Source organism: Phyllostomus hastatus, unplaced genomic scaffold (assembly GCF_019186645.2).
Source record: "Phyllostomus hastatus isolate PE091 unplaced genomic scaffold, TTU_PhHast_1.1 phas_scaffold_78, whole genome shotgun sequence".
Classification (NCBI taxonomy): domain Eukaryota; kingdom Metazoa; phylum Chordata; class Mammalia; order Chiroptera; family Phyllostomidae; genus Phyllostomus; species Phyllostomus hastatus.
The window spans coordinates 9468311-9529242 of record NW_025334041.1 but is presented as its reverse complement, the minus strand read 5'-3'; the positions used below and the strand labels follow the sequence as shown (position 1 = coordinate 9529242).

The window sequence follows — 60932 nt, the reverse complement described above, 5'->3', positions numbered from 1 at the left end:
TGGGGCGCCATTTCCATGCCCTAAAACTCAGCCACGTGAAGTGAAGTGTGTGATCCAGCGATGTTTAGCACACTTACAGAGTTGTGCAGCCGCCACCGCGCTCCGATGGTAGAACATTTCCGTCACTCCCAAAGGAGGTCTCCGTGCACTTAGCACGCCCGCAGCCCAGCCGCAGCCCCACGCATCCCCTGATCCACTCTCTGTCTCTGGGGATCGCCTCTTCTGTTCTTTCTCTTCTTCGGAGAAAGGGGTGCGAGGTGCCGAGCAGGCGGCTGTGGACACGCCCGTGGGGAAGCCGAGCCGGTGGGGGAGGCCCCGCGGGCAGGGTCCGCAGGAGGCGGTGCACGGGCAGGAGCTGCGCTTGCACGTGGCTCCCCAGGTCACCCTGGAAGTCACCGAACTCCCGAGGTCACCGAACTCCTGATGCGACAGGACCCCCGTCTGTCTGATCTGACTTAGCAATTCTCAGCCACCACAGGGTCTTCATTCCAGCCTAGCAGTGTTTTGAGGGGCTTTCCTTACATTTGTGGGTGGCATCCTCAGAGCACACAGGGGTGCGTGTCAGGAGGAAGAATCCAAGGCTGCGTGAGTGTGCACAGCTGTTTATTTGCAGAGTTAGGACCTTGCTTAGTGTCCCCGCCTCTTCTCACCAGGCACAGGGAAGGGAGGGACGACCTCTGACCTCCGGGGTGTTCGCCCCGTCGTGGGGAACCCCTGGGACCGCTCTCCTTTGCGTCTCCTGTCCTGTGGTGCCTGCCACAGTGCTGTGCAATGAGGCCCTTGGCATGCAGATTGGCTGAGCCTTGAATTTCTGAACAAACCTCTTAAGACGGTCCTATACTGAAACTTACTCCTCTTCTGTCTGGTGCTTTTTAAAAGCATTCATTGTTAGAAGGAACTAGACTTTAAATACACTTCAGTTTTCATTTTCTAGGGAATTCCTTTGATCTCAAATTCCTTACAGCTGTTAACTCGGCATGTGCTCCAGCTTTCTCCCGAGGGAGAAGCCTCTCCTCCTTCCCATTCGCTTACTTCCTGCTGCAGCCAGCCCTGCCGCCTCCACAGTCACCGCCGCCTCCAACATCCTTACTGCTCACTAGTGAAAAATAGTTTCGTACACAGGCGGGGTTTGCCTGCCTCGGATCATAAAGGCACTGGAACCGAAGCTCCCTTTCTTTTTCATTGGCAATGACGTTCATCACGAGTTAGGTGCTGAATGTTAAAGCCGCAGGCCCTCCCTTTCTCTGCACGCCACCCCCGCCCCGGCTGAGTGTCTGTGCGGTGGATGGATCACCCGAGCGGGGAGGCGGGCGCAGGGGGGCTCTCCGGGTGGGTGTGTGCCGTGTGTGCCGCTGCGGAGCTCAAGCAGGCGAGGCTGTTCTCCAAGGAAGAGGCCCTGCACAGGAGTTGTGTGCACCCACACGTACACACAGTTCCGTTACTCAGGCCGGTGTGTAGTTAAATAAAAGCCAAGCACTTTCTGGCTTGATGTTCGGTGAGGCCTTCGTTATTTCCAAGTTTGGTGTGTCGGCCTGGCCTAGCGCAGGGAGGGCCAGACGGAAAGCACGTCTCAGAGAAACTGCTCCCGAAACCACTCCCTGCAGGTAGTGATGGGGAGGGGTCAGGTCCTGGCTGTCCCCGTGGACTGTGGGTAAGAACACGGGCGCTGCTTTAACGTTGATCTGGGGCCGGGATTCGGGGCACTCAGCCAGACACTGTGTTATGTCGAGGACCTCACTATTGCCCGGCAGCCCGTAACAGTGGACACTTGAGTGCAGGCGGGTGTCTCCGAAGCAGGACGCACGCCCAGTCACGTGAACATAGGGATGACCTGGCTCCTCGCGTGAGATGGCACCATAGACGCCAGGTGTCCGAAGTTCTCTGTGACGACAGTTTGGGAAGGCTTTTTTTTTTGGTTCCATAAATCACTTGAAATAGGTTCATTCTTGAGAGCCAGGGATGTCCAACCTCTGGGCCACCCTGGAAGAAGAAGAGTTCTCCTGGGCCACTCATGAAACACACACACTAACGAAAACTTAGGAGCAAAAAGAAAAAAAGTTTTAAGTACAGTCATGATTTTGTGTTGGGCTGCATTCATAGCCATCCCGGGCCGTGTGCAGCCTGCAGGCCCCGGGTGGGTGGGACACCTGATAGTCTAGATTCTAGACCTTCATTTACTGTTCCCTTAACCAGCACGGACTTGGGGGAATGGCAGTGGCTGTCTGAGCCAGTGGGATCTACTCATGAGAGAACCAGGTGCCTTGGAAACAAATCCAGATCATCTCAATTGAGCCGCATTTAATGCCCACGGAAGACTGACAGTCTGCATCTCTTGACTGGGGCTGGGGTGAGAGTTATGACAGCTCTGCTCCCATTGAGGAGCCTTGTACCAGCATCCTTGCTGATAGTCGGACCGCGTTTAAGGCAGGGATTTTTTTTTTTTCCAATTTGGCAACACCACAAAGATTTAGTGGAATATGCAGTTAGTGAATAGAGGAATAATTTTGCTGCACCTCGAAACTCACCTCTGGCTGCCTCTAAGCAATCATTGTGTTAAGACCACGTGGATGGAATTAACGTCCCTTCTGGGATGTCATGTGGGGGCCTCAGCAGGAATTACCTGTGGCTCCACCCTCCTGCCGGTGACTCACCGGATGGGTATCTTCCCCATGCATCCAAGGACACACCTTTTAAACCCTATTGCCACAGTACAAGATACCAGGGAGGTGGTTCTCAACCCTGGCTGCACAGGAGAGCTTAAAAAACACTCATGGGCCCTAACTGGTGTGGCTCAGTGGATTGAGCGCAGGTCTGTGAACCAAGAGGTTGCCGGTTGGATTCCCAGTGAGGGCTCGTGGCCTGGGTTGCAGGCCAAGTCCCCTGTGGGAGAGGCAACCACACATTGATGTTTCTCTCTCTCTCTTTCTCCCTCCCCCTCTCTCTAAAAATAAGTAAATAAGATCTTTTTAAAAACCTGCAACTCTTTAAAAAAATATTCGTGGCTGTGCCCCGCTCCAACCAGTTTACCAAGTTTCTCCAGGGTGGGGCCTGGGCGCCAGCACCACTTGGGCAGCACGTTAGCAGAACTGTACGGCAGCGGATGCCTCAGCTCGAGCCATGAAGAGCCGGAACCCCCGGAGCGGGGGGAGCTCTGCTAAATGAGGGGCGTCTTCTGACCATAGCAGTCAAGCTGTCGACATCAAGCCAGAAAGGACGAGTTCAGAGGGTGCTGTTTTTGGGTCGCTCTGCTGAGATGACCGTAAATGTGCCCTCACAAGCCCTGAGCATCTCTGCAGTCGCGTCCCGCGCCCCGTGCAGCGTGCTGCGGGGAACTGCTCTCCTCGCCCCCGTGAGCCCGGCCTGCTCCGTTTCCCCGGGGACTCCGCGGAGGCCCCAGCACAGGGTTTCCCGGGTGAAAGGCTTGTTGGTTGGGTGCCTACCGTGTACCAGGCGGTGTTCTAGGGGGTTCCTAGGTGTTCACCTCTTTGCAGTCTTACCCACTGTAAGTATCATCACTGTCCAGTTACGTAAAAGGAAAGAAAGGGAGCCGGACCTTCTCGGGTGCGCTACACCAGCAGGGGGCTGAGGCAGTTTGGAGCCAAGTTCAAAGTACAGTAGGATTAGGTAGGGATGAAGATGGCTTGAGAAAAGGTGCTTTGACGGCCTCAGAAAACCTTTTCTTTAAGAAGAAGTGTTCTGGGAGGCTGGCCTCCGTGAGTGAGGAAGCCACAGGCTCCCTGACAGCAGCGGATGCTCAGCTCCCCGAACGCAGGGAAGGCTGGAGCTCCTGCAGCGGAGGTGCCTGACCTGGCGCTGCGTGGCAGCTCGGCCATCGTCTTCGAGTCCTGGAGGGGCCTTGTGGCTGCCTGGACGGGCTCCTAGCAGGACGTGAGATGGAGCTCCTGGGGGGACCCCTGCTCACTCACTTCCTGTCCTCGTCACCATCCTAACTGCGCCTGCGCCACACTCAGTCCCTCCTTTCAAAGTTTAGTTTCTTGCTGTCGGGCAATGCTTACTTGTGTATAAACTTGCCCTACAAGTTAAGCCCTTTCCTTCCTGTCCCACACTGTGGAGTTGGCAAAAGCAGATTCGCAGCCAGGCTGGGAGGTCTTAGTCTTACCAGCCCTGCCTCAGTTCAAGAGCAGCTGCGTCTCTGGATGTCTCCTGGGGGGGTGGGGGTGTTGCTGACCCTGGAGAGGACCTCGAGAGAAGGAAGACTGTTCACAGGCTCACTGCCACACGGCGGGCCTGATGCCTTCTGTCTGCGCACGCCCCGGTTCCTGTCCCCTCCTCCTGCTCTTTCTGACCGTGGCTCATCTTCCTACTTCTGCATCTTGTCCCCTGTGCAGCATGAGCCCATCGGGGGAAGTTGCCCCAAAGCACAGTCTTACGTGGCCTTTCAGAGCATTGCTGTTGGCCTTGATGCCCAGATTCACAGAGACCAGGTAGGCGTCATTTGTGAAGCCATTTAAGATTCCTTTGGCCAGGGCTAGGCAGGTGCCAGGGCTCTGAGCCAGCAGAAACCTCTGCAGAGCTGTCGTGATAAAAGGAACTCTGAGGTAGGGCCATGGCTCGGAGAGGGGACAGCTGAGCTGTCCCTGGAGTCATTCGGTCCTTGAGGGTTTGCCGGTCTACTTGAGGGGTTGTTTCCTTTTCTGAAAGCTGGTTGAATAGAATGGTTGCAGCGTTCAGTGATCTGTCCGTGAAAGAAAGAGCTGAGGAACACATCTTTCTCTCCCCCGCTCCCTGGAGTCACCGTCAGAGCTGGTTGAGAGGGCGGCTCCCGTCCTCGGCCTGACTTCTCTGCACTTGTTGGGTTTAGAATCTGCCGCCGTTTTGGTTTTTTTGCTCAACGTCGCCTCCTGCTGGTGAGGTGTCAAGACAGTTAAGTGATGGACGGTGCAAACAAACGTGTCCACATGTGAATCGGGTTCTGGCACTACAGGTGGTGTTACCTTGAGCAATTTCGAGAAGGGGGTCCGTGGGAATCTGCACATGTGCGCCGGCTGTTTACTCTGTGGGAGTCTGATTCTGCGGCAGTCAGACAGGAGCGGAGCAAGGACGGGGGGCCAGGTACAGAAGGTGGCCAGGCAGAAAGCCCCTGGGCGCCTAGCAACAGGCAAAACTGGGAAAACCAGGACCTCTCCTCCAAGGTGACCTTTCCTCCCCTAGCATGTCGCTGGTCACTGATAGACCCCCTTTGAGGAGGAACACGGGGCGGGAGAATGGCCTCCCACGACCCCCAGACAAGCCCTTGCAGGACCTCACCCTTACGCATTAACCCCTGGGGGTAACAGCCAGGCCTCAGCTGGTTCAGCTCCAGGCCCAGAAAGGCCGCAGGAGCAGATGAGCAATCTCCTGGTTGCCATCCCAGCTGGCATTGGCTACTGCCTGCCCTGGTGCCGACCAATCAGTGGAGACCACGACCCTGCGAGGACCCAGCTGGAAAGCTGATAAGTATTCTGTTGCGAGCCCCTGGGGCCGCCCCTGAGCTCTCCATCCTTAAAAGCCCTGGGTGGGGGAGGGGGAACCCAGCGGCTCTCCTCCCCCGGAGCACGCCCATGCCTCTCTCTTCCCGCTCTTCTCCTCCTCCCAGAAACCTTCCCTTTCCCTTTCTCTCTCCTCAGCTCCCAGGGGCCCTCTTTCGCCTCAGTAACGTGTTTCCTGAGCCCATTTCCTCTACCTCTGTGACTTTCTGAGTACACGTCCCCTTACAGTTTAGGTCTTGGCTCTGAATCCTTTCTCAGCCAGAACTCAAGCCCTGAGGTTGCTGAACTGCAGCCTGGCCCGACCCCGAGGAGCCGACTCTGAACGTTGTGTGTGTTGGGGGACCGGGGGTGGGGGTTGGGGACGTAGGTAACGTGCGCTGTGGGAGAGCCTGCGCTGTGGGAGAGCTGGCAGAGGAGGGTGCCCTCCTTTCACCGTTCCCCTATTATTGTACCTCTGTGAACTCCTCTCCCTGTGCCGATGCTGGACCCATTGTTCTCCCCAAAGGGGTTTCCCCTGGAGAATAAGAATTTACACCAACCTCGCGTTTAGTGAGACCACTGGACAAGCAAGCGTGAGGGTGGGGGGCAAGCCGTGGGCTTTTCGTTCCCCGGGGCAACCTGACCCAGCATGGTCCTGGTGGATGGGGTGGGCGCCCCCCAAGGAAGAGCAGGGGGGTTCGGCGAGCTCTGTGCTGGAGATGACGTGGATTCCAGTCCTGATTCTTCCGGCACCGAGCTGTGATAGATAGCTCTGCTCTAACCCTCCGCGCCCCGTGTCCGGGCCTCAGCCTGAGTCTGAACCCAGGGGAAGTTTCAGGAGCCTGAGCCTAGGTGGAGGGAGCCCGCCTCTCCCCCGAAACCCCCTCCCTGCCTCCCTCTCGCAAGGCTCAGGACCTGGTGCAGAAGTGACCCGCACAGTGTTCCCAGCCCGCGTCTGCTTTGGGTAGGTCTTAAAACTCAGCCACCAATTAGCGCAACAGCAGTTATGCTCACTAAAACCACTTACTCTAATTAAAGCCATTTTTGGTTCGTCAGAACCCACTGCTCTGCATCTCTGCGCAAGCTAATTGACGGTGAGATTAAGCAAAATGAGGTGGTGGGGAAGTGTGGGGGGCAGGAGCTGACATGTTTTAAAAAATCTTTATACACATTCTTTTTAAAACCAGGACCAGACCTTCCACTTTTCTGGAAAGAATCCTGAAGGGGGCAAGCCGGTGCCCTCCATCATGCTGTCCTCTCAGTTGGCGACAGCTCCTCAGTGCCGGCCTTCCTGTCTCTGTGCCGCATCCAGCTACCAACGCATCTTCATCTTCACTGGATGTTCAGAGCCGGCTACCCGCCCTGGTCCCAGCCGCCACCATCCCCCACCTGGTTTACCGCAAAGCACGCCTAATCTCAGTTCCCTGCTGGTCCTCTCGCCTCTTCACTGTCTGTTTACAGCCCAGCACCTGGTGATCCCATTCAGCCTAAAAACTCAGGGCCTTTTCTGCTTACCCAAGAATGACACCTGTGCGATCCCACCACCCCCCTTTTTCTCTGCCAACCTCGAGCATGCATGCATACACACACGCACACAGGGTCTGTTTCCCCAGCACACCTGGGCAGGTCCGTGCGCCTCCGCCTCCTCAGGCCAGAGGTCCTAGGGGCTTCCTCCTCTAACCCTCACAGCCAGCTACTTGCACCTCCTCTGGGACTTGATTCAGGAGTTCCCTCCGGGAGCCTGTCCCCATCCACTTTAAAGCCTCAACAGTGAGCGCTGAACTGTGTGGCTCAGTTGGTTGGGCGCTGCCTCTCCAACCAAAAGTTTGCTGGTTCGATTCCCGGTCCATCGGGGTGTGTATGGGAAGCAACCAATTGATGTTTCTCTCCCTCTCTCTCTTCCTCCCTTCCCCTCTCTCTAAAAATAAAATCTTGAGGAGGGAAAAAAGGCTTCAACAGTGAGCCTTCCAGCCATTCACAGTCCTAGCCTTACATCCAGTGGGCGAGCAGAGCAGCCATCCCTGGGAGCTTGGGGGGGGGGGGTGGCGGGAAAGAAGGCAGCAGCAGGTGAAAAGCCGCCTGCGCTTGCGGCTCCCGGGCCCTCCCACTGGAGGTCCACTCCTGGAGCCCATTACAAGCAGAAGTGCAAGTTCACACCCCTCACTGGGGGATTAGGAGGCCACTGTGACGGCTCTGCGGTGGCAGGGCTTGAAGCTCTAAGCCAAGAAACCCTTAGCGAAAAGAGCTGGAGGAAACGCAGTCAGCGCTGGGAGAGACCTGAGCCCACCCTCCCCTATCCCTCTGCCTAATTAACTTCTCCAAGTGGGGCCCCCGAGGTGGGGGGGGACTTACTGGCACCCTAGGGGCGGGGCCTGGAAACCACGCTGACCGCACTGCTGTATAAATTCACGTTTTAAACCTGCCCCTTTCAGTCTTTGTACAGCTGCCTTTTCTCAGGGGTTTCCAGATAGGCAGGCCCCTCACTTTAGCCCTCTACGGTCCCGGCATGGGGGTGGGGCTGTGGGAAGAGAGGTGCTGCATCACCTGGGGGGCTTGTTAAAGGTGCAGACTCCTAGGTCCCGTGCTGTCTGGAAACAGGTTCCCAGAGTCTGCTCTCAATGAGCGGCCCCGTTGGTTCTGATGAGACGGACACCAGGTGTGGCCCCGAGCAGTGAGCGGGGTCCCAGGCTTTCCCACAAAAGCCGGGGCCTGGCTGAAACATCCCTCTAGGAAAGGGCCCCCTTGGACCTCACAGCCCCCAGACTTGCTCCGTGAGGGTCGCAGACACGGGAAGGCACAACCTGCCCAGAGCCCGCCCTTCACCTGTCCTCCTGCGAAAGCCCCCTTCGTCTCGTCCAGCTGCACTGCACACACGCCCCACCGGCGCGGGGCTCTCGGGATGCTCGGGCAGCAGGCGCTGGGCTCCTTTCCCAGTCTGTCTGTCTGTCTCTGAGGCAGGCTGAGGCATCCCAGCCCACGTTGGAGGAAAGCAGGAAAGAAATGGGGTGTGGGGGTGCTGAGGTTCTCGTGTCCCGTAACCTTGCCTGGCTCGAGGCCGCCGTGGGCGTGGCTCGGAGACGTGGAATGAGCAGGTGCAGAGGGCAGACACTCACCTGTGTTCAGTCCCCAGGCCTGACCCCCTTCTGCCTGCCAGGACAGACAGACGCAGACGCTGAGAGACCCACCCAGGAACAGACACAGCACCAACACTGCTTCCCGCTTTCACCTTGTACTGTTTGGGGGCTGTTTCTTCTCAATGAGATTGAGTTTCTTGAACCGGGCACCTTGTCTGACGCACGGTGTTAGTGCCGGACCGGTGCACGGTGGGGCTCCGTAAGCGGGAAGGGGTGACTGGTGGGCGCCCGAGCACCGGGTCTCTGGCCCACCTCTGCGTGTCCCTGGGAGTCCCTCTGCAGCCCAGGAGTGTCCGTGTCCATGTCGAGAGCCCCTCTGTGTGTCTGCATCTCCCCACAAGTCCCCGTGTTGGAGGCCAGTTTCTGCCAGTGTCTCCATCCACCCAGAGTCTGAGTCTGCTTCTTTCCTGCCCCTGGTTTCTCTCCTCCACAGGAGGCTAAGGGGGCTTGTGGCTTCAGCCCGCGGTGACATTCCTGCCCCCCCTGCCGGCATATTTGTCATTGCTGGCTCCTACCCCAGCAGGCACTGTCCAGTCCCGTTCAGATGATGGCCCCCGGGCTTGGAGCCGGGCTGGGTCAGGGCTCGGTCCGTGGTCTCAGTGGCCATGGGGCTGGTGGCCGGGGTGAGGACCGCCCCTGTGAGCGCGTCTCCCCAGCTTTATTGATTGTGGAGGTGGGGGGTGAGACAGGATAGTAAGTGGCCGGGACAGTTCCTTGGCAAGGGGAATGGGGAAACTGAGGCAGAGCTGAATAAACTGGCTGACCAATTCAGCCACATACAGAAGGTCACCTCCCTGGAGACGACATCCAGGCCCCAGTTGTGTTTTGGCTGCAGGCCCGGAAAAGTAGCAAAACCAGGTGGGGTGATAGCAGGCCCGGCTGCAGCGACTCATGACCCCCTGCCCCGGTGCTGACCCACCAGTGGAGACCATGACCCTGAGCAGGCACACCTGGAGAACTGGTGGCTTTTCTACTGCGATCACCCCCTGAACTCCCAGCCTTTGAAACCCTCAAACAAAGCACTACACTGAGCCTTTCTCTCCCCCTCCCTCCTCCCCTCGCAGGCACACGTCCCCTGAGCCCAAGGGGCCCACAAGACTTGCCACCAGGAAAGTAACCCCTGACACTGTCTCCGAGGCCTCCTTGTGTCTGACTTTCCAGGGAGCCCAAGCAGCCCGGCCCGGGCTCCCTCCGGTGGCTTCTCCTGTCCTGGGTGCTTCCTTCTCACTGCCCCTGCTTGCCCAAGGGCACTCTCAGAACCGCCCGGACTTGGGCTGTGGAATCGTTTCTGCACAAAGTCAAGAGCCCACACACTCCAGGCCAGCCCTAGGCAGACCAGCTGAGGGCCAGGTCCCCTCTGTGGTCATGGGGGTGGGGAGGGAAAGGGCTAAAAAGGAGACCCTTAAGGCCAGAAGGGGGAGGGTGTCGGTGTGGAACCCACCAGCTAAGGAGGGGATCCTGCTAGTAAGGACACTTCCCAGGAAGGGCAGCTCAGCAGGGCTGTCTGCACAGGGTGGAGGCGCTAAGGAGGGCTGGCCTGGCAGCAAGAACCGCTGCTGCCCAGTGGGGGCGGGGGGGTCCAGGACAGGGCCGATGGCTCTGGTGGCATTCAAGACCAGAGCTCCTCAGGGACCATGACCAGGGGCCCCACAATGAGCAGATGCAGGGCCAGCACGGGACCCAGGAGGGGCCCCCTGCACACTGGAGAGGGGGCAGGGCACCGTCCCGCTGGAAACAGGGCAAGCCTTCCAGGGGGCAGGTGTGCATCTGACCGGCGGTGAGGTGTGTCTGGGCCTTGGTGCTGAGGCCTGGGGCCTGTGGTGGCCGCTCTGATGAGCCTCAACCTCTTGTGGCCAGCAGGGCCCTCCAGGGGGCCTCAGCGGCCCGGCCACTGATAGCTCCTTGCTCTGCCAGAGCCCCCATGATGCCGCAGAAGGCAGCCATCAGGCAGCCTCATGCACACAGAACGGCCTTCCGAGACCCACGTGGATTCTGCTTGTGGATTCCGCCTCTTGGGAAGGAACAAAGTCGGGGCATCCCACTGCCCCCCAGCGCTGAACGCCTCTCAGGCCCAGACCGAGTGCCCGCTGGCCCCGAGGGGCCCGTGATGAGAAGCTGAATGAGCACCTGCCGGGGCAGCAAGGCCCCGGGCGAGTCTGCTGATGCTCGATGCATGTTTTAAAAAGCACTTCCCAGGCGGCCAGCCGACAGAGGGTCTCTGTGCAGGTTTCGGCGCACCTCTCGGGAGTTCAGAGAACCGAGCAACCCCTTACTTTCGTGCAAAGGCTTCTTGGCAGGTGCAGCCGTCCGCACAGGATGAAAAAAGGCAGGTGATGCCGAGTCCTGATCCGTTCTTGCAACAAATGCTCATCCACAGGCTCATGGACAGTTAAGTTCCTGTCCATTTCATCACCACGTATTTTCGATACATTTTCCTTTTTAGGTTTAACAATTACTTATAAAAACGTGTAGCAACTATGTTGTTTCCCTCAATCCTACACTTATATTTCATATCAAAAATAGTTGTAATAACTCTATTTAGAATATTTAAAAAAAAACCCTTAGAATCTTCGGTCACCGGAAATAAATTTTATGTTTCAATTTCTAAATATATTTTGTGGCAGATGAATACGGCAAAGTGACCAAGGAAAGGCTTTCAATGATAAAAAAAACCACCGCATTCATGTAAAATTGTACAGGGGAAATGGAATGGAGGTGTAAGTTCAGAGAGAAAGAACCACATGAAATTTTCCACCGTTCAAGAAGAGCCGGTTCTATTTTCTTTCTCAATAGGTGAGTGTGGGCGTTCATTCACTGCCGTGTTTGGAGCCCGTACGAGGTTTGTAAAGTGTTGTGGCAGTTTTGGTTTATATTTCCCAAATGCACAAAATCACATCTCTTCCAAGTTTCAAAAGCTGGGTAAAAAAATATTAAATGTCAACTTAAAAATGTGCAAGACAAGAGATCTGATGTTAAAAATGGGGGGTGGGGGAGGCACACCAAGAGCAAAAGCCCTTTCGAACCCTGGCCTGGCGGCTCCTCCTGCCTGGACTCCCAGCCTCCCCTGCGGGGCGGCGGGGGCGGAGCCAGAGGCCCCGTAGTTGACGCTCAAGGAGACTATGGAGCCTTGTCCTCCTGTTCCTCCAGATTCCAGAACCTGGGCCCCTGGGACTGGCCTTAACGTGCCGGGTGAGCTGCACCTCGCCTCTGTGCTGAATTCAGCTGCCCTTGGTGGGGGCAGAGGGGCAGATACCGTCCTGGGAGAAGGACAAGGGTCAGACCCGCCCATGTGCGCAGGTCGGAGAGAGAGAACCGGCCCCGGCCAGGGCCGGAGTCGCCAACAGGGAGGGACCCAGCCCTCCGGCCTTGATGCAAGCCTGGTCCGGCCCCCTCCGGGGAGCTGTCTCCCCAGGGGCGTGGTTTGCATGGCAGAGAGCGGAGACCTTGTTTCTGGAGGGGGATGCCGAGGCTGCCTCAGGCGGGGGCTGGGGAAACAGCTCCGATCGCTCGCTGAAGATGCATTTCGTTTCTGCTGTTTCTACCCCTCTCCCTGCCCTGGCCCGTCCCCTGTGCTTCGCCACAGTATCTGATTGGCCTAGGCGTGGCTGTCCTCCCAGCCTGGCCCTCCGCAAGCCCTCCAATCTGTGGGCTAGGCTGGGAGGGTCTCCCAGAGAGACGTCAATCTTCCTCTGGAAGCCCAGGGGGGAGGGGATGGCTGGGTCACGGGTTTCTTTAGGGATGAGGTCCTGGGATGAAACCCTCCAAATTAACCTTTCACTCTAGCTGCTGTGCCTCCCCTCGGCTGCAGAGGGCGCCACCGAGCACAGAGGCTGCAGGCAGGGAGCACGGCCACCCCTGCTGCGGACAGCAAGGCTCACACCATGAGTGGGGCACAGAGCCCAGGTCCACCACGAACTAGATGTGGGACTTGGGCAGGCCCTTCCTGGCTCTGGGCCTCAGTTTCCCTCCTCTGCGAATGGAGCGACCACGAGGGTGTAGTGTGAGAGGCTGGTGCGCACAAACACCTGAAGACAGTGCCCCGATCTTCTCCGGACTTCCTGTGACTTTTCCACTGTGCTCCGGGTCCCTGGCAGCCCCTGCGCTGCCGCACAGGCTGGAGAGCTGGGCTCTCCCCTCCCTTCTGTCCGCACCGGGGCTGCGCGTCCAGGAGAGCCCAGAGCGGGCGGCGGAGGAGGGTGGGGAAGCTGTCCCGCGTGGAGTGGCAGGCGAGGCGGTGACACTGGGGATCACACAGTGGCGGTCTGCTTGATGCTGTGGAAGCTGATCCGCGTGGGTGAGGTGGGGATGGACATGGCCCGGGCCCCGGGGACGCGGAGGGAGTGATGGTCCCGCCACCGGTGCCACCTCTTCCTCACGGCTGAGCGCACCTGCGGGGGAGGCACGGGCTCGGCTGAGCCCTCAGGGCAATTGTGGGGCCCGGACACTCCTCTCCCCGTGCCCTGTCCCTCTCAGGGACATGAAGGGAGGCCAGGGTGCTCCCCGCCCCAACTGCCACCTTCACACTCACGGCCTGGCTGGTTCCCAAAGAGGGGTCCTTCCCCAAATGCTGCTGGCTCGTGGAGCTCACGCCTTCCTCCAGCTGTGGCCCCCTCAGGGGCCCTCCTTCCCTAGCCCGTCCCCGAGGACACTGGTCACACCCTGCCTTTGGACACGCTGCCTCCCTGGCCGGAGTCGTTCTGGGCCTCACATCTCTGGTGGGGCCAGAGGACGGAGGCAGAAGACTAGCGGTTCTATTCCTGTGACAGTCTGGTCCTCACGGGTGCCCTCTTAGCCGCATCTGTGTTGCACCCGAGAATTTTTCTGCAAAATGGACTGCGTCCCGCACACGCCAGCCAGCACCTGGCGGAACGGAGTGCATGCTCCGCCAGCATCCGTTGCTTGCTCCTCTCCCTGCCCTCTGGCTGCCCGTCTCCACTGTTGGACTTTCCCACCGGGGGACTGTGGCTTTCGGTGACAGATGCCCCTACGCGCATGGGCAGGTGAAGAGGCCTCAGGGTGCACTGCATTCCTGTGAGTGTTCGGAAGCTCTCAGGCCCTGGGCGCTGCGTCTGCTCTTTGCCCTGGGTGCTCGCCCACCATGGCCCCGACCGAGTTGGCTGCTAGGATGCTGGGCCTGGTGAGCCAACCAGGCTTCCGCCAGTGCCTGGCTCCCGGCCGACCTCAAGGTGGGTGGGAGTGTGCTGGCCTCTGCTCTGCTCTGCGGGCCCAGGAGGGCCTGGACGCACGGCTCACACCCAACACGCTTCTGGAAGCTTCTCCTGTCACAGCCCTATTCTGGCTCCTCCCTCCTGTGAGACCCTGCAACCTAGGCCCCGAGCTCACCCGGCTCTCCCAGGGCATCGGTGAGGTGCTGGCCTGTGGGTCCCGGCCTGCACGCTGGACCTTGTACACTGGCAGAGGTCCCTCAGGCAGCCTTCCTGTGCCCTCAGGCTAGGTGGTTTCCCTGGCCCTCCCCCTGTCCCCCCCCCCCCATCTTCAGAGCAGAGCTGAGCAGAGCCAGGGACCCCGACAGTCCCAAAAGCCTGGGAGGCCCCGTGGGAGCTGCCCTGGAGTGGGTGTGACGATTGACCCCAAGCCCAGGCACCCCGGGGCCCGGCCACATACCTCTCCATTCAAGAAGCAGTAGAAGACAGACACAAAGAAGCCCTGAGAAGGAAGGAGGGAGTGGTCAGGGGCCTGTGTGTGAACCCCTCTGCCCTGAGGGGCTGGGGGGGACAGAGGCTCACAGCAGGTGCTGGGCCAGTGCTAGGTGCCAGCCGGGTGCCCCAGACCCAGTCAGGGTGGGCCCACCTGGGCTCTGGGTGGGGGTGACAGGGGCCAGGCTGGGTTCAGTGCGCACACACTTACACTTGAGTGTGTATGCCAGCTCCCCGCGTGTGCACTGGTCCCTCCTGACCGTCTTGTGAAGGCGGCTGAGCGCCCCAGGTCGGGAAAGCCCCCCGCAGCCCCCGCCGGGTCAGTGGCCCACCTGGAAGGACTGCAGGAAGGAGTTGAAATAGACGAACACGATCTGCGACAGGTCGTCCTCCCCGGGGTTGACGAGGAACAGCATGTAGGTGATGCCCAGCAGGGGCAGGAGGACGAGGGTGGCCTTCACCGCCTTCCTGTGTGCAGGGGGAGAGGGCGGCGCTGTGGGCAGGGCCTCACTCGGGGCAGGTGGGGCCTCACTCGGGGCAAGGGCTCCAGCGGTGGACGTAGAGACCCCGCCCGGAGGCCGGGAGCGGCCCCCATTGCCCCTGCCCCTCGCTCACCTGTACTGGATCGCCTCTGATGTGGTGGATGCTCGTAGTTTTGTCATGAGGATCCTGACGATGTTGAACAGAAACACGAAGTTGATCTGGAGGGAGGGAGGGAGGCAGAGAGGGGACAGAGGAGCACCACGAGGTGGCAGGAGCTCAGAGGCAGCCGCCTCCCCCGTAGCCCACTGACAGCCCACGTCCCATGCGCACGCACGTCACACCCATCACCCCAGCACCTGCCGGGGGTCCCAAGGTCTCTGCTCCTCTCTCCCCAGGACGGGCAGCCTCCCTGCCCACCACGTGCTCAGCTGCCTGTCATCCGAGGGCTCCAGGGCCTGCTCCTTCACCCCACACTCGAGGGAGGAGAAGTGGCCGCAGTGGCAGGAGATGAGGACACAGAGGCCACTCCTCCTGAGGCACGACCCCTCAGAGGGTCCTGATCCCTGCCTGGCTCAGGGCACGGCAGGCGCTGGGTGCAGGGCCCTCCCGGCTGCAGGGTCCGCACCTCGCACTCGAGGGTCTCCTTGAGGCCCCCCTTCCTGAGCACAGCCCTGCCCTGCCCTGCCCTGGTGGGGCAGGTGTGGCCAGACGGAGTGATTAATCTCTCACCGTCCATCCTCTGTGGCAGTAAAACTCCAGAACCTTCTCAGACACCCACCCCTAAGCAACGAAGATGAACGAGCCGCTGGCCTGACGCGGAGGCTTCTGGAAGGGCCTCGTTTATCTTCACTGTGAGCCTGTCTCGGCGTCAGAGCCCCCGGCCCCCAGCCCCTCCCCGGCCCGGCCTGCCCCGGCCCCTGGGTCTCTGCGGGCTGGAGGCGTCCTGCTACACCCGCCGGCTTGTCTGTGCGCCGCGCTGCCCTGCGCGCGCTCCTGCTGAGCCTGTGGGTCTGTTCTCTGCGCTGCGTGAGTGGGTTTGCCTTGTGGCAGCGCGTTCACGCGCAAGCGTGTCTGGGGGCCGGCACGGCTGCTGCTTCTCTCCGTTTGCCTCCGAGGGTGAGCAGATGGCAAAGTGAGTGTGCGCGGGCCTGGCACGCTCGGGATCCCTCCCAGGATACACACACAGGCATGCGCGTGCACACACTCCCTCCCCGAGTCTCGGTCCTCAGAATCTGCCTCCTTAAAACCTCCCAAGTTCCGGATCCCGGCCAGGAGAGGGGGACGCAGGCAGCCAACATGGGACAGATATTCCTGTGGCCTCTGGGTGACCCTCAAGGGTGAGGACGCTCTGGGGACCTGGGGGCTCAGACGCCTGAGCCATGGCCAGCTGCCCTCCTGCCCGCAGTGGGACAGCCTGGCCAACCCAGGGCCAAGGGTGCGCTGGGGAGCCTCCTACCACGGCTGCCCGCAGCCTGCTGGGTGGCGGCCCCTCCCCGGCTTGTCTGGTTACTGCTGCTCCTGGGCGTCTGGGCCGTTCCCTTTGATTACGAGGTCACCGCAACCCTGGTCAGTTCTAACTCTCTCATACCAGCGAGACAGACTGTGGCCTTTCTCGATTCTGATTTCTCTTAGAGTGGAGGCTGTTGGAATCAAGCCGTATCCTCATTTCTGCCACATTTCCCTGCATGCAATCTTATTTACCTATCATCCATCAACCCACTAACCAATTCAATTACCCACCCACTCTCCTACCCACCTACCCACGAATCCATCCAAATATCTACTCAACAAGCATCCATCAATGCACCTATGCAGTCACCCATTTATTTAATGTCCACCCCACCCACCCAGTCATGCAGTCGGTACGAGTCGCTGAGCATCCCCTGGCTGCAGGGCCCTGTCCCGGGCACTGAGGCAAGAGCAGGGACGGGGGCTAGTGTGGAGGGGCTGCAAGACAAGGCCTCACCCCCTCTTCTCCCGTGAGGCGGCCGACAGCGATGCGGCCCTGCCCTGTCTCAGCCTGGCTCTGCACAGCCTGGCAGGTGCTCTGCCCTCATGGGCTGGCTCCCAGCCCCCTATCCCCTACCCCCCACAGCATCCACACCACCTCACCCCACCAGACACCTCCCTCCTGCCCCCCTCCAGGGAGCCTCCGGCCACCCCAGCCCACATGGATCTCTCCATTATAGAACCCAATCTCCCCCGCCCCCATCCCGGCTCTTCAGTGAGCACTGGCGACTGCGGTCTATTCTTGTCTGGCCCGGTTTCTTTCTTTCTTTCAGGTTTCTTTCTTTCTTTCATCGTCGCGTGCCAGGCTCTGAGATTAGGATTTGGCTCACGGCCTGGGGTGGAGGGTACATTGCATTTTCCCTATGGGGTCAGGACGCCCTGGAGAAATGGCATGTGAGCTGAGAGGGTGGGGGTGGGGGGATGTTCCAGGCTGAGAAAAGGTCAGGGGAGGAAGCCCCGGGGTGGGGGAGACTGGCCGGGCGGCAGCCAGTGTGGCTGAGGCATGAGGCACAAGGGGGCGCAGGACACAAGTCCAGGAGGGAGGCAGAAATAGCTGGGAAATAGGGGGTTCCCTCCTGGTACCGCAGCCTGCGGGGCGCTCGCAGCTGGGAAGTTCCCAGGGCAGCCTGCAGGGGCAGGCTCTGCGGGGGCAGGGATGGGTGGGGTGGAGTGCAAGGGGGAGGCCGGACCCCTGGGCGAGCTCCCTGAGGAGCGCAGCCTCCTGTCTGCCTGCCCCTCTCATCCCTCCTGGTGCGCTGATGCCCGGAGCCTGGTCCTCACTGGATGCCTCAGTTTTCCCCTCCCGTTGGCATTTTCTAGGCAGATGAGGTGTCAGGGGCCCAAATCCCAAGCTCTGGTTTGTGCAGAGCCCGGGCTGGGCCACAGGGAAAGCCTGGGTAGCACGTCCCTGCCCGGTGGGGCCCCGGCACGCCGTGGCTCTCCAACTAGAGTGTGCCCATCACAGGCACCGAATGCAGACCCCACGCCCACTCCAGACCTGCCCGGTGGCAGGTGGGGGCCCTGGGATCAGCATTCGGAACAGGGCAGCTGGGATGTTGCTGGGAGGAGCACTGAGCGCGGAGTCACTCTGTGCAAGGGAGAGCCAAGGCTTCCCCAGAGAGACCCGCCATGCTGCATGCTGCAGGTGCCCGGTCCGGGTCCCCGGCCCTGGTGTTCACCGGCAGCTGCAGGGGACAGCCCCAGCCTGGGGCTTTCTCTGAGCCGGGGGCGCTAGCTTGGCCTGGAAACGGGAAGGGGACTGGAAATGCAGACTTTTAATGTCCTCGGAGCACCCTCCACTGATGAGGCGTGGAGTGTGTGGGTAAGAAACCCAGCTTTCCCCCCGGGGGTGGAGGGAGGCCTCCGTTGGTTTCCCCCTTTCCTGCCTTCCGCTGCTGTGCTTCTGGGGACCACCTCGCAGACGAACACCTGGCACCGAGTCGGGGTTACGCGGCTCTGATTCGGGTTGTTCCAGTTGGTGTTTGTGTGGCCTTGGGCAGGTGGCCTCATTAGCCTCCCCGAGCTCCTGCTTCCTCGCCAGTCCCACGGAGATAAGCACAGAGCTCCACGGCTGGCCCAGCGAGGTGCCCAATCAGTGCCACATGCCTTTCGAGTGACAACAGCCTCCTATGGACGTGAGCAGCTGACTGGCTCCCCCACAAATCGGCACTGTGTCACCTGCGGAAATACCGCTGTGGACACCTGGGGGTGGGGCGCCAAGCCGGTACCCAGCAGAGAGGATGGCAGGCGGGTGGCGGGAGCCCTGCCCCTGAGTCTCAGCTGAGCAGCTGGCAGTGACCTTGGGCAGGTCGTGTCATCTCTGAAATGGGAGGCATGCTCCCTCCTCTTTCCAGACACCGGGGAAGGTGAGGATGGGAGGCAATGGAGACAGAGCCTCTGGAAGGGCTAACCTGGGAATCTGGGAGCCCAATCGGTGCAAAGAGCTGGGTGCGGGCTGGGCCCAAAGGGAAGGACAAGCAAAGTGCCTTGGAGGTGGCGGTGACAGTGGAACCGGAATGGGGATGTGCAGAGAGGCCAGGAGGTGGGGTCTGGGCGTGGAGCCCTCTACCCCTGTCTCCCCAGCTCCGTTCACTCCTCACCCCTGCCCCGTGCAATGGGGGCGGGCTCCCCACCGTCCTTGGGTCCCCCTCCCGGCCAGCCTTCCTTGGCCAGGTCCCAGGCTCCTCAGAAGCCCTGCCCTCCAGGGTGGGCTGGCGAGGGGGCGGGTCTCATGGAGTTTCCGCAGGCGCTGGGGGCTGAGTCACTCACTGCAGCTGGGACTCCAAGGACAACCCTTGCCCACACTGACTGCTGACAGGGGCTGGCTTTTGCCTCCGAAACGGTGCCTTTTCAGTCAGTGGGTAAAAAGCCGCCTTAGTCATCTCTGGCTCAGATACATCAAGGACACTCAGAGACGGGCACAGATGGATCCCAGAAAAAGTCACAGGACACAAGAGTAAGGAAATAAAAGAGATAAACAGTAATCGCCTCCAAGGTAGACCAAAGAGGCCTTCATTAGGCACCTGCTGTGTGCAAGAGGTGGATGCTGCTCTCTCGGGCCCCAAAGCATGTGGCTCTTTAAGGAAGCTGGTACCTACAGGAAACTGAAATGTCTTACGTAAATGCCAATCTTTATGGGGTTTTTTTGTATGTCTCTCCCTTTTTTGCGTCTGACATATAACGGGTTCGTTTTGCAGAATGCAGCTCCTACTTAAACTCTACCTTGATTAAAGCTTGTTGGGGATTAAAAATGGGTAGCAATTATACCTCAGATTCAAAAACATTTGGAAAAGGGCGGGGAGCTGATCCAGGAACAATTGCTCATTACACTTCATTCTGGTACCAGGGCTCTGGGCTGGGGGTGGTGGGCTGGGCCCTGGAGGCGGGTGCTGAGGGAGGGGGGGGGTGCAGGTCTGGGCTGAACAGAAGCCTGAACACCCTTCTCTTGCCACCATCTGCCCCCTTGCCTAGCTCTCTCCGCACTGGACCTGGCAAGGGGATGTCAGATGTGGGAAGGCACTAGGCATCGGCCGGTCAGACCCATTCTCTGTCCAGAGGAAGAACCCAGGGCCAGAGAGGGGAGGGGCTGCGTGGGCAGGGAGCGTAGGGAGAGTGCGTTTGGAAGGGAGGTGTCGGGAGGCAGGGTAGCGTGGACACAGCGTGTGCAGGCAGCGAGCTCTCCAGGTCACATGGCTCCCGCTGCAGCCCCTCTGCTGGGTGGGTCCTCAGCTGCCCCCGGTCCCCAGTCCCCAGTCCCCAGTCCCGCCCCAGTGTCCACCTACCAGGAGCACGAGGATGATGGGGCCCTGGTAGATATAGTCCACGAGGTCGCCGGGCTCCTTCCCAAACCAGCACCTGTAAGAAAGGTGGGCGGCCGTCAGTGACCTGCTGAGCCACAGCTCGGGGACCCCTGGAGACTTGGGCCCAGGCGTCCTTTGCCTTGACCTGTCCCGGGACCCAGTCTCCAGGGCTGCACCTTCCCCAGAAGCCTGGGTGCATGGCCCCAGCCCCATTGACCACCCTGTCCCCCACGCCCTGCTGTCCCAGCTGCCTTTTGTCCTGCACCGAGGGCCTGGTCTCTCCAGCCAGCGTGAGGGCAGCCTGGGTCTCCCCCTCTGCTCTGTTCCCTCACCCACTCTAGACTGCTGGGCCCAGGGCTCATGACGGACAGCAGGGCTGCCCCTCACTGGCCCCAGGCCCGGCTGCCCTGTGTCTCCTGTTCGTGCGCTGCTTGGAGCCCGCTGCTCCGTGAGCCAGGCGTGCAGCCACACAAACCAAACCAGCAGGTGTGGGGGTCGGGGGGGAGCCTTCCCCTGCCCCAGCCCAGCCCAGCCCAGCCCAGCCTTCCTCCTGCCTGGGCCTCATTCACCCAGGGTGTGTGTGTGGGGAGCCTGGCGCTGCCAGAGGCCTGGCTGCTCCCCAGGGAGAACGGTGGGTGAAGCTGCAGGGTCTGGATCCAAGGGAAGGGCTCCCAGGGCCCCGTCCGGCTCTGCCAGTGGCTCCTCCTGGACCTTGGTGGGAAGGCCCCGGGCTGTGTCCCCTACCACCTGAGGAGGCACCCAGTGAACGCTGCCTTGAATAGGAATCTCCCCGGCTTCCTCCCAGTCCCAGCCCCGAGGGTTCTGGTCTCTACTGGAAAACCCCCTTTGACAGGAAGATCACGATCATTCTGCATGATAAAGGGGCGCCGCTTAGTCTTGGGCAGTTTTTGCCACTGAGAGCACTTCCTAAGGTCGAGTGCCTGCCTGCACCCCCAAATCCCATCTGCTCTCTCTGGCCTCAGAGACCCCTTGGAGATTTTTAAAAAAATAATATTCTACTTTTTTACTTAAAAAAAATTTTTTTAAGATTTTGTTTATTTATTTATTATTTTTCTTTAAAGATTTTATTTTTACTTATTTTTAGAAAGGGAAGGGAGCGAGAAAGAGAGAGAGAGAAACATGAATGTGCATTTGCTGGGGGCCGTGGCCTGCAACCCAGGCATGTGCCCTGACTGGGAATCGAACCTGCAATGCTTTGGTTTGCAGCTTGCGCTCAATCCACTGAGCTATGCCAGCCAGGGCTCCCTTGGAGATTTTTATACAGGGACTTATGTTCTCCTGTCCCTTCCTCTCTCAGGTGGTGGCACCCAACTTCCCAGCCGCTCCCTGGCTGACCCCTGATCCCTGACCCCTGGGCAGTGGCTTAGCATAGCCAAGGCTCGGACGGATGCATTTGAGGTCCCAGGACAGGACCCTGGCCCAGGGGCCGGTGAAAGGCTCACCGTCCAGGCCTTGGATGAGGCCCGGGCTGAAAGCCAGGAGCCCCTGACTCCCGCCAAGTTCTCCAGTTTTGAGGAGGAGGCCTTCTCAGATGCCCAGGGGGCTTGCAGTTGGGTGTGTAAAGGAAGCAAAAATCCTAATTCAATTCAACAAAGCTGACTTTGACACCTACCACGAGGACCTCTGGGTGCTGGGGATGTATTTTTATGATTGACGGATGTTGGAAAGCCGATCCATCCTACAGGGCTGCCTTTCCGGCCCCACGGCTTGGCCGGAGCCCGTGGCTGCCTGTCCCAACATCCCCGTGGCCCCTGTGGGCCCCCGTGGCCCGCCTGTCCTACTTACTGCTCATTCTCATAGTAGAGCTTGCCGAGGGCCCAGGCGATGGTGATGGGGCAGGGGATGCCTGGAAAACAACAGACATGGGTGCAGTGGACAGACAGGGGGCCCTCTTGTAGAACACACTTCCGGTCATCCACTGCAGACCATCCATGACCCCAGGGGCCCTGTCCTGGACCGCGGCCCCCACCCCTCCCCGACTCGCAGCCAGCCCCTCTGAGCGAGCAGGTCAGCAAGATGAGGGGACTGGGTCGTTTTCTGAGACTTTTCTGATCAAGAAGTGGAGCTGGTGGCCCCTCTTTCAGGGCCAGACACAAAGGTCTCTGCACCTGCCACTCCTGGCGAGGAGATGAGGGCCATCTGGGGGAGGCCCTTTTTGGGGGGACTGTCTGCTTCTTCCCGGCCAGCACGCAGGGGTCTGGCTGCACCATGGGCTGACCCGGGGATGGTGGGCGGGACTATGGTTCTGTCCTTGGGCCCAGGATGAAGAGAGGTGACCTTGTCGGCAGTCCCCCTATCCCTGCTTGGCCCCATCACCCTCCGGGGGACCCTCACACCATCCGATGACAAGGAAGAGCCACTTCCGCAGGCGCTCGGTGGAGTAGGCCATGACAATGGCCGTGTGCAGGTAGCAGCCCTCCACGAACATCCAGAAGAAGTTTGTCACCACGAAGTAGTTGAAGACAACGGTGATGCACCGGCACCAGACCTGCATGGGGTGCGCGGCGGTCAGGGGCTGCCCAGGGCCGGGGCCCAAGTGTGTGACCTGGGCGCCGACATAGGGCCGGTCACTTCAGAGGTTCAGGGACACGGCATTAAACCCCTCCGATCGCATGCTGGGTGATGCAGCCTTTGTCATTTCTCTCTCACTGCTTTGGTCTGAGCTAAGGCACCCGTCTCCACGGATACTGGTGTGTCTGTGACTTTGCTCCAATGCTCTCTAATCCCCCCTTTCCATCAAGAAAGGGGAGGTCTGGACCCAAGCTTCCTGCAGGCAGAGGCTAGAGCGGGGAACACTGCTGTGCCTTCACAGTCCTATGTGTCAGAGGGTCACCTTTTACCCATAAGGCACACTGCCTCCCATTTCAGGATGCAACATGGACTTCCATGGAGGAAAGTGGTTTCATATCAAGTGATTCAATTAAAAGCGCACTGTCCTACAAATGACAGTACAGGGTCTCTCTGCAGGTGGGCGGCGGCCCTGGAGGCGAGTGTCCCCCTGTCTAGGAGAAGGAAGCCTGCTGTTCGCCTCCCCAGCAGAGGGGGATTTGTCTCCGTCCCTCCGAGCAGGGCTGCCAGATGAGCCTCTGCACTGAGCTGGTCGTAGCTTCCTTGGCTTCCCCCCATGACCCTGGCCTTGACCTTGGGCCCCATGTGGCTGTGTTTGGAGAAAGTCCTGCTGAAGAGGGAAGCTAAAGGTCCTCTCCTCCCAATGCTGCCCTGTCTCCCAGTTACGTGACATCTTGTCGGTGCAAGCCAATACTGGGCTACGGGACACCCCAACATTGGGTTGACCTTGGCTGGTGCTGAAGCAGGGCTCCATGTGGGGTCAAGTTGAGGATCAAACCAGGCCGGGTGTGCTCAGAGTCAGCCACCCAAACATAAGTCTTGAGAAGTCTCTCCTGGCGTGCCAAAGCACTCTGCGTGTGGCCCAGTCACCTCTGGCTTTTCAGCGGCTGGGACACAGTGTGTAGCAGTGGCCAGAGATCTGGGGTGGGCCGCTAACACGCGGGTGGGCTGCTGGCCCAACGGAGAGGCATCGAGACAGTGCCACCTTGCCCCTCCGGGCCTGGGTGTTGCAGTCCCTGCAGGCCTCACTGCGGGCGAGCGAGACAGAGCTCAGCGGAGGTCAGCTCCGGCCTCCTCTGCCCTCAGGGTCTTTGGGAGGTCCATATCCATAAGGTGACAAGTGGGACCGGGTGCGTCAAAGTCTGCTGTCAAGTTTGCGCTGCTCCCCAGACCCCAGCCTGGCAGCTCCCCACTCCCCCGGCCCTGGAGGGACAGCGACTGGAGTGGAGCACAGAGGGGGTGTTCCCAGAGCTCCCCAGGGCCCAGCCCCAAACCCCTGCCCAGGGACCTCATTGTTCTCGTGCACTTCATGGTCGATGAGCTGCAGCAGGAACCACGTGACGTTCCGCAGGATGAAGGTGGTGATGAGGTTCCAGTGAATCACATTCCGAAGGCAGCGAATGCTCCTGTGGAAGGCCCAGGCCGGGGGTCAGCCGGGGTCAGCCAGGGTCGGCCAGGGTCAGGGTTCAGCTAGGTCTGAGTGCCCAGAGGCCAGGCAGAGGCTCAGCCCGGCATGAGGGTATGGGGTTGCAGTAGGAGCCAAACTCCCACCGTGGTGGCCACGGTTGGAGGTCTCACTACCAGCCCCCCGTGGCACCCCACATGCCTGCCAGTGGGCCTCCCCCACACTCCCTTTGCTCTCTGGCTGCCGGGCCCCTGGAATGGAGGTGGGAAGGTTTGGGACAGCCGAGGGGGGTGCTGTGGGAGGGGGCAGGGAGAAAGCAGGGCAGCACGACTCACCGCAGGGTCAGGAACAGCAGGAAAGCCACCGTGAGGGCTGCCACGGAAACGCAGTGGCCCAGGTAGTTGACCACGAGGGCGATGTGGTAGTGCAGGCTGTACTTCCTCTGCTGGACAGACAGACAGACACACTGGCAGACGGAGGCATGGGGCACACGGAGGGCAGGGCCGGGCGCTTCAGAGATGACCACCCTGCGTGTCCTGACGTGGAGGGCGGCAGTGGCCCCAGGCGGGCTCGCAGCAACTGGCTCTCACGCACAGCTCCCTCCTCCTGGCCCCGGGGGGCTGCGGGCAGGCCCCCCACAGGCAGTGTCGGCGGGGATTTGGACATAGTGTCTTCTGGGATACGCCAGAGATGCAGATGGATTTTTATTTTCTTTTTAATTCTGGACTGGGAGTTGCCACGCCTGTGTTTAGTCTCAGCTCAGACCCCAGGGGGCTGAGCAACTGAGGGCGAGTTGATTCAAATCTCTGGGCCTCGGTTTTGACACCTGTACAGTGGGCCCAGCCTGCCCTCCTGCCGCAGAAGCGGTGGCTGATGGGAAGCCTGAGGGCAGCCTGGGGACCCGTCTGCTCTGGGCGTGGCAATGGGGGTGGGGGTGCATTGGATGCAGAGTCCTTAAGAACAATATCAAAAGCAAGTAAAAGACAGTCTTGCTTTTTATTACCACCCTGGCTGGCAATTCTAAACAGAGGTGGGGATACAGCCCTCCTTGCGGCCCCAGGTGACTGTCTCCCGCACCCCACCTTGGTTTGCCGCCACCGGGAGGCCCTGAGGGGGGGAGGGGAGAACAGGCTGCCAGAGCACCTCTCTCTCTCCTTCACGCCCCGCCCGTCCCCCTTGCTGCCCCGTGGCCCTCGCCCAGTGCCCGTTTGGCTCGCATTTTGAAGAACCGCTCTCTCAGGGTAGACCGATGGTTTTCCACCAGCCCCCCCCCCGCCCCTGCCGCCCCCCAGGACTGTGCTGGGCAATCAGGGAGAGCCTGGAGGCAGGGACGTTTCATTTTGGGTCAGAGCTGAGCTTCCAAGGGAAGACGGCTGGCCCGCTGGCTGGCGGAGGAATCCAGTTTCAGAGAGAATGGGGCCGGTGAGGTGTGAGCGGGACCCAGCTGCCTGTGGGGACTGTCCCTGGGGGGCTGCACTTATTTCCACGTGGAGTCAGAGAGTCAGAATGCCAGATGGGGAAACGGAGGCCCGGAGGAGGAAGGAAGTCACGCAGCCCGCGAGATGTTGGAGCACTGGTCACGCGTGTGCTCCCCTCCGTGTGACATGCCTGGCTGTGTCCTGCGCCAGCCGGACCTCTCCTGAAGGCGGGGCTCTGTGTCCCCTCCTGCGCCTCACCACAGCGTCACTGGACGCAGGGCGGGGCGCGCAGTGGAGCGGTTGGGAGGCAGCACTGGTTCTGCCCCTGTGCCCGGCCTGAGTCGAGCAGGGTCGGGGCAGTGGGGCCACTCACCTTGTCGTCCAAGATGGGCACACACTGCGAGTAGTCGATCCGCGAGGCCCAGGTCCCGTTCCCCGAGCACTCCCGGTAGGCATTTCCTGCAAAAGGCGCCAGCCACCCAGAGGCAGGTCACTCCCCTCCTCGAGAACACTCCCTGGCTCCCCAGTTCCCCCAGGGCGAGGCCCATGCTTTTCAGCTTCCCTGGGCCAGGACACACAGCGTGCATCTTAAAGTACACCGGGAAGTCACGTGTGTGAAAACAGCACTAAAGCCCGCATGCGCACAGCAGCGAACAGGCACGGATAAGCCCATCGTGGGTGCCACCTTTGGCCAGTTCAAACACCCCCTTTCCCTTTGTTCGGTGCCGAACCCAACGTGAGCCCCGGGTTGTGGGCGAAGGGTCACTGCTTTCAGCCACGCCATTTCCGTCCCGATCTCAGTGACGTCCCACTGAACGGGTCCCCGCTTTCCCGCCAGCGCAGCACTTCCGTTTCAATCATCACCGCCAGTGACGTCGCTGGTGTTTACCGCGTGCCCCACCCGCTCCTGCTTTGTGTGCGCTGCCTGTTCGTCTCCGCAGCGACCCCGGGGGGAGGGGCCGACCTCAGCCCATTTCACGGAGAAAACTGAGACACACGGAGATTAGGGTGCTCGCCCAAGGCGCTGTACCAGGATGAGAAGAGGATTGGGACCCGAAGGTCTGGCTTCAGGCTTCGCGTTCTTAACCTCAAGGCCAGGGGCCCCCAACCCGCGGACCATGGACGGTTCCAGTCCCTGGTCTCTTAGGAACCAGGCGCACAGCAGGCGGTGAGCGGCGGGCAAGCAAGTGTAAACATGGCCCACCTGGGCTCCACTAACCCTCACTGGCCCTCTCCTTCCCTATCTCCACCCCACCCCAAACCCTGGGAAAATTGTCTTCTACAAAACCAGTCCCCGATGCCAGAAAGGTCGGGGACCGCTGCTCTAGGCTAGTGAGCACATAGGAATGAGGAACATTGGGGAAAACAGACCCGTCCTGCTGACCTCGGGCCTCGGCTGCCTGGGGGACCACCACATGGTGTCTCTCACTGTTTGAGAACCAGCCTGGATATTAAAGTTGGAATGTGCTATGTGAAAAGACATTTCAGAACCTCAATATCCGATGCACAAAAAGGCAGGTTTTATCTGAGGGGAATGTATGAAGGTCAGAGAATGCTTGTGTTGACCTTGCTTTAAATTCTAGCTTGGACTGCCAATGTCTTCCTCCTAAGACACCTCCTCCAGGTAGCCCACCCTCAACCTCCCAGCAGGAGAAGCACAGCCCACCTGAGAACTCCCAAAGCCCTTTTCTGGCCTCTGCTCTGCATTTCACAATTAGTGTAAATTTTACCTCCCCCACGGGGTTAGAAGTTCTAAGTGATCCATTGTTTGGGGGTGATTTGCACCAGGGCCCTGCTCGCTGGCTAAGGGACAGTTGTTGGCAGATTTGTCTTTGGCTTACGTTAGAGGTACAATATAGGGCTAATTAAAATAAATGGCACCCAGAGCAGAGTCACAGAGCCAGGGGGAGCCTTAGATGGTTTTTGGAAGCAACGAGTCCTGAGATTATTACGTTACTTAAAAAAAACCCCACTTCCGTTGAGCTGACAGCGAGTAAAAGCAATGGGATTGTTAAGGAGCACTTGCTGGAGAGCGGAAATAGTGGGTGGGGGGAGTTCTAGTGGCTTTATTGTTTTTTAAATTGGTGCCCTGAGCGCACAGATTTTTCACCTTCAGGGTTGTTCCTGGTGTTTTCTGGCCTCTGGTGCCTGCCAGCGTGAGGCCACCTCTGGTGAGACAGTGGTCCCCACGTGAGTGGACTGGGCCATCACTGATGACACCGACTCCAGCCCTGACGGGAGGACACGGTGCCTCAGCCCTGACTGTGGCCCCTGGTTCCCTACCGAGGTTTTCTCCCTCCTTGGGGTGGTTTCACCGCAGGAAGCTGTGTTCAGAGAATCTGATGCCTCGGGTCAGTGATGTTGCTGAACTGAAGGACAGAGTGGGGGGGGTGGGTGAAGGCAAAGGAACCCATGTCAAGGTCTCTTAGAAGGGCGAGTCCTTTTGTAAAATGAGCAGTCCCTTCCTGGCGGGGGTTCCTTGTCTCTCTCAACCAGCCTGGGTGAGGTGAGACACCCTGATTCTAGCTGCGGTTCCAAGAGAAAAATTTATCGCCTGGAATGTGTTCATACATGTTACCCAGATTTCTTGAAGTTTAGTGCTAAGCCCCTTCCTCCAGGAAGGCATCCTTGATTGCTCACACCTCACATATCTATCTGGAGATGCCCCCCCCCCCCGCACCAGCTCTCATAGTCCGAGCCTCACACCTGCAGCCCTTGCGCATGACCTGGCATGAGTTGTTCAGGTGTGTGGGGCTGGTCTCTCTGATCAGGTGGGACTCCCTGAGGACAGGGCCTCAGAGTGCTTGTTTCCCAAGGATGGTACCTCATGGGGGTGCTGACGGCAGCGGGGGGGGCTTGTGGATGGGGAAGGGTCAGGATGGAGATGCTGCAAATCTGAAACCTCTCTCGTCACTTTCACGCATGCTGCTGGAGTAGCAGGTTCTGTGAATCCCATCTCATCTTTCTTTTTCTGGAATCCATCCCCGCTGCCCGCCCATCCCCCCGCCCACTCTCTGGTCATCGTGCCTGGGCGGGCACCACAGCCTCCTGTCCTCCGTATGCTCTTGCCCCTCGACCCTTTCTATCCTTTACCTCAGCTGCCAGAGTGATCATGTCGACTTACGCCTAAAAGCAGTAAGCTGCTTTTTATTGCTCCTGGGAATGAATTCAGCTTTCTTGGTGTCATACTCAAGGCCCTGGACACTCGGGGCCCAGCCTGACTTTGCTGACCCAGCTCCAGCAGTCCACGGGGCCGCTGGCATTTGCACAGGCAGGCGGGGCGTACACCCAGCTCTCTGCCGAGCCCCCCTGGGAACACCCTCCTCTCTCTCACCCATGGCTCATGGGCAAACTCCTATCTGACTTTTCAACCCCGGCTCCAATGCCATTTCCTTCTGCAGGCTTCCTCCATACCCGAGATATTAAGTAACCTCTTCTTTTTCTGCACACCTCCTCTAGGTCTTCCCAGCATGGAAACATCGGCCTTCACACTCCATTGCCCTTGAACTGCAGCAACACACCTATTTCCTACCACCATCCAGCACACACACACACACACACACATAACATGACTGAATTTAGCATCACAAAGCAACATTTGTCTTTACCACAGTTACATTTTTCTCTATATTCCATTTGGATGAATTCTATTTATTTTCTGTACGAATGCTCCTCGTGACCCCACTAGATGGGCATCACAACCCACTCCTGCGCCACAATCTGCAGTGACAAACAAAAATCTCTTTTAGAGCATTTGCCGTCGTTCACTATGGGCATCATCTCACTGGGCCAGACCCCACTCTTTCCTAAGGAAGCTGAGCCCCTGGGGACAGGCAGACAAGCCGGCAGAAACCACACTGGAGACATCGGACCCCTCGGGAGCCGGCCATTGAGTGCGTTGTGGGTGGTGCCAAACTGCCTCAGGTCTGCCGAAATCTGGAGCAGCAGAGTCTGGGATGAGGGATGTGGGAGCCAGAGGGGGGCTTCCCTCAGTGGGCTCAGCCATGCCTTTGAAGGAGGTTCTGGCCGCAGACCCGGGGTTCCAGGGGACTGGAAGACAGATGTCCCTGGCTCTTCAGGGGAGCTGGCTAATGAGGACTGCAAGGCCTCAGGCACAGCCCGGCACAGGAGAGGGTAAGGCAGGAGGAGTCTCCCCCAGGAACCACAGGGAGATGGGCACGGAAAGTGTGCGGGCAGGTGGCCAGGCCAGATCACACAGATGGGTGCAGGGAGCTGGGTGTCTGCTGCCACAGCAACACAGATGCCCCTGCCAGAGATTGATGTGGATGGTGTGCAGCGTGGCCTGCCAGGGCCTTGGGGTCTGGGTGGTGCAGGCAGGGTCTCCCCTGCCAGGGCCTGCGGCCTGGGCAGCCTGGACCCTTCCCCGGCAGTGTGCTGGGGCTCTGTCCCCAAGCAGAGCTGGCCAAAGGAAGCCCCCATTACAATGGGCTCTCCTACATTCAGGTGCTGACACTTTGAGAAGAGTCCCCTGAGTGGCCCAGAAGCCTGGCCGGGGGAAGATGGGGACCTATATTCTAGCAGTAGTTTTAGCTCTGGCTGGCTAAGTAACCTTGCCTAAGCCCCTCCCCTTTTGGGTTCAGTTTCCCTTCTCAGAAAACATAATGTAAATTGGTTCTCCATGACGATACTGGCATCGTGGGTGGGCCTTCTACTCGGCTAAGTGCCAATGACAACCATGAGTTATTTGACAACCCGAAACATCCTTACAACTGCCAAGTGCCCACGAGATTGGCACTGCTGTCTCTGACATCCTAACTGGCAAGGCATGGGAGACAGGGACCAGGAAAGACCGACCAATTTTGGTGGTAGTTGGGGGGGACAGAGTGCAAGACAGGTTGGGTGTGCTGTGAGTGGGACAGTGGTGTGGTCATTGGATACATAGAAGAAATGTTAAAGGGGAAGGTAAGGGCAGATGCCGGCAGGAAGTTGGGAAGGGCCAGAAGCAATATTCATTGAAGGAATGTGGTGGCTGTGCAGGACAGAAACTTTCAGCACCACGGACAGCAGAACAAACCCATTCCCCACCACCTCTGTGGGTGCCCTACCTTGGAGAGCTCCTAGGACCCAGCTCTGTCACCCCGCATTCAGCCCACGGCCCTGGGCCCAGCCAAAGGTGACACTAATTCATGTCTCCCTTCAAGCTTCAGCCCTAGATGCTCTAGATGCCTCCAGGACGGCTCCAGCCCCCTGGGGGTTCAGCTGCTCACCTTCCCTAGTTCATGCTGGGTCGGGATTTCCCAGCTAGCCCAAGGGGGTCAAGGTCTACGTGGCCTCTCCTCTGGCCCTTTCTGAAGGGCTACACAGAGCTGAATATACAGGGGCTCAGGGTGGACCGAGGTGATGCTGTTGCCTAGCTGACCAGGTGACCCTGGGTGAGGACGAGAAGCTTGGGGTGGGCTGAGAGGACAGTCTGCCGCCCGGATGCCCAGGCCCCAGCGAGCTGCATGGCAAATGCAGAAGGGTCACATGTGCACTAGGCAGCTAGGGTCTTGCATACGTGCCCCAGGCAGGTCGAGCCCTGCTGTTCTCCAAAACAGCAGCCCTGTGGTCAGTCTCCTCCAGATTCTTGGCAAGAAATCCTTGGCCATCCCCAGAAGCGCGCCCTGGAAACTGAGTCAGCTGGCATCTCCTTGGGAATTTGAGAGTGGGAGCCAACTTTTCCCTCCTTTGGCCTAACGGGTCCCAAAGAGGGGGAGTGACACGTCTGGGGCCACCAGCAATGAACAGGCAGAACGAGCTCTCCCTCTGCTGGGACACACTTTCTCATGGGAGACCCAGGAGCCAGGGTTCCTGGAAGGAAGAGGCCTCCCTGCGCCCCCTTGTCCCAGAAGATGCAGTGGCTGTGCCCCCTGCCAAGCCTCTTCCACTCGGCGTCCAGATGCCCAGAGCACCCAACGCCCAAGGGGCCAGGTGCCCACTGCGAGTCCCCTTGCTGCCTCTCTCAGAACTGGACTGCTCCAGGCCTGGCCATCTGCTTGTTTTCTGGCTTGGGGCCTCACTGGGAAATCTTTGACCTTCCCCTTGGGTCACTGTTCTTAGCTTTTTGGGGAGAGACCTCGCCTGGTGGGACTGGACAAGGACGCTGTGGGGCATCACTGCTGGCTTTCCCCCTCCAGTTAAGAGGCCCTTTGGGGAAGCTCAGTCACGGTCCCAGCAGCATAGTTCCCCTGAGCTTCCCCAACGACCAATGCGTGTCTCCCCGGCTCACACTCCTGCGAGTGTTTAAATGCTGCTGCAGCTAATGAGCGCCAGCCTGCCCTGGGACCCGGCTGGAACATTGCCTGTCTTGATCTTATCACAGTGCATGGGTGATGGGGGCAAGGTGGGGCAGCTAGAGATGCTCACCCAGGCTCAGACCCAACCTTGACCTAGAAGGAGCGCTGGGCTGAGAGAATGGGGATCTGCCCTCAACACCCTAGTTGCCAAGTGGGGAAGAGCCTCCCCAGGGCCATCTGCTGTGACATCGGGGCTGAGGGACAGGAAATTGGGTTCCATTCATCAGGGCTGTGTGGACACTACTCTTGGGGCCCCAGCTGTCTATTCTGGACATCCCCAAGTCCCCAGTACCCCATTTCCAAAAACTCACTCCTGGTGCCTTTCCATCCTTGAGCAGGCACAGCAGGCATAAAGGTCTGTATGTACAGCAGACAGTGAGTATCCTGAATCAGAGAGGCCCTGGGTAGTTTAGTGGAGACCACACAGGGCCTATGCACAGGGAAGGGGTGTGCGGGTCACTGCCCTGCCCAGGAGGGGTGCAAGTAGGAGGACACCCCTGCTCCATGCTCCCTGCTCCAGCCTCCGTTGCACAGGGCTCCCTCCTTGCAATCACCCATGGCAACGCCCCAGGAGCTTGTCGCCATGATGCCGGCCATAGAGGGAGGCGGGAAGGAAGAGGATAACAGGGACCCCTGAGGCAGAGGCTGCTGGGGAATGGAGGAAAGTCAGGGGGAGGGGGCCCCCAGGGCCCATCAAGCTCACCCTCCACCTAGTGCGGAGAAACAGCCCCAAAGAGAAGAAAACCCTGTCCAAGGTGCGGCAAGTCGCTAGCGGCCTGTGCAGCACGAGAACGGGTTCTCAGCCAGTTTCTGTGGAGTGATGTGGGGTAAGGCCGCCGCTGGCTGGCGGAATCCTGCGTCCTCGCGCTCACCCAGCGGTTGCCTCTCTCCAGAGGTCTTTGGGGGTCAAATCAGACTTTCTTCGTGTACATCCCGAAAATCAAGCACTGTCCTTCCAGAGTCTTCCAGGCTTGCACCACTAGGCTGTGGCCAGGCAGCCAGGGCTCTGAAGCGAGCAGAATTGAGGCTGGTGACCCGGTTTGACCCTCGAGGCTGCCAGGGTCTGGCCCCTGTTTTCTCGACCCCCCTCTCCTCTTTACCTATGTCCCCACTCCCCCTTCCACCTGACATACCACTGGCCCCACTTTTTAAGGTTCTATTTAACAACACTGCTTCCTCCATGAAGTCTCCCTAACTTTCTCCCCCCTCCTTTGAAAACCAGCCTCTTCCCTGTGCCCCTACAGCCTGGGCTGTACTGTTTCATTTAGGAGCAAATATCAAGAAGTCCTCTTTAAGAGTTTCTTTCTCTCCCTCTTCCTCTCTCCTTGGGATTCCCTGTGAGGCAGGCTCAGGTCTTCTGCATCTTTGAAGAGCTTGTTTTGAGGGGGAGGGGCAACTCACCCATTGACCCAATAAGAGAGGGGCAGGAAAAGGTGGTCTGGAGGGCTCCTGGGAGGGAGGGAAGATGCGGGGAGGTTGTTCGTACACAAATAGCTGAGACTCCTCGATTCCCTCCTGGCCCACACCTGCAGAGGTAGGACACTCCAGATCACAAGTGGAGAGCTCCCAGAGCCAGCAGAGGCCCTTGGGGGCTGGGCAAGTGTCTTCCCTTCCTGGGGCATTTCCCACCCTTAACCCTTAAGTAGCAGGGGAGGGGCAGGCTGGCCTCTGCATGGAGGCCCTGCAGCTGGGACCCCAGGTATCTGAAGGCCACTGGGGCATCTGTTTCTGTGCTCTCTGTTTCTTCTGCCTTCTCTTAGCCCAGAGTTCTCCCCCACGCACCCACCCAGGACCATGCAGCTGCCATTTTCCTGCTGTCCTGGCAGGGACCGGGATCTCCAGGGTAGCTTCTAGCCTGGGGCCCAGGGCTCAGGGTATGACCAGGTCACATCGCAGACAGAATGCAGACCTGGGTTTCTGGACTCACAGCTTCTACTCCCTCAACCCAGAGCCAAGGGACTGCCTGGGAGCCACTCCCCTTCTCCTGCAGGCTCCACCCCTGCCCCAGGCCTGTGTCAAGGCCTACTCCTGCCCTCTCCAGGAAGCCTTCCAGGAATGCTCCTGTGCTCACCAAGCCCTTCTTTCTAAGAAAACCCCTCTTTCTAGTCTCTGACTGTTGATTTGTAGGAGTCTGGTCTTTACAGAGCCTGGGGATCCCTGAGGGTGGGGATCAGCCTTTCCTATCACCTCTGTCCCCTCAGAGCTGCAGAGGAAGTTCCTTTTTCTTTCTTTTTTTTTTTCCTGAGAGAGAAACATTGATTTTATTGTTCTACTTATTTGCATTTATTAGATGATTCTTGTATGTGCCTACCGGGGATTGAACCCACAACCTCAGCTTATCAGGACGATGCTCTAACCAACTGAGCTACCTGGCCAGGGCTGAAGAGGAGATTCTGCACAAGCAGGCTGACCCAACGGCAAGACCCCTCTGGCTGGAGACTACTCAGCTAATGTGTGTCCATGTGGACACTATGCATGAATCTAGAATGGGGTTCTGGTGAGCAGGGACTCTGTCCTGTCCTTGGGGTTGGGTTAGGTGGAGTGCCCCTTTATCCCCTGTCCTGGAAGATGCCTCAGCACAGATGGGACCAGCCCTTCTCAACAGGTCTGAGATCCAGGAGGCGGAGGCTGAGCTGGGCTGGGCTTAGCAACTGGGCAGGAGGAAAATGGGCCTGGCCAGGAGGGGGCAGCAGCCTCCCCGCTGTAGCCCTGAGGTCCTCAGGGACAGGCAAGAGGAGGGGCCTGAGCAGGGCAGCTGCAGGAGGGGTGGGAGGAGGGAGACACAGAGGGTTTGGGAAGAAGAGAAGGAGGGGACTGGAGAAGGGGCTGGGGAGAGGGAGGAAGAGAGCTGGAGAGGGAAGATGGATGGAGGGAGGGAAGGTGGGAGAGGGGCGGGGAGAGCAGCATGGACAGAAGAAGAGGGAAACTGAGGAAGACATGCTCATAGAAAGAGAGAAAATCCACCTGGAGACAGAGACAGAACCACACCCAGAGTGAACAGAGACACACAGAGGCGGGGAGACCCAGAGACAGACACAAACATGGGGAGGGAGGTGGGTGGGTGCGGAGGAGTCCGAGCAGGACGGAGGGAGGTGGGAGGAGAGTGGAACACAGCGGCCCCCCTGGCCAAACCCCTGCAGGGCTCACGCAGCTCCCTTCCCCTGCCGACGGAGCCTGGGGTGTCAGTGACAGTGGTCGTGCATGCAGGCCCCTCTCAGAGGTAGTGGCACCTGGAAAAGGACCCACGCTGGGTAGCTCTGTGCTCAGCTGAGTGGGTGAAAGTTCGCGGAGACCAAGCTGCTATCCCACCAGGGCAATGCCTGCCCTTCAAAGAATGATGCTTCAAGGGGCATTGGCTGTAGCACCACAAAACTGGGCAGAAAGAGGGGCCAGGACCCTCCTTTCCGTTACCCCAGGCTTCTCCTACGAGCTATTTCCCTGCCTGGACCCTTCTTTCTAAAGGAGCCCACTGGAAGGGCACACAGAGCAGGAGGAGGCAGTGGCCAGGAGGCGGGAAGAGGGAGCTGACTCACGGCGTGTCCTTTGCCATTGGCCGGCTGCACTGGTTAATGGCGATGCTCTCTGCCCCCCACTCTCATCCTGGTCCCCAGCAGTTACACTGCAGGCAGCATTTGGGTCCAAAGGACGCGAATGGCTCATCAGATAGCAGGGGAAAACTGGCACTAGCTCGGTGGTGCCCTGACCTCTTCTTAGCTTCTCGTTTGATGTGAGGACAGGGGTCTGCTGTGTGCTGGGCTCCTTCTTCGGGACACCTTCCCGAGCCCCTTGCTCTCCCCCACCAGGGTGTGTGTCCTTCTGAATTCCTTCTGTCTGTTGCCCTGGTGAGGACCTCAATACCAGTGCGGAGGCTGGCACACCGTGGGCATTTAATGCATTCACTGAATGAACACTGTACTTAGCTCCGCCATGAAGGAGAGACCCAGGCCCTGCCCTCGGGGAGCTGCAGGCTGGTTGGTGAGAACCAGGACAGCCCAGGCCAGGTAGGAACCAGAGCAGGCCACCCTTCCCTCCTCACCGAGCCCTTACTCGCGGGGCCCAGGCCGAACCAGGGACCCTGAGCTCCACTGCCACACCCGGGCAGCTCCCAGGATCCGCGACATACACTTGTATAATCTCCGGACCGGGGAGGAACACGGAAGACGTTCCTTCTGCTCGCACACACCCCCGCCTGAGGACTCCTTTCCCAGCAGGGAGGTCCGTCTCGGTCATGGAGAGAAAGCATGTTCTCAGATGACGTGTGAATCTTCCTGCGCTGCCTCCCTGTCTCTGCCGTCCCCTTCCTTCACGAGCACCTCTGCTGTCGGACGCCGGGGATGAGGCACAGCTGCTCCCTGCGCCACCAGAGCCGCCGCTGGCGCAGACAGCGCAGGGAAGCTTAGCCTCCGACGCAGGCCGTCTTGCCCTCCACCCGCCGGTCTCGGTGAGGGCCTCAGGCGCTGAGAGCTGGGACAGGCACGTGCGCGCGCAGCGCGCATGAGTGCACGCGAGGGACTGGGTGCGCGGTGCCCTGTCCGGACACAGACGTTCAGAGAGAGGTTGCTAGGGTGTTTCCAGGGCAGGGGCTTCAGACACCCGTCTCCCTCTCCCTCTCCCTCTCAGGAGGCTCTCTGCTGGTGGGGTGGGTCTGGAGACGAGAGAGGCCTTCGGGGTGGACCGGTGGTGGCTGCCCCGCGGCCTTCAGTCCTCCAGACCTTCTCCGGGGCATGGACTCAGCTCGGGGGCTGAGCAATCCCACCCGGATGCTGGGTGACCCCAGCAGCCTCCAAGGCCGCCTTCTCCGGAGCGTCCAGCCAGGAGGAAGGTGGGCTCAGGCTGTTCTCCCTGGGAGGTGGGGGAGTGGCCCTGATTACCTGGGGCGCTGGAGTAATGCAGCCCACGGCCCCTGACTCAAAGCGCATCTGGGCAGGAAGAGGCAACAGCCCCCACTCTGGCCAAGAAGCTTCTACAGGTTGCATGCTTTCCCAGCGCAAGGCTCACCCTGGCTTTCCTTCCTCCTGCCCTCCTCTTCCTCCTCCTCTCCAGTAGTAAAGAGAGATCTCACCGCACTCACCCCCGGGGGTTGGGAACTCAGCATTCGCGGCCCCTGCCCCCTTGGGGAGCACTGGCTAAACAGGGAGAAGCCCTGCACGCACCCACGTATATAATGTGGAAGAGAGATTTTTCCCTCAAAAGAGAGGAAGTATTTCCTCCTTCCCTTTCTGGGTTCTCACCGCACGGAGCACAGAGTCATGGGCAAATCACTTCCGCTCTCCTCCCGTGGGGTGGGAACAGAAGGAGCGCCCCCAACAACCGCCCATAAGGGGTCTTTAAGGCCAGCGGTCTAACGGTGCCACGCGGCCGTCCGCACATCTCCGACGCTGGGTCCGGAGTCCCCTCCACCCCCTAAACCGCCCTCCTGGAAGGTGGACGCAGAGCCCGAGACGCAGGGTCTGGGGCACTCACGGGTGGTGTTGTACTTGACGCCGTTGAAGTACTCGGGGCACGGCCTCTCCACCAGAGCTCCGGCAGCGCTCCGGGGCCAGCACGTCCCGATCTGGTCCAAGGTCGTGTTGCAGTAGGAGTAGGGACCTGGCGACGGGAGGGAACGGAGTGGGGCTTAGAGGGCTTGCCCGGGTCGCGGGGCGCAGCGAGACGCAGGGCGCAAAGCACTCGCGGCGCCGAGCCCTGGAGGCACCCGGCGCGCCCCAGAAGGAGCCCGCGCCGCCGGGGTTCGCTCGCCTCCCGCCTACCCTCGGGGTCCAGAGGCTGCGCCCAGCCGTCCGAGAATAGCTCCTCGGCCAGCGCAAGGCTGCAGTTGGCTTCCAGCAGGCTGTGCAGCAGCGCCACGTCCATCGCGCCCCGCAGCCGCGCGCCCAGAGGAAGGCGAGTCTCGGCGTGGCTGCAGGGACTGGGTCCCCGAGTGAGCGGGAGACGCTGAATCGGGACCGTGAGGGAAAGGAGCTGCGAGCGCACGGAGCAGCGGGCCCACCCTTTGGGTCGCGGCCAATGGCGGCATTAGGGGGCGGGGCCGGGCCGCTACTCCGGACCCCAGCCCAGGGTCCTGCAAGGAGACGGTCTTCTCAGGCCCCGCCCTGGTCCCCAGAAGGACTGGGAGGGGAGGGGCGGGGGGCGGGATGCAGAGCAAGGACCTGGGATGGCTGAAAGCCCTGGCCGAGGATGGCCCCTTCTGGGGCAGCAAAGCACGCCCGCTAACGCGCCCGAGGGACCCACTGCAGTCTGCCTCACTGAGAACCAGAGCTGGGCTGCTCTCTGTCTGAGCTGCTTCTCCCTGAGCTAGGACAGGGACCGGGGCAGCAGGGTGGGTTGGGGAGGCGAAAATCCAGGTGCAGAGCTGCCCTCCAGTAAAGCTCCTTGCGGCCTCTGGGGAGGAAGTGGATCGGAGGGGCTGCGAGAGAAACGGGGAGGGCACCGAAAAGTCCAGTGAGAACACGCGGCCTGAGTGGGCGAAGACCTGGACCGGGCTTGGGGGAGGGGGTGCTGCGATGGAGAGAGGGGTTTCCGAAGGGAGCCAGGCCTGGCGAGAAGGGACTGGAGAGAGGACTCGGTGGCGCAGTCCAGGGAGAAACTGCTTGTAGTTATCTGGAGGATGTCAGCCACGAGGGCCTAACTGCTGTGGGCCCGGAGAGAATTCAGCCTCTCTTCCTCCTGGCTTGCGCCTGGCCACCTGGGAGTGGTTTCTGTGTGTGTGTCGGGGGGGGGCAGGGGGAGGGTAGATCAGGCCCCCCAGCAAGAGTAGAGGAGCTAAAACCCTTCTGTGGAATTTGCTGAGCACACCCCCGCACCCCCACCCCAGGACTACCTGCTCTGTGGTTTCTTGTGGCTCCATCTGAGTGCCCAGGGGGAGCCCCCTCTGTTCCTGCCTGCTGAGTGAGGAGATCTGGGCTCAAGAGACAGGGGCTGGGGCGTGCGACACCCCAGCTCAGGCAGGGGTCTGGTCCTGCCTGTGTCTGCTCTTCCTGCGTGTTACCCTAGTTTCCATCCTCTCTTCTGGGGCTCTTTCTGCATCAGTGAAATCCTCTCCGAGGCCCCTCCCAGCCCTGAGAGTCTCTGGTTCCGTGTTTTGAGACGCAAAGAATGAGGACGACACACGTGCGTGTGAGTGAGTGTTGTGTGTTTCTACCTTTAGAGGGCAGGGAGAGCTGGGACCCAGTCCTGACTCCCTTGCCAGCCTCCACTGGGAGCAAAGCTGCCAAAGAAGGCTGAGCTGACCCTGAGCCAGCACTACGGCCAGAGCAGGGAGCAGGGAGGAGGCAGCTGGGCTACCTTGGCGTGCCCAGTCTCACCAGCCACCAGGGTCATGCTGCTGTCCCTGCCCGGGCAGAGCCAGAGACCAGCGCCCAGAGCCCGGGACTCAGCACTGGGATCTCTCCAGGCCGGCTGACTGACAGGTACAAGGTGCAGGCCAGCCGGCCAGGTCCACCCTCTGCCTCCTGAATGGGCAATTAGAGCCCTCGGCTCAGTTCTGGGCAGCCGCAGAGACGAAGGTTCCTTGGTGTCCACAATAACCAGTGCCTGGAGCAGGAGGGTGGGGGAGACGTTGAGTCCCAACCCCAGTCCTAGGCAGAGTCCTGTCCGCAGCCCCAGACTGAGCCTTGCCTCACGGGACGCCCCCCGGGCTGGAGGGTGGCAAGCAGGGTCGGCCCCCATCTTCGCCGAGAGGCAGTCTCCTCCGTGTCCGAAGGAGGGCCCTGCACACACCGCTCACAGCACTGGGAACAGGGGGAGCGGAGCTAAGTTAGTACCCGGCCCGGCACCAGGGCCACCACACAGGGGAAGCGGCTAGGTCAGGGGGTGGCGGGTGCCCAGTGACCAGAGCCCAGGGCTTCTCGTCTCACATGTGGCACTCTGCAGAGTGGGAGGTCAGCCTGGGCAGCCTGGCTGCTCTCACTGTCACATGTGATAAATGCTTCTCTGGGAGTGACCGCTCCGGTGGCAGAGCCAAAGGCCGTTCTGCACCTTGACGGGGCAGCCGGGGCCGTGCACAGACCCACAGACCCCAGGCCCCCTGATTCCTGGGAGGCAGGGCGGTTTCTGCACGGGTCTTTTGTTGGTATTGTAGGCACAGTTGTCTGTTATTCTGGGTGTGACAGAGGAAACTGAACGAGGTGGCAGCTTTGGAGCAAACTTACTGTACTGCTCACTTTAGCGTTTGCAAAGAAGGACAAAAACAAGGAAAAAACTGTCAAGAGCTACGATGTCCCTCGATTAGATTAAATCCAACTACAGATAAGGAAGTTCGGGCCTCCTTGCTGACTACGGAAGCGGAGGGGGATGGGAGGCCCCTGGGACGGAAGCCATGGGGGGGGAGAGGGGGATTTGGGACAGCGTGTGCCCCCAGGCTGGCGGGACAGGTTGCAAATAAATTCAGGGAAGTGTGACAGGTGCTGGGGAAGACACCTGTGTGTCAGGAGCAGCACCGGGCAAGGCAGGAGTCTCTGGCTCCCTCCTGATGTCAGCTGCGGTGGCACCGACCCCGTCCAGGCAAGCTCAGGCACCCATCACGGCCGTCGGGCACAGCCTGAGACCTGGCATCAAACGGACACGCAGAACACAAGGGAAACACACACGGCGTCACACACTCCCCCATTCATCCCACTGCCCATCAGGTGTCAGCAGGATGGAAGGGGGCAGAGTCTGTGTTGGCATCTCCAAGGGGCCATGTGCGGCAGGACTGAAGAGCTGGGCATGCAGAGCTGGGACACAGGTGCGGGGTTTGCTGGGAGTCACAGTGGGGTTGCTGCTGAGGCCATGGAGGCTCAGGAGAGGCCAGAAGGTGGCCCACTGTGGCACTGTGACACTAGGGACAGTGTCCCCAGGCCAGGCACATTCTCCTCACTGCGGCCCACCCCAGCGCCCCCGAGCACATGGGAGATGGCCTGGTGTTTTCACGTTGCACCGTGGGACCAGGCTGTGAGGGGCCTGGGAAAGCCCTCGGCAACCTTCCGGTCCCACGTTCTCCCTGACGGGTGGGCAAAGGGAAGCCAGAGGAGGGAAAGAACGCCCCCTCGGACCCCTCCCAGGCCACCCTCCTCTCTGCAGAAGCCAGGCTGGGCCGCTGGGCAGGGGATCATGTCACTCCTCCCAGGAGCGGCTCTCCATGGCCCTCAGGAGGGAGCCCCGCTTTCCACCCCACAAAGGACGTTCCTCATCATCCTCTATCTCCCGTCTTCTCCCTCCCACTCCCTGGAGATGCCCTTTGGAACAGCTCGTCGCTTGGTCCCTGGAGCCGCTCCATACCTCCGAGCTGTGCCCTCTGCCAGGGGTGCCTGGGCCCCCCTCCCTCTAGCACCCCCCCCCCCGCCGTGATACCCACTCATCCTTCCCACCATCAGCTTCGCTCTCGCCACCTCTGTCTTGTCTGGGTTGGGCGGCTGCTAGGAGCTGGCCTACATCACACCGGGGGGATCGGTTTTTCTACTGTTTCCCGGTCCAGCCTGAGGCTCCCCGAGGGCAGGGCTGGTCACGTGCACTAACCAGGCCCAGCACGCATCAGACTGTGTTCAGAGAGCCACCACTGAGGGGACAAATGTCTTGGCGGCAGTCTGGTCTCCTGGGCCAAGGCTCTGCTCCCATCTGGCCAGTTCTGGGGTGTGTGTGTGTGTGTGTGTGTGTGTGTGTGCGTGCACGCACATGTGTATTGGATTGAGAGGTGATTTTAAGGGATCCCCAACCTTGAATCCACTGCACCTTATATTGCTTATGGACCAAATACATAATACGCCTTACAATATGTACTCCTGTGATGAATGAAACACATAATTCGCGTAAAGCCTGCTGGAAGTCTCTTGTGATGGGGGTGTGTTTCCTCTGTTGGGACCTCGGTCAAGGGCATACAGTTTGACTTTGGTTCATGACCCCTTAGCACCGTGAGCCCACACCTGGCCTAACTTTACTTTTGTCTTTTCATGGACGTCGGTGTGTCGGAGTGAAGACTTTCTCACCCAGTCTGAACCGAGATCACTACCCATCGCTTCCACATTCACCCACGCGCCCCTTCCCCAGGGGAGCGCTCTCTCCAGTGCTGTCTGTGTGTATCCTTTCCTGGCAGGTAGCTTTCTCCGTTTTATCCCAATGCGTGCTTGTCTACACAATAGATTGTTTGGTTTTACTTGTGTTTGGACTTATGTCAGTCTTTATGCATTTTTGCAATCAGTGGGCACCGAAAAGGAGGCCATGACCACGTAGGGACCTGAGCAAGTCCAAGGGCATCTCGCCCTTGGCCTGCACACTCCACGCGGGGGCATGGCTGATGAGGGATGATGGGTCCCCGCCGAGGCTGCCAGGCAGCGCCGAGTGCGGGATGAATATTTAATGGCATAGCGAAGCGTTCACGCTGAGTTATGAGAGGAGAAAGCAGGTTACAAAGCCGTGGACCCAAGATCGTCCCAGTTTTACTTAAAAATAAAACAAAAATTAGAAAACATGAGGCTCTGTGGACCGATAAACTCCTGAGGTGCACAGACCTTATAAGAGCCCATGGGTTGTGGGACAAGGGGCACTTATGGTCTTCTTCGTGGATTTAAGTTTCCTGCCCGAATGTGTGTGTGTGTGTGGGTGGGGTGGGGAGGGAGTGTGGGTATAACATGTGTCCTGTTTAGAAACAGATGAAATGGATTACAAGTTACACAGGGGAGGCCTTGTGTTGGGAAAAGCTGGGGGCCTCCTCCCCAGGAGGGGAGGACGGGGGGCCGGTTTTCAGGGCTCACTAGGAAGGCGAGAGGCTGTGCCTGGTGCTGCAGGGGAGAGGAGGGGAGAGGAGAGGAGAGGAGGGGGAGGGGGAGGGGGAGGAGAGGGGGAGGGGGAGGGGGAGGGGAGGGGAGGGGAGGACGAAGACTGTGGGCCTGCAGAGAGGGCAGCACTGCCGGGAGGGGGAGGGCTCCGTTCCCCCCTGAAACATCCATGCCGCCCCCGTCCAGGTCTCTCACTCAGCCTGCTCCGTAGGCCCCGGAGGTTAATTTTGGCCCGTCTATCACAGAGGGGGAAACGGAGGCTCAGGAGGTATTATGGGTTGAATCGTGACCCTGAAAATCCGTGTACCGAAGTCCTAACCCCCAGTACTTCAGAATGTGACCTTATTTGGAGACAGTCATTTCATTAAGTCATGAGGATGGGTCCTGGTCCCAAATGGCAGCTGCCCTTTTACAAAGAGGAGGTTAGGACACAGACACACAGAGGGGAAATCAAGAGGCAGGGGGAAGACGGCCATCTCAGGCCGAGGAGAGAGACCTCCGAAGGAACTAACTGCTGACACTTGATCTTGGACTTCCGGCCCCCGGAATGTCTGTTCTTTAAGCCCCTCTGCCCGCAGCATGTCACTGCAGTCCCAGCAAACGACACAGACGGGTTAGGGGACTGGCCCAGAGTCACACAGCTGCTGGTGGAGGAGCACGGCGCCAGGCTCGGGTCCACCTGACCCCAGTACCCGAGCTCTTGACTCCACACTGTAAGGAGGACAGGCCATAAGGAGGGGACAAGGCTGTCCCCTTCCCTGCCCAGCTTAGGCTGCATTTGGTGCTGGTCTCAGTGTGGACTGGCACCCTGGTCTCCAGAGGCACTCCCAGCCCTCCCCCCTCCTGGCTGCCTCTGTGGATACCCACCTGAGCAGGCCAGGACTCTGGTGGGGCCCGTGGGAGCCCAGGGCTGTTCTGACCTCGGCAGCGGCTGACCCTGACTCCAAACCAGCAGCTGGAAATCTCCAAGGGCTCAGACCCCAGGGGCCCGGCTGCTGCTTCACGGGTCCTTATGAGGAGGTGAAGCTTGTAGTCATGACAACCAGAAAATGTGTTTTACACCTTTTGCTGGTGTTGCCCGGGTTTAAAAGCACAGGGGTGGTCCCTCCTCGGGCTCCTGAATGCAGCTCCCACGGCTTCCCTTGGGTGCAGGCGCAGGGAGCAGGGAGCTGGAGGATGACTCCCAGCCGAGACCTTCCTCATCAGGGAAGAGCCTGAGCCCCTCGTGCGGAAGGGGCTGCCCCAGGGCAGAGACGAGAGCCAAGACGGAAGCCGGAAGCCCGTCACCGTTCACCACCCCGCGCAGCCTGGGCTGGCCCAGGAGAGCCTCTGCCTCCTGCAGGCCGGCAGGCCCAGGGTGCTGGGCAGGGGGTGAGCATACCTGAGAGGTTGGCGAGGGTGGTGGCGGCGTGGCAGTGCTGCTCTGGCAGGGTCCACGGGCGCTGGTCTCTGGGTGCCTGGCCTGGCCCAGCTGCCTGGGAAACAGGAGGGACGAGGGTCAGAGTCTGGCCCTGGCCTGCCATTCACAGCACACATCTGTCCCCTGCCTGGTTCTGTCGTTCATTCCTTACTTCTCTTACCTCTGTTGTACAGAGGGGGAACCTGAGGCAGGAAAGGCCCAAGGCCAAACAGCGGGATGGTGGCCTGGCTAGATCTGGAGCCCTGCCTTCAGGAGTGGTCCGGCGCGGCTTGACCTCTGAGGTAGGAACCTCCTCCATCCATCCCTCAGCCTGAAAAGGTCTCCTCCCCAGGATGGGGGGCACCCCTGTGAGGGGGCCTGCATCCTGTCAGAGAGCTGGGAGGAGGCCCCCAGCAGTTCATTCTCCCAGTAAATGCTGTACGCCTGCTGTACATCAGGCCCTGGCTGGGGGACCCAGCAGGTGCACTTGGGCAGCCTCAGGCCGCATAAGGATCCCCTAGACTTAGAAGGTGCAGGAGGGAGCAGGGAGGGTGGGTGATTGCACCCCTCCCCAGGCAAACAGGCAGTGCAGAAGGTGTTAGGTCAACACATGGGAGAGACTCCTAACCTGGACATGGGAAAACAAGGGAGGCTTCCTGGAAGAGGTGGCCCTTTGGGGACAACCAGAAGATGAGTAGGGAAAAAGGAAGGCCTGCTGTGCCAGTGTGAGCACTCACAGAGAACAGACGCGGTTGTTGTGACATGGCCACCCTGTCCGAAAGATAAAAACCACCCAGGGTCCCATCTCCTGAGAAAAGCATGTGAGTGCGTGTTTCTCGTGGAGGGATAAAGTAGGGTGTGGCTATCTCTGTGCCTCAGGGGACCATCTTCAGGTGGGAAGGATGGATGGGTGGCCGACTTGTTACTGCATCTACAAGTTGCTATGGAGAAATGGGGTCAGTCATGGAGGTGGTCATGCTGATGTGGGCTTTGAAGGTTGAGTAGGAGTTTGCCTAGCTGGTAAGGTCTGGGCCAGGAAGAGCATCCTGGGTAGATGGCACAGCATGTGCAAAGGCTAAGAGGCTGGAAAATTCATGGTGTGGGACTGACCGAGAGCAACGTGCTCTCAGATACTGACCCTTGTCTCTCGTTCCTCCCAAGGCCACCACTTCTCCTACTCTGGGGCCAGTGCATGTGCATGAGTCGTGTGCACACGTGTGTGTGCGTATGTACACAGGATGGCCTTGACATTCCCAATTCTAGGGTTCCAGAAGCCACTGTCCCCCTAGAGGGTAGTCCTTCCCCCTCCCCCTGCCTGTCAGATGTTTCCTTCCTGACAGCTGGGTCAGTGTTTGTCCCAGGGCGTCCCCAGGGCAGGACTCAGCAGCCCTCAACATCACGTTCCCTCCCTGGGGCAGACCAAGGGGTTTGCGTGGTCCCCGGAAGACGCACCTGGCATGGGTGGGAAGGACAGGCTTGTGTGGCATGAAGTCGGCACTTACTGTGTACGAGACGCAACACTAAACAGCCTCTGAGGCAGCTGCAAATCAACCCATTTCACAGACGTGGCCACTGGGGCTCAGAGAAACAAAGTCACCCCCCCCCCCGCCCCGCCAGGGCCATATGGCAGGTCAGGGGCAGAGGCAGGGTGGGGCGGCCTGGCAGGTGGGGGCTCGGCCAGATGTACCCAGGAGGGCCGGTCCCGGGGCAGGAAGTGAAGGCCTGTGGTGCACGGATGCTGAGAGAACCTGAGCCCCAGACGGGGTGGCTAGGGGCGGGGCTCAGGGGGAAACTGGAGTAGGAAGCTGCTGTCACCCACAGTGCAGAGGCGGTGCCTGGAGGGAGAGAGCTGGGTCACAGAGGCAGTGGAGGCAGACCAGCCAACCCAGCAGTGCCTTGTGCAAGGGAGACAGGAAGCTACAATCCCAAGTCCCCTTTAGCCCTATTACTGTCGCTTTGGTGGGGACATCTAAGGCTTCTGTACTGATTAGCTCTCGGCTGTGCCAGGGCAGGGGGCCCCTCCCATCCCTCGCCCGGTTCCCAGTCCCGAGCCTAGCACAGGGCAGGTCTCAGGACATGTCCGCTGGCCAGCTGGATGGATGGTTCTCTCAGGCAGGGAGAGCCGCATCCTCGGGCCCAGTTCTGGGAGCTCAGGTGCCGGGCTTTCCCTGCTCCTTAGATTTCCTCCTCTCTGAATTTTCACTTTCACTCTGTGCCTGGAACCGGGAGCCCTCACCTTGGACCAGGGAGGCCCTGGCAGGGGGAGGGGACAGCGAGTCTGAGCCAAGACACCAGCTGCTCTTCCTCCACCTTGGACCCTGTCCAGGCAGAACCTGTGTGCCCCAGGGGCCAGGCGGCCCTTAAAGGTGCCACCTCCCTGGAGCCAGGGGGTCTAGCCGAGCCTAATGATCCTTCCTGGCCTAGGGACAAAGTTTCATCTAAATTTAGTCCCTGGTCTAAGCCCCGGAGATTTACGGGACCACAGGTCCTGCAGCCCGACTGCCAGTAAGCAGAGGGGAAGGGGGTGAGCTGTGGCCTGCCGCCTCCTTCTTCGTCCAAGGTCAGAGCGGGCTGCCCTGGGAGTGAGAGCGTTCCTCCCCACCTTCCCTGCCATTCGCTGGGCTCCCTGAGCCTGGGCGAGAGATCGAGGCGGGAGAAACTGGGGTTCTGCGCCCCTCTCTGAGGAGGAGATGGGGCGAGGGGAGATGGGGCGAGGGGAGGAGGGCGGGGGGAGAGGGCGAGGTGGAGAGGGAAGACGGGGAAGAGAGAAGGAGGGAAGAGAAAGGGGGAGAGAGGAGAGGCGGTGGCGGGGACGAGGCCGTCAGGGCCCGGAGCAGACAAGAGTCCGAAGTAAGCAGTGCAGGGCCGAGGTTGCCTGAGACAGAGGGGGAGGGAGGGAATGTCACAGGAAGGAAGCAGGTCGCTATTGCTAGAGCCACTGGGCCGGCTTCCTGGGAGGGGGGTACTTAGATGCTCGTTTCTCATTTATCAGAGGCTGGACATCAGGCGAGGACCCCCAGAGCCCCTCAGCTGCTTCCAGTGGACTCTCCCATGTCTGGGTCTGTCCTTAAAGCTCCCTTTCCGCCAGACGTCCCACTCCCCCCTCCGGGCCTCATTCAGCCTCCTGCTCGCCCAGAGAAACGTCCAGGCCTTGCTTCATGGTGTGTGCTGTCGTCTCTGGCAGCCGGCGGCTCCCTCTCTTTCTTGGGTCCGTCTTCCCTCACCTGTGTCAAGCCCTGCACGGGGCACACAGGTGCCTGGGGGGTGGGGGAAGGACAGGGGAGGGAGGGAGGGAGGAAATACCTAGGCCCTCAAAAAAGGGAGAGGGAGCCAGCAGGGGGCCCTATAACAGGACAGCAGGCCCAAAGCTATCTCCTCAGTTGTCGACTCAGCTACCGTCATTTGCCAAAAAGTCACCCTTCTCCGAAATGTTTTGGCATCTGGGTGTCATTATTAATATCAAATCACATTAAAATGAAATTTTCATTAAGTGAAAGGAGCCCGGAGTGGGGCTGCCTGGTTTGCATCCTGGCCCTGCCACTCACTAGCCCAGTGGCCTGGGGCGCAGGACCTGGGGTGCAGGGCCTGGCCTCGGCTTCCTCATCCGTGAAATGGGGATGTTGAGGCTGCATCTCCTGGGGCTGCTGTGAAGTTTAAAACAGATGAGGTGTGTCGGTGCTGGTCACCGTGCAGCAAGCGCGGGGGAAGCCCTGTGCAGCTGCCGAACAGAATGAATGAAATGAGCTTATTGAGTGATGGAGCTTTCTCTCCGGTGGATTCGAAACGACATCTAAAAAAACTCAAATTTTGAATACAGTGGCTCTGGGCAAGCTGGCAGAGGATTGCTAAGCATGGTTGAACTTAGATCAGGCAGAGAGTGACAGCTAAGAGGGTGCAGGACTGGAGCATTCCTAGGGGTACAAAATTAAGTAAGCCACACCCTCAGACAGCGCTTCTAAAAAATAGTTCCACATCAACGGAACAGCAAAAACAAAGAGGGAAAACGAGCTGGTCAGGTCAGAAAACACTCAGAAAGTAGCTGAATTTGGGGGAAATCATTAGGTGAATTGGCTTTGGCTTTGGCCTTGGCCTTGGGGAGGGCTGCAGAGGTAGGGAGGGTCCAGGCTTCTGGAGGGGGACCCACAGCGGAAGTGAAGAAACGGACAGGGGAGAAGGAATTTGTGGTCCTGAGGACCGGCCTGAGCCGGACACTAGGTCAGCCAGGGCACCCCGTCACCCCCAAGGCCTCGCCGTCCTATCCGAGCTGCTGGTAGTTCATCTCCTCCACCTGCCCCTCCTCCCGCAGGAGATCAGCATCCCATCATCCGACACCGGGACCCCCAACCCCGACCCGGCCACCAAGCCCAGCGCCTCCTTCACCGGCCCAGGGACTGGGCGCTGAGACCCCCGCCCACCCCCAGCTCCCGGCGCCCCGACCCGGAGACGCGACCCCTGCTCCCCACACTCACTCTGAGCAGCGGCGGGAGGAGGCAGAGCAGGCAGAGGAGGGGTTGTGGGACGTGGAGGAGGCGCGAGGGCGCTGCGGGACACCCCATGCCCGCTGTGGCTGGGGACGGGAGTGCACCTCCCAGCGTGGAGGTCCCGCCCCTGCCTGCCCCTCCCCCGGGCCAGAGCCGCTCGGACCCCGCCTTCCCCGCCCAGCAAGGAGGCCAAGGTGAAGCCCTGGGCTCGGGGTGTTCTCCTCCTCCGCGTGCCCCCACCCCACCCCCACCCCCACCCCCACCGCCAGCCCAGAGCGGCGGTGACACCGCCCCACAGCCGGCCCCCTCCAGGTTATTTATAGCGGGTGCCAGGCAGCCGTTTCTCGCCGGGCAGCCGGGGACCAAACTCCGCCTGGCGCCTGCAGAGAAGGGGTTAACTACCGCCTTTTCCTCGCTCCTGCCGCCGCCGCTGCCTTTGCCTGGGCTGGAGCCGCCCTCCTCCGCGACAGAGGGACCGAGAAAGGGGAGAGGGGTCCAGGCTGTGTTTGTGGGCTGAGCGCAGGGTGGGCTACGGTGGAGGGGGGCGTGGGGGTTTCACCCTGGCCGGACTCCCCGCGGAGGGGCGGGGACCTATTCCAATTGTCCAGGAAGCTTGGTCCAAGCGCCAGCGCGGGGTGGGACAACTGGAAGTTGACTGTGGATGCGGGTTGGACAGCAGAACTGCATCCATGTCCACACTCCCGACTGGGATAGCCGCAGTGTGGGTAGGCAGAGATGCTCTCAGGAAGCACGCTCTCAGGGCTGACCGTGTGTTTAGGGTCACCACGCTTCCAACTTATTTTTACATGGTTCAGAAATGCAGACACACACACACACACACAGAGAACAATAAAGCAGACGGGTTAACACGCAAATAATAGGTAAATCTTGGCAACGAGTATATGACTATACTCTGAATCATTCTTCCAACTTTCCTGTGAATTTGAAATAAAATGCTTAAAAAAAAGAGTTTAAAACTCCAAAACGACAAAGACAGCAAATGCAGGAATGCCGGGACGCCCCTGGAGAGCCTGGTTGCCTGGGGCCCTGGCCCAGGCGTGTTTCAGGAACTGGCCCGGGGGCCCTAATGGCAGGCAGAGCCGAGCAGAGCGGGGCTTTGGTGAGGACCGGGCCAACCTGGGGCCTGTCCTGGAGCCTGTGCCTCTGCTTCAGCCTCTCGGAGCAGCCTCTGGACCTGTTCCAACAGGTGGGCCTGGCGGGGGAGATTACAAACTTAAGCCGCAGTCATTAGGATCCGAGCGGAAAGCATGTGAGGAATGTGGTGTGTGAGGGCGCACTCGATGGGCGCAGGCCCCGGAGAACTCCGTCCACGTTCAAGAAACTGAGATACCGCGTTCACTCAAGTCCTCCTCCTCGCCACCCCTTCCTCCAGGCAGCCTCTCCTGATTGCTCCCACATCGCCCTCCCCGGAAACCTCACAGGCCTCAGTCTGAGTCCCGGCTTTTCCCTGGTGTGGATTAGTCCCTAACTGCCCTTTGACCAGCCTGGCCTGGGAACACTTTACAAATCACAGCAGGGGACTCCTCATGTCAGCCCTGGGGAATCTGACAGGCAGGCAGCCTGCAAGGTCAGGGAAGTCTGGACTTGAACCTGCTACATGTAACAGGTTAAAAACAAACAGCAATGAAGTCAGACAAAACCCTTGCACCCAGTGGCCAGTGGTGGGGGGTCCTTTGGAGGCCTGTGGGTGCTAGGAGAAATCCCCACTCACAGCTGTGACCGGCAGGCTAACTGAACTACTAACGGTCATTTAGAAGCTTTCTGTCCCTAAGGGCTGACCAGGCCTCAGTGGGCGGTCCCCATCCTCAGAAAAAGTCCCCCGTGCACAGCAGCGGTGTCCTGGCACCCAGGGGTGAGGAGGTGCTGGGGGCGTGGGAAAAAATTGTTCCCTGGCAATTTTTCCATCATCGCTTCCTCTCACCCCACGGAGTCTTTTTAGATTTTTTTCCCCGGATTGTGCCCCCTCGTGAAACTGTAATGCCACAGATATGTTGTCTGTCTGTGTTCTGCGGTTCCTCGGAGAGCCACGGATCACAGTATCATCCAAGACTGCCTGCTCCCCACTTTCTGCCCCCCTGAGAAAGGGTGTGCTCTCCTCCCAGCATGTGACTCCATGGGCAGCGGGCCACCGCGGGCTGGCCGGAACGATGCAAGCGGCCAGGCTGGGTGAGTGAGAGGGACCAGAGCTGGTTGATGCAGAAGCAGCCGGCCGGTCTGGGCGGACTCCGTGTGAACCCTTCCCTGGGATTCGTGAACTCTGCGTCCCGGAGAGCGGCTTTTCCTCGGTCGTGGGGAAACTGAGAGGCGGCCCGTGCTGCAGCTGCCTGGCTGCTGAGAAAGCGGAGCTGAGGGACTGAGCTGCCACCCTCCAGAGGGGGCAGGGAAGGGGGTGGAGAGGAAGTCCTGGGGGCCTTCCAGGCTCCGGTGAGGCCCACCGTGCCCTGGCCCCCTGAAGGGGAGCTCTCCAATGAATCTCCCCTGATCTTCGAGCTATTGTGCAGGGCGCTTCCGTTACTAGCTACCCTGGGGATTCTGGCCAACTTAGAAGGGTCAGGGATGGAAGAGGAGTAGAATTCAGAGGAAAAAAGTGACCAGGGCCATGGAAGACACCCACCCATCCCCGTGTCTGGGAACCAGAGCTGTGGAAGAGAGCTCAGACTTCCTGGCCATCTGATGGGCTGGGGCAGGCAGGTCACTGTAAGTCACTGTAAAAGGGAAGGGTGACTTTGGGGGACGGGGGTTCTTTGGGGCATTTGGGTTGCGTGTGAGAGACAGGGCTGGTTCTGTGTTCTAGAAGGCTTGCTTGAGCAGCAGCGGGGTCTGGGTTTGTAGACGTGACTCCGGAGTTAAGGAGAGAGCAGAGCGGGCCAGTGCGGCGGCCCCAGTGAGGGGTTAGATTAGATGGTGCCTAGGTCCAGGGCGCGGTCAGGTCTGCCTTGCAGGGCCCCCACCCTGAGCCCACCACTCGCCGGGGCTGCGACTGCAGGCACCAGGCACTGCAGCCGATGAGGCTGCCTGGGGCTCCCTCCCCACGCTCCTCACCCCCCACCCCGAGCTTATGGCCAGGTGATACCTCGTCCCCCAGGAGCATAAGGCTCTCTCCTGACTTAGGCTGTGGTCACACCGATTTAGTCTCAGATGGCAGAGTGTGTCTTTGTGATGCCCTTTCAGGACACGATTTTATAGCATCAGTGCAAGAACAGCCACTGGTTTTGCTTATTGTTTATCTTCGTTCTTTCTGTGGGTTCTGTGGGATGTTACTCTGGTCTCTCCCTCTCTCTCTCTTTCTCCCCTTCCAAACCCTGGTTCAGGGAGGCCAGGCCCAAGTATGAGTTATGGTCATCTCTGCTGTCACTTGTCTGTAAAGGAAACCAAGTCGCCGTGTTTGATTAATAGGGGTTGAGTCAGCTCTGGCCGAGTTCTCCCCGCTCACGAGCCCGGGTCTGGAGAACAGCTGTGGGGCCTGTGTTTTCTGGAATGGGTCGGGCTCCAGGGCTGAGTGGCTTTCAGGCCTGGCTCCAGGTTGTCGTGTCTGTGGTTTCACAGCTGTCCCCCTGCCCCGTGCAGCCACCAGGGGTTGGGCTGGCAGAAATCAGGCCTCTGCTCCTCCGCTGGGCAGGTGCCCCTGTGTCTCCACCTCTGCTCCGGTGCTCACAGGGGCCCGGGATGCCTACCTCCCTTCACCTTTCCCCCAATTCCCTTAACTGTAGAATGGAATTGTCACGCCCCCCCCAACGGAGGCCATGGTGAGGATCCAGTAAGAACAGGTGTGAACAGCCACTTCCCGGAAATGTTGTTTTGTTTCTTCTAGGTCAAAGTCAACAAACCCTGAGGACCTGCCAAGTGCAAGACCCCTCGAGAGGCAATGACCATGGGTGCCTGGAATGGAGTGGGTTCTTCAGAAAAGTTTGTCGAGTGACTGAGCGGATGGGGGTGACTTTAAGAGTCTCAGGGCAAGAGGGTTGGGGTAGTGAGGGACGGAGGGGTTTGAGAAGCCCCTGGCATGCAGGGCCGGGTCTGGGTGCTTCCACCCACATCTGCCGTTCTTGAACTCCTACAAGGGCACCAGATTGGAAGGGGGAGAACCGTCGTTAGCATGGATTAATAAACATGCATTGACTGAGCACCAACAAAGTGCAGGTGCAGGGAGAGAAGACCCAGTGGCTGTCCCCGCGTGGTAGGGGCGACAGAGCAGGGATCGGGCAGGGCTACGCAGGCCACCCGCCGTCGGGGTTGAGGAGGGTGAGCAGAGCTCAGCTAGGTGAAGGTGAAGGTGTGGAGGGAGGGCCTCTGAGGGGTGAGCGAGAACGAGACAGACTTGGGGACCGGCAGGGGGCTTGCGGGGGTGCAGGTGATCTTGGACGAGGTGGGCAGTGGCCGGAGCCCCAGCCAGGAGGCACCTGGGCTGGGTAAGGCCGCCTCAGGAGGAGCTAGCCACGGGGCTGGCTGACAGGCGACTTTGGAGGTGTAGAAGGAGTGGGGCGGAGAACGGCGTGGCTGGGACTTGCCCAGAGGCAGGAGAGCCGTCGGGAGGCTCTGCCAATACACAGCGGTGCTGGCCTGAGTTCCGGTCCTCACGCTGCTCCCCAGAGGACCTCGGAGCTGGAAGGGACCTTAACAGTCACTCAGTTCACACTCCCATGTCACAGGCAAGAAATCACGGCCCAGGAAGGCCTGGTTCAAGTGTGGGAGGGCCATGCCCCTCTCGGCGCTCGCTGGCCTGCTCCCTGCCCCGCTCTGCCTGCCGAGTGAGAGGGGCCCCGGGCATCTGTCCTGTCCTCCTCTGCTAGACCGGGCTGCCTCTGCTGCACGGTGACTTGTGGGGCTTCCGGGTGACAGGAGCCCGAGACACACATTAACATTCTGAAAGGCGAGTGGTCTGTGAGGTCGGTGGGGCCTGATTCGGCCCTTTGCCGGGAGAGGTCGGGCCCAGTGGCTGGTGCGCCTAGGCCTCCTCCTCCGCTCTGGGGTCTGCCAGCTGCCCCTGTGGCCATTCTTACTGGGAGGCTGTTTGTGAAGGGAGAATTGGAATTCCACTCAAAAGCTTTTTCTTTCCTTAAGAAAGAAAACGTGGGCTCCAACTGAGCGCTAGAGCCATTAATTCACTGATAATAGGAGGCATTCGTGAGGAGAAATGCATCGCTTTGCACAATCTGCTAATGCTCACTTTGGCAGGTGCATAGAATATTGACAAAGGAGATTCAAATGGTCCTGCATTTATTTCCCCTGGCTGCTCGGGAAAAGGAGAAATTGGTTTTTGCACTGAGCATCAATACCATCACAGGCATCCTCCTGTATTGATTCTGTGCAGGGTCCTCCATTGTAGGCACAGAGTAGGGGCACAACTGAACTTGACCCGAGCTGGCCTGCCGAGTAAGCCTTGCATCCACCGCAGTCTAGCCGTGTGAGCCTGGGCGAGTGACTTTAGCTCCCTGGTCTCCCAACTCCCTTTGGAGACTGGAGCTCAGAACAGCACCTGCTGTAGTCCCTCCCTCCTTGCCTCGCTCTGGGGATGACGTGGCTCAATCCAGGCAGAGTGGATAGTTCAGGGCCTGGCCCCATCTGTCGTGTACTCTGAAGCCCTCTGGCTGCTGGGCCAGACCTCACCTGGGAGTGTGAGCAGACAATGCAGCCAGGATGGAGGAGATTACCCTGGCCACCCTGCTCCCGATGGTCTGGAGTGCCCTTGATCTCTTCCAGATGTTTGCTCCGTGATGAAAGTCTAGCAGTAATTGGCAAGTTAATACACAAAACAGAGAGAGCTTTGCAAGTGACCCTAGAGAGCATCTAGTTCAATGTCCCTCTTTGTAGACGTGGAAACTGAGGCCCAAAGAGGAGAAAGGATGGCTCAGGCCCCACAGGCGTGGCCTGCCAGAGTTGGGACATGAGTCCCTCTAGATCTGAGGCTGCATTGCTTCTCCAGATTCGTTTCTCTATCCAGGACTGTGACCCTATCGTAGACTTGAATGTCGAAGAACCAGCAGATCACCTTTGGCAAAAGGCCAACACCACTCAAGCTAGCAACTGTGGCACTGAGGGGTGCCAGGGTTCACCAGGGCAGGGACAGCAGCCCGCAGTTTAGTGATCAGACCTCTTAGCCGTGTGACCAGCTAGCCTGGGAATTGTCCCGGGGAGCCTCGCACCTTGATTTCTGTCCTGGCCGAGGACAGCTGAGGTGGTGGGCAGTATGTGTGTTCCAGCTGCCGGGACCCCCAGGGATGATGAGGCTGCGGGGTCCAGAGATGCCCTTCTGCCCTGGCCACAGGGAGAGAGGGAAAGTGACCCTCAGAGAAATGTCATTTGCCTCTTAGCTAGTTGGTGATAGATTTAAATCCAGAGCCCTGAATTGCTGACTTCCCAGACCTACTCAATCAGAAAGTCTGGGGGTTGGGAGTAGCAATCTATGTTGTTAAAAGATTATTCTCATGCACACTCAAGTTGGGGAACTGTCACTATCTGAATGTAGGAACTTGAGTTTTAGTTCTCTGTTGTTGCGTGGCAGACCACCCCAAGTGTGATGGTTGACAACAATGATCATTTATTTGCTCATGTTTCTGTGATTTGGGGACATCTCAATGGCCAGGTCCGGGAGTTGTCTGCTGGGGCTGGAACATTCAAGAAGGCTTCTTCGTTCACATGCCCGCAGCCTGGGCTGGGATGGCTGGACCAGCTGGACCCTGCATGGGGGGCATCTCTCGGGGGCCCCTCCAAGCGGCTTAGCTCAGGCTTCCAAACAGCATGGCAGGTTCAGGAAAGGGACACTTTTTTTTTTCACATGGCAGCTGGCTGTCCCCAGAATGCAAAAGTGGAAGCTGCCAGGTCTTCTTAATGCCTGTACTTGGAAGCCTCAGAATGTCACCGATGCCTCATTCCGCTGGTTAGTCAGTTACTAGTTAGTCACAGTGCCAGCGGAGGCGAGATGGACCTTACTTCTTGGTAGGGGAGTGGCAAGAGCCATTGCAAGATAGCATGTGGGTGGGGAGACACAGTCCGCTGCACAATTGAAATCCTCTCTAAGCAGATTGAGAATAAAGAGGAGAATTTATTCTAAGGACAAGGGGTGTCTCAGAGAAGCCAGGCCAGGAAATGCGGGGGTGGAAAGGTGTGGACTGGAAAACTCATCAGTGACTCAGGCTGCATCTCCCTGGCCTTGTTGGGGTACTGTGGCCTCCCCCGCACTTGGCCTCTCCCCCGCTCATGCACTCTGTGCACTGCCCGCCCCCCAGCCCAGCAGCGCACCCTCAGTCCCGCGTCCTCACCTTCCCTGAGTTTCCTGGAATCCCAGTTCCAAACCCCAGAGAGTTGGACTGGCTCAGCCCAGGGCAGGTTTTCTCCCAAATGCAGAAAATGGGGCTCAGAGCCTTGCGAGGTGTTGCCTGGTGCCGGCACGTGGCAGAGCCAGGCGCCCAGCCCTGGCATCTCCCTGACTCCGAGTCAAGGCTCACTCCAGGCTTCCCCGAAGTACTGCACCCCCAAGGCCCTGTGAAGGTCAGCCCTGTGGGAGTTGGGTGGGGCTGGGCCTCACGGCCAGGGGCTCTCTTAATCAGCAGCCTCCTCTGGTTCTCGCTCAGGGTGAGGGTAAGATTAGTGGTGTGATTCATCCAGAGTGAAGGGCTTCGGCCACCCCAGCGGGCTTTCTGCCTTCCCACGCCAGCTCCGGAGCTCCTGAGTCTGCCCAGGGGAGGCCGTCCGAGTCTGCAGCAGCTCTGATGAGATGGCTTGTGACTCTCTGGAGTCTAGCTGCGCAGCCCGGACAGGGCACGCCAAGGCTGCCTCTGACCTCCCACCTTCCCCTACACTCTATGCAAAAACCTGGCTTGGGCCCACAGCCACCTGCGGCACTCTCCTGGTCCTGCCTGCCCAGGGCTGGCCCGAGCCAGGGAACCTCTGTGCTTCCGGTCCCCGGCACTTTCCTCTTCTCTGCAGGGCCTGGGCTGATGTCGACCCATGGCAGTGGGGGCCAGGACCCCTGTTAGTACTTGCCAGGGCGGCCCCTTCTCCTGGAGAGACATGGGGCCATACACTTGGGACTTGATGTTGTCTCAGCTCTACAGAAGCAGGGCTCAGGCTGGCATCTGTTGCCATTTTTAGGTTGCATCATGAAATTCCACCTTGAATTTGCATAGCTTTTATTTTTCTCTTTTGGAAGTCCTGTCCCATCAACCCATTCCACATCAGCACCTCTTTCCTCCTAGTTGGGGATCAGCCAATGCCGCCTTCTCTTTCCCCAAATGTAAACGGGAGCTTCCCCAGGCCGCTCCAAGGCCCACCAGTGAGCAGTCCACATAGCGAGCCCCTGCCCCCAAGAGAGACATCACTCCGAGATGAACGGGAGCCCCTTAACCCCCACAGTCCCCTGAGTCACCTTGGCGGTGTGGACGGGCGCAGAGAGGAGGTGCCCCAGTGGGGATGTGCCTGGGGAGCGGCTCATCAGCGCGACCGCCGGGGCCGCAGGCACCTCGAAGGGATGGCAGCTTCCACCAGCCGAGCTGGAGTCCAGCCAGTTGCCGGGTTTGGTTTTAATTTATTTGCAGATGAATATCCCTCCTCAGAGGCAGGAGGAAGGGAGCATACAATCTCTTTTTAATTATTTGGGGCTTGATTTACAGATCCCTCCGAGCCAGTGCCTGGGCCTGAGGGGCGTTCTGATCTCCGGCGAGCCGCAGTTCCTTCTCCGCTGCCCTTCCATGCTCGCACCCACAAAGGGGCACCCCAGGCCCTGGCCGAGCCCACCCGCCCCCCACCCGCTCTGCTGCACGCCCCTCCCTTGTCTTCGCATCCCTCTGCCTTGTGAGCAGAGCTCTGGTAAGCACTGCTGAGCCCCGGCGGGGGTGACGCCAGGGTGACAACCGCAGGCCCCAGCAGAGGTCCGAGGTCCCCCAGGAGTGGCTTCCACACTCAGCCCTGTCACTGGGCCTGGAAGGTAAGTCTGATGGTGTCACTTGTCCTCTCCAGTGGCTCCAACGACTCCCACCTTGCTCAGAGGAAGAGCTGCGGCCCACGAGGCTCTCCATGCACACATGTGCCCATGTGCGCACACAGCCCCGCGTGAACAACACATGTGTCACTCACACGCCTGCAGGCACACATGTCCCCTGTGCACACACACACACAGACCCTCGCATGAACAATGCACACCCACAGATGCAAGCAGACACGCACACCCTGCATGCATGCGCGCACAGATGCCTGGGTGAACAACACACACACGTGCACACATAGAGTCCCATGTGCGCTCGCCAGGCACTCTCCTAGGTCAGGACCTTCACTCAGGCTGTTCCCTCTGCCACGCTCCTGCTGGGCTCCCTCTCTTAACTCTTGCCGCAAATGTCGCCCCCTAGAGGCCCTCCCTAGCCACACTGCAGTGGACTCCGGTATGCTCCCCACACCAGGCCCAGCCGTCCCCTCCTGCACGCATTGTCTGCAGAATTACAGCCTCCTGGCTTGGAGCATTCCTCTGCCTCGCTCTTCGCACTGCTGGGCAGCCGGCAGCCACCGACTGATAGGGGGGTGGGGGGAGGGGCAAAGGTGTCAAGGGGGGCCATGCACCCCGCAGAGCTCCCTGGGGACCGACCTGAATGAAGCTAGGACCCCAGTGACACTGCATGAATTCCGCCTGTGCTGCCTGCCTGCCTTCAATTCACCACGTGCACGAACCCTCCCCCAGCCAGGCTCCTGGCCCAGGTGGAAGCTCACACTGTTTGGACTTGTGGACCCCCAGCTTACCTATGTCCCCTCCACTGCCCGCTGGACTCCTTGCTCTATTGTTCCTAACTGATCATCTTCAAATACAGGATTCTCTTATTTCTTTTGTTTTCTGTTTTTTTTTCCCTCCCAACTTAGAAGGCAAAGTCCTACTTAGGAGGCAGAATTTTATCTGTCTCGTTCAGTTTACCGCCTGCACACAGCGGGTGCTCCATAAACAGAGACCTGTGATCACCCGTATTTTATAGACCAGAATCTGAAAGCCCAGTCATGATGCTTGCACAGCACAGCGGGGATTCAAACCCAGGTCTGTCCGTCTGTCTGTGTGTCTGTCTATGGAGTTATACAGATTCCATAGGCCACCTCTCTGCCTCTCTGCCTGGTGAGCAGAGCATCACCTGGGCACAAGCAGGTGGTGAGTCACCTGCACTCACCACCACTCCGTCCGCGCAGTAGGTGTGATGGCACAGCGAGGGTGGAGTCCCAGGCTGTCATTTGCTTACTGTGTGCCCGTAGGCAGGTTCCTTAACCTCTCTGAGCCTCAGCTCCCACATCTGTAAAGTGGGGATACGTTGACTCACTCAGCAAAATTATTTATTGAGCACCTAGAATGTGCCTGGCACTGTGCTAGACGTTGGGGAGAGACACAGTCTTGCATTGTGGATGGGGCGTACACTCTTTGGCTGTCTGAAAGCCAAATGCTGGACTCTCATAGTGGATTTCCAGGAGCTGTCTGCCTTTGCTGCCACCATAGGAAAGACTTTGTTCCTCCGTGGTACTGGGGGACAAACAAGCAGTTATGCCTGTTGAGGTCCAAAAGGAGCCCTATAACCCCAGGGGAGAGGCGGAGCTGGGATTTTGCTGTCCAGTGGAAGTGATAGCCAACGTCTTTCTCGGGACAGAGAAAAAGTTGCTTTCTTCTCAACAGATTGGATGGTCTAACAACGGTGGGAAGCGGACTCCCCGCGGAATTCCAGAGGTACGTCCGTTCTGTCTGCAGCCACACGGCCCGCTGGGTCTCAGCAGCGTGAATGTTCCAGGCCACGTTCTGAGCGTGCCCCTCCCTCCGGCACAGAGAAGCAGCCCAGCCTCCTTTGCTCCCGTTCCTCCCCTTCCCAAAGAAAGAGGCATGGGGACCTAGCACGTGACACCTTGTTTCTTGGGACCCATCCCGTTTCTGCGGCCTCTTGTCCATGGAGCCTGCACCCACCAGCTGCCCAGCCTTCCCGATCCAGGCCCATCCCTCCTGCCCCTGTTCCCACTGCCTTGGATCACAAAATCCCTCTGGCAGGCTAGCAGCCCCATCCCCACTGCCCTGCCCCCAGCTCGTCACCCCTCTTCGGGCACCTCTGCCCGTGGAAACCCCTCTGAGCCCACGCCTGCCACTGCGGGAGCCCTCGCTGACTCTCTCGGTCGTGGTTATGTCCCTGTCTCCCCGTGCTTGTCCTGGCTGTGCCATCTCCCAGAGGCACCAGCCACATACCCACATCACAGCCCCATCCTCCGCCTGGGCATCCTTGTCTTCAGGACTAAAGAGAAGTCCAGAAGTTACCTTCTATAGAGGCCACTGACTTCCTAGGGGTCCCCCAGCCCCTCACGGACCTCCTCACGGAGTCCCCCAGCTCTGAGAGCTGGAGCCCACCCTCCAGGCACTTCTGACTGAGCCACAGTGCGTTCGGTCCCTGGATGCCAGCAGGGCGGGGCTTCTCCTCTGCTCGCGGGGCACACGCGGAGTTATAGTGGAGAGAGTGCTGACAACGACTGACTCTTCCAGCACTACCTTGGGCCAGGTGCTCGGCTGCGTACTGAACAGACATGAACTCAGTTAGCCACCACTATCACCTTCATTTTGTATCTGATGAAACAGGTGGAGAGAATGAGCTTAAGTAAGTGGCCAAGTGTGCCTACCTGAGTGTCAGGGACAGGATAAAAATCCAGGCAGCCACGCCTTTGACCTCTACTTTCTATGCCCATCCCCTGCTGTGCTAGAGCAACAGGAAGGACTCCTGAGGGCTGAGGTCTCCAGGGACACTTCCTGAAGCAGGGGCCCTGAGACCAGTGACAATGTGCTGATTGGGCAATGGCTGCGTGAGAGGAGTGCTCACTTGCGCAGATTCTTGTGTTGACACTGTCATGTTCCGGCTCTGCCTGGACAGAAGTAATCAAGGCCTGTCCCCAGCCGATGGGGCTCACAGGCTGGTGGGAACAAGCTGACGTGTCACGTGTCAACAGAGCCTTGCAAAACCACGTGGCACCAGGAAGGTGGTGAAGGGGGAAGGCAAGCTGGCTCTCGGTGGAGCTATGAACTATCTGGGTTTAGAGGGAAGAGGAGGTTCTACAAAGTATGGCCACAGCCAAGGCCAAGTGCGTGCACAGCAGAGCAAACGCACGGGCAAAGGCCCTGAGGCAGGGAGGGCTGAGTAAAGCCAGAATGGCTGGAGTGTTGGGGTATGTACATGGGGTGACCCCTGAGAAAGTTGGAGGGATCCTGGTTCTGGGCCAGCGCAGAGTGGGGAGGTGGGGCGGAGGTGGACGTCCTTTTTCTTCCTGAATTCCAGCCTCCTCGGCTGAAGCTTGCATTTTCCTTTCTTGGACCTCTAGATTCCCTGCTATTTTAAACTCTGAATTGGCTCCAGCAGGACGGGACCTATTCCCCGCGGATGCCAGGGCCAGGAGAGGGCAGCCACACCCAGAGGAGGGCTCAAGGACCCTCCGGATGGGCGGGCTCACTGCCCATTGGACACAGGGAAGCTTAGGGTCCAGCATGTAGGTCGTGCCTCCAGAGCCAGCAGCACCAGAGACAGGGCAGCGGGCGG

General features: G+C 59.5%; 1 protein-coding gene across 3 annotated transcripts; it reads right to left on the bottom strand.

The window, feature by feature from the left end:
* Positions 1-11235: 11235 nt before the first annotated feature.
* CRHR2 (corticotropin releasing hormone receptor 2) lies at positions 11236-48485 on the bottom strand. 3 transcript variants are annotated; one of them, XM_045828704.1, is made up of 13 exons: positions 48379-48485; positions 43892-43985; positions 37223-37348; positions 25837-25922; positions 24381-24490; positions 23929-24046; positions 22407-22560; positions 21858-21918; positions 20034-20106; positions 14875-14960; positions 14592-14727; positions 14228-14269; positions 11236-12990 (listed from the first exon to the last, which is right to left on the bottom strand). In XM_045828704.1, exons 1-13 carry the CDS (start codon positions 48463-48465, stop codon positions 12850-12852), a joined length of 1314 nt encoding a protein of 437 aa, XP_045684660.1. In that variant the 5' UTR covers positions 48466-48485; the 3' UTR covers positions 11236-12849. The 3 variants fall into 3 exon arrangements, with proteins under 3 accessions (XP_045684660.1, XP_045684662.1, XP_045684663.1); XM_045828706.1 differs by having other exon boundaries at positions 24381-24487; XM_045828707.1 differs by lacking the exons at positions 11236-12990; positions 14228-14269; positions 14592-14727; positions 14875-14960 and adding an exon at positions 18020-19355.
* Positions 48486-60932: the final 12447 nt, after the last annotated feature.

Coding starts and splice junctions, on each gene's coding strand:
- CRHR2 (XM_045828704.1), bottom strand. CDS start 48,465: ATGGGGTGTCCCGCAGCGCCCTCGCGCCTCCTCCACGTCCCACAACCC. Junction 37,349..43,891: donor CACCCTCGCCAACCTCTCAG/GTATGCTCACCC, acceptor TCCCGTCGCCAG/GTCCCTACTCCTACTGCAAC. Junction 24,491..25,836: donor TGCCCATCTTGGACGACAAG/GTGAGTGGCCCC, acceptor CTGTCTGTCCAG/CAGAGGAAGTACAGCCTGCA.